This window comes from Lepeophtheirus salmonis, chromosome 1 (genome assembly GCF_016086655.4).
Source record: "Lepeophtheirus salmonis chromosome 1, UVic_Lsal_1.4, whole genome shotgun sequence".
NCBI classification, from domain to species: Eukaryota; Metazoa; Arthropoda; class Copepoda; order Siphonostomatoida; family Caligidae; genus Lepeophtheirus; species Lepeophtheirus salmonis.
The window spans coordinates 12,221,485-12,293,573 of NC_052131.2; the positions used below are offsets into that span (position 1 = coordinate 12,221,485).

The following is a 72,089-nucleotide window of genomic DNA, read 5'->3' on the forward strand; positions in this document are numbered from 1 at the left end:
CAAGAGTATGAATATTCATCTATAAAATCAAGTTAACGAGGAATACATAAAGTCAGACTTAAACTTTGATATCACAATGATGCGTAATGCATGTAATATAACCTTATCCATTGCTAATCATCCTACGTTCAAAAAATTTATGGATAAATGCACGGGTAAATTCTTCCCTTCCCGAGGAACCATCTTTAATTAATGGAAGGATGTTGGTAATGATGTAATTTATAGAAATACCCCCATTGTAAATTGTGAAGTTAAGATAATTTTCAGCATGTTTAGAGTCATTCACACCAAATTACGAAATGGAACTCTGAATTTTGTACCATCTAACAGTAAGTATTCGGTTTTTTTTAAATCTAATCGTAAATTTTGATTCTATTTTAACTAAAATTATCAAGAATTATGATACACAACTCATTAAATGGCAAATACAAGTGCTTAGATGATCACAACAACGGGAGTGGTAGCCTTGGATGGTTTGCAACTAGTTTTTCTGGTATTAGTTTCTTCACTTCAAAACTAGGGTATGATCATTTGGTTTTCCAATATTACATAGTCAATAAATATTTCTTTTTTTATCACTTAAGGATTAGCTATGGTTGATAAGCTCCAAGAAAAGGTATTCAGAAAATTCATAAAAGGCACAACTGCTTAAATGGTCACAACAACGGGGCAGCTATATTGGGTGTAGCATTATAATGAGTAATTGTGCGTATCCTTTATGATAATACCGGGCCGTGCAAAATTATTTACCGATGATGTAAATATACTTTTTAAGAGGTTTTGTGGAAACCAATCTGATTGTTTCGTATTTTTACTGTTAAAATAAATAAAAATCCTTCCTGTGAGAGCGTAACAACTTCCACACGTGAGACCATGTCCAATCAGGAAACAAAGAGGATCGAAATTGCAGCCCTCTTCCGAGCGGGGATGCCTCATAACAACATTAAGGAACAGGTTGGGGCCTCGTTGAAGACAATTTACAACGTTTCCAAGCAATAGGAGGCTGGGGGTGATCTCAAGCATTCCCCTGGGGCTAGCAGGAAGCCCACTGTCTCAACAAGCAAGTAAAGGCAGTGTTCAAGAGGACTCCCAACAGGTCCATTGCCGACATGGCCAGAAAGATGGGAACGTCGAGATCAACTGTTTCAAGGGCATTGAAAAGACCTGGAGGAAAGTCCCTGAGGCGTACTGAACACCCTCTGCTAACTGAACGTCAGCGAGAAGTCAGACTTGAGCGTGCCAAGAAAATCTTGAATGATATCAAGAGCTCATCCTTATTCATTGCTAATCATCTACGTTCAAAAAATTTATGGAGAAATACACGGGTAAACCTATCCCTTCCCAAGGAACCATAATTAAACTAATGGAGGATGTTGGCACTGATGTCATTTATAGAAATACATATAAAAATGTTTTGATTCATCCACACCAAATGACGATCAAGTTATCAGTAAAAAGTACAAAATATTTACTAATTTCGAAATGGAACTCTGAATTTTGTACTATCTAACAGTAAGTATTAAAAAAAAATTTAATTCCAACACTAAAATACGATTCTATTTTAGCTAAATATATCAAGAATTATGATATACAACGCATTAAAGGGCAAAAACAACTGCTTAAATGGTCACAACAACGGGGGTAGTAGCTTTGGATGGTTCGCAACTAGTTTGTCTGAGACTAGTTTCTTTACTTAAAGACTTGGGTATGATAATTAGGTTTTCCAAAATTACATAGTTAATGTAACGGGGGTAGTTACATTGGGTGTAGCATTATAATTAGCAATTGTGTATATCTTTCATGATAATAGTATGTTTTTATATAAGCATAAATAATGGGGAAAATATCTTTTTGGATGCTCTTAATAAGGAGTAATATCGCCGGACATTACTACATAATTAGCTTTTGCTCTAAATCTTTAAGATGGATTTATTTCTAACTTTTTTTTATTTGTATATTTATTGTCTAATTTTATGATTTTGACATTTACTTTATTATTAATAATTAGTGAGATCTCATCGGTAGAGATATATCTATCCTATGCACAATTATATATAGCAACTTCCACATGAAGAAGAGGTGTGATAATCTTTTTGATTTTGATCTTTGTCGTTTCATTAGCTATTATTCTGAGAATAAGGTTAATAATGAATTACAATTTCATGGAGTGTGACGTTATAAAATCTACTGTAACGGATAAAAAACGTCTAAGTCAATTATACGTAGTCTATCTTCATTAAACATTTTGCTAATAAATACTTTCGTTATACCCTCAAAAATCATAATAAAGTAGGCAGATGATAATCACATCAGTATTTTAAACAATGATACCATATGTATTTTTCCCCCTTCTCCTTGCACGCGTTTTTCTCTACAATATTATCAACTTTAGATATTAAATATTCATCATAGTACCTTGTCTACTTTTTTATTTTTTATAAAAGAATGATCATTTTTCCTCAGTTAAAATAAAGATATTTAAATCTTAACATATATTATTTTTATTGACAGTGAAAATATCTTCTCGGTAAATTTTCGGGTTTTGTTTTCTGTTATAATGTCATGCCATTAGGCTTACTTTGAGGTTCTTATAATACAAAGAACAGATCCTTTTTAACATTGACATTAAAAAAAAAAGTGAGAGCGGAGCGAGCTCGTCATTTTAGAAGAACGATAAAATTGCTCAAATTTTCGTTCATTTAAATAAATTTGTATTACTTTTTCCGGTTCTGCATCTCATGAGATAACATCAAAAAATTTAAGAGCTAAAGAATAATTTTAATGATTGCAAAGAAAGGTAGTTGAAGTCAAGATGACTATATATAAAGGTTATGCAACAATTATCTTCTAAGGCAGTCTGGTTGGCGTTAGCTGACGTCACTGTTGCGCAGTTCAGATAATTTCATTTAAATGAAGTGCTCTAATTTGGATCTGTTAAGCAAAAATGGCATCATTTCGAGGTTCAAAGCGTGTTTGTACCATGCCTTGCTGTCCCAATCCACGGGATGCCCAGTATTTTGCATTTCCTCAGAAAAATTGGATGCTCCAGTGTCTTTGGATCTCATTCTGAAGGAGAAAAGATCCAATTAATATTATAAATGCTAAGATTTGTGATAGGCATTTTACATCCAATGATTTTGAGCGGAATCTCTAGACTTTTTCAACATCCATTTCAAAAGGGAATTTTAATATCCATTTGTTCAACAAATTCATTCTTTCAAAGTATCAAGGATAATGGAATGAAATTCATTATAACCACTCATGTCTAAAGAAATCCAGCTGTTGAAGAGGAGTTAAATGATGAGGATGATAACAAAATAGTTACTAAATCAATAACGAGTCACTTCTTTTCGTCAAATATATAAAAAAATGAGCATGATGAAGATGCACCTGAATCTTAGGAAACTTTAGAATATTCTAGACTTCTTGAAGCCGAAAAAGTAAATACATCAAATACAGAAGAATCATCTCAAGTTTCCAATTATTGTTCAGATCAGAGTCTGGCATTTATTGCAGGATTCTTTTGGCAAAAAAAAATTTAAAGACCTTTATCCAAATCTAGGGAAAAATACCTGTGATTTCATATTTTATGAAAAAACATGTAGCCCTTGGATTGAATTGGTCTCTAAGGGAGGCCTTACGATTTACGATTAAAATTTTTTCTTCTCATGAAGATGCTGAAAGGGTACCTTCAGATCTCCTGATTTCATCTCAGTAAGTATACAATTGTAATCTTCAAAAATGACAAATTTGCACATAATTTGAGCAAAAGTTATGCCTTTAGCATATTGATATATAATTTCTAGAGAGCATTCTCCTTGCTCGAACCTCCTATCCGAAAAAAAGATGTCATCCTCGGACGTTGGTATTAATTTCTAAATATGGATTAAATTCCCAGACGATAGAAGAGAAAGAGTCTCTTTTTAATTTGACCATGATTTTAAGTAATGCAGACTCAAAGACTACTATCTGATAGATGGTTTATAAGGGACATTATTTTTGTCCCCTTCAAAATTAGTATTCGCATCATCAAAAAGATCATTTGCTCCCTTGAAGGACAGGTTGCAAAGCTTACTGACTAAAGCTTTATCCGAAGACTTTGATACCTTATTTTTATAATCTGACATAATTAATATATAATTAAAAACGAAAATAATTAACCCAATATAACTTTATAAAGACTAGAATGTCAATATGAATATAGATAAACATAAAACACTTGTTATCGTCTTTAGTATTAATTAATGAATCACTTCATAGGAAAAGCGACATCTTACAAAAAGATAATTAAATAAAACATTTACAGAAATAGAGTATAGTTAATAACAAGATTTTTTTTAAATATTTTTTTTTACTATTTTCTGTCATTGATAATTAAAGTATAACATGAAATTACACAAAAAAACAATACATAATTAAATATATATATAGTATGAGTATATGTATATAATAAAAATTGGGTGTAACAAGTCTCCTTTATAGTGTTGGAATCCAAATAAATTATGTGAACTGAGTATTGAAACTAATAATATATATTACAAGAGCATGTTAATTAATTGAACAACATACTAGACTATGACATTTAATAAAATAAAATTAAAATCTTATGTTTTATAATAGAAATATATATCTCAATAAATACTTACCTAAAATGTTTACTTTTTGCGTCAAAATTTCAATGTGAGAATTCTCTATAACTGTAAGCATTAGGGAATCCAAATTTTATGTTGATTTGATAAGAACAGGGTGGTTAGATAACTTTACATTTTAAAGTTATTGGCAGTGTAACATGTCTCCTCCGTAACAAGTATCCTCACTCTCCCCTATGTTAAGAGCTGTATAGAATATAAAACGCTGGTATGTAAAAATAAATGTAATCTCGCCGACATTTAGTTTAACTCATATTTTTTTTTAAAAACGAAGAATTTTAAATAAAATTTTAAGTAAATGAATGAACTTTAGATGTGGTTTATCATCGACCTAAAGAACTCCCGGGCTCATCAAATCATTATTATTATTTTTATTATTGAAGACAGGACGTATAAGTATTGAGTAACTACGTGTGAGTGTGCTCAGAAAAAACGGAAAGTAGCACCAATGATTTGTTGGGGAATTATCTTCTATATTATTATACCATAATTTGATTGGCTGTCACACTTAATAACTCGGGTAATGTGGGGTACTACCGCTAGTGAACTAATATGTTTAAAATATATTTTTCGCATAGAGTATTTCTGTTTGTAACCTTCAACACTAAAAATTCCAAGTTTAACCCTTTCAAACCAAAAGTATTTTTTGTTAAATGATTATTTTTTTGGGATCTGTAGGATCATAATAATATTATTACAGTTAATTAAAAAAAAATCTAACTCATCTTGAATAGAGGTGAGTGAGCACGTCCACAATTGCTATCTGGTTCCTTTGTTTCATTCTATGACAATAAATAATAGGACTAATAGAACTGATCTAAGAATGAAATCCTTGAAATAGATGCTTCATTCTAGGCTCATCTCCTCTTTTTCGTTCTTTCCTTAAACATAAAAAGTAAATTGTCCATGAGCTAGATGAAAAAAATATATACTTAACCAAGAAAGTTTATGGATTAATATGTATATAAATTCCCTTAATTTAACCGATTTTGGCCGTTCTAAGATGCAAATAGAACTGATTTTTATTAAAACCGCCTGTCAATACTCACTATAATATACAGAGTTCTGATAAATGAATTGTCTATACAAGTATAAAATGTTTTTAGTGAATGAAATGTTTGAACTTTAATCTGGATGTAATTCAAGTATTTACTATATTGAAAATAAAAATGGATATCTTGTTTAAATTTACATTCAGTTTATTATTACTAGAGGTGACTCGTATACTATAAATGTAATGAATGATTGACAAACTAATATGATAAGAACTCCTATCATTGTTAATATTTAATAGCATCTAGAGCAAACAATACTTCGATATCAAAACAAGGGCCCCTAACGAATACGCAAACGAAGAAATTTATATGAGAAGATAAAAATATTTTTATTTGATAAGAAAGTTCAAATTTGGATTGATCCTAATAATTAATGGTCAATCCTTTATGTATCAAAACGGTTGCAGCACGTATAGATTCATGGGTCAAAAAATCAAAATGGATGTTTTTATAAGATTTATAATGACTTTCGAACTTTTAGCTTCATTCTCAACGTAAGTTTTTAGTTAATTGGATTCTAATTTTATTTCATTTCTATACATAAAACATACATTATTTTTTTGCTTCTCTTTCCCACCCTTAGTTGGCCTTTGCAGCTAGGAAGGCAGTAAAGGTTTGATAGCTTGATTGGCCTTGTGTCCTTACGGATAGTTTCCCATGCTTGCTCAGAGGTTTGTTTATTTAAAATGTTGATAAAATAAACGAATGGATAAATTTTTTTTTCACCCGTAAACAGTATTTTCAGAGCCAGTCGCTATCTTCCTTTCTCTGCCTTCCATTTATATTTCAATATAAGTTCAATATTGTATAGTAAATTGTTTATGTAGAAACATGTTTGGAGACAAATAAGTAAACAGGAAATACTTCATCATAAGAGAAATATGGAGAGCTAAGATATGTGAACAATACTTCCCTGAACAGTGAACAATGTTTTATTTATTTTTTTCGTTTCTTTTCTCCCTTCGTAGTCGGTCAAAGTAAGGGCGATTATTTAGAATAGAATAGTTGTTTAGAAGTAGAGCAGCTTAACGGTCATGCCGTTTTATTAAAACAGCTAAGAACAGTCGTAGAAGGAAGGTACTAAGCACATATCCCACTCCATATATATCAATGACATGTGCTGGAATTACCCAGATGTCGATCCTCAATTTTACTCTGAGTCCAACGAGGACTTACACTTACAACTCCACGACAAATCCTCTGTGTTATTTTTCTTATTTCAAGAGCACACGTACTAATGACTACTTTATACTTAGATGTTATTTCTTCCAGAATTTTGATAACGCATTCAAAAAAAAAAAAAAAAAAAAAAACATTGTTCGGGTTGCAACTAAAAAAAGTCTTGAACTCGTTCTAGCTCATTATTTATGACACTCTAAGAATCGTTATGAAATAAAAAAGGAAACTTAGTTAAAACAATCGTCGAGTTGAAATATATTCTTTTGTGGTTGATCTATTTTTTTTTCTGTCATCAGAATAATAATTGATAGATAAAGTTATTTTAACCCCTCATTACATTCATTCCACGATTGGTTTAGTTCCATTATATTTTTCATTTCATAACCATTTTACCAATAGAAAAGTGAAAAAAAATCGACTGAAGTCGGTAAAAAAAGAGTAATGTAAAAATAAGAACATGTAAGAGTTCTATCATTCATTTTATGCTTGTTTTATCATACAAAAAATCAATTTTTGGAATTAACAAATAGGAGTGGTCCTTGGACTCAAGCCCTACCCAATGATAAAATATTAATTAATCCAGAGACTGGACATTTTGTAGATTCTCTTGGAAGAGTGCGGATTTTTAGAGGAATCAATGCTGTCCAAAAGGGAGAACCTTGGTATCCCTCATGGTTATTGGATGAAAATTATATCAAACTTTTGTCTGAAATGGGATTTAATGTTGTACGACTTGGAACAATGTGGTCAGGACTACAATCAGATGGCCCTACTAGTCAGAACCGAACATATATCGACATATTAAAGGTAATTTGATTGACCGGCATTATAATCCGGGCTTGGAATCGTTTAAACTTTTTCCGTTTATCTGTCATTCCTAAAAAAAATTATGATCAAGCGCTCATTGTTACTATCTTTCCGTTCATTTTTCTTAAACGAAACGACGTTCACGTGAACAATTCTCGTTAAAAATTTATATAGCTACTAAAAAAATCCACATTTTAGGATACTACAGATGACCTCTCTTAATAATGTGTTTCATAGGGAAATAAATTCACTTAGAGACGACAAAAGGATTTCGATTCTTAGTTCGGTATAGTAAAGGTGTTACTGTAACTTTGTTTCTAACCTTTGCAATGAACGTCAGCTGTTGAAAGAGTTTAAAAAAAAAAGATTTTGAAATACCTTTAGATACGAGTGCCACAACATGCGAATTTTTATTATGATACGGGCTAGTTGCAAGATCCACTTACAATTTTTTTTTTTTTTTTTTTTTTTTTTTTTTTTTTTTTTTAGCTCTTTTATTTGGGATTAATTGTTTTAACTTACAAACTCCGGTCTGTTAACTTTTTATTACACCATCAGAGAGTTTAACATCATTTATCTAATTGGATTGGCCAATTATTAAAAGTAAGAAAATCAAATACATGGGATGTCATAGTTTACCATTTTTGTCAGCTAATACTTTTGCTCATCTTATCGTCTCTATGTATTTATTTCTCTAAGATTTGTCCTCGTGATAAATTCAATTTTTTACCTTAGAACTCACCTTGTGAATTCATGGAGGTTGAGTAGTTAGTCATAGAATAATTCATTATACTCTCAGCGCCCCTAGTACAGAAAAAAGTATACTTTTGTTCAATTAAATTTGGACAAAAATTGATCAAGTGGTTGTCGTTTCGACACTTGATGAAAGATGTCTTAGGAGAATAATAAACACGGAGTGAAGAAAGAAAAAGCTAAATTAATGTCTTTCAAAGATTTTTTTTTCTTCTTCAATTGCACAAAAATTAACGGAGCTTATTTTCTAATAAATATCCAACCCGTTTACAATCTTATTCGATATGTTTCAAACATTAATTTCAAAAATTTTAGACAATCACTACAAACTTGGGAGAGAAGGGTATATACTCCATATTGGACATGCATCAAGATGTTTTATGGAATTTATATTACGGGTTTCCTAAATGGGTTAAAGACAGCGTCCCCCCTCCAGATCAATCTTATCCAGCTCCAATGAATCATATAACTCCGGCTAAATGGGCATGTGGCTACTTCACTAAGGATACGAATGAAGGATTTCAACATTTGTACAATAATACAAATGGAATCGGTGATTATTTTGCTAATTTTTGGAGTATTATCGCAGAAGAATTTAAGGATTACAATGAGATACTTGGTTACGATTTACTTAATGAGCCTTGGGTTGGAAATGCATTTGAAGATTCATCATATATGCTACCTGGTATAGGTGGAGAGAAAAATATTGCCCCTTTATTTGAAAAAGCTGCAAAAAAAATATGGAGTATCCAAAATGATGCTGTGATATTCTTTGAAGGGGCAACTTGGGGAACAGCCTTTCCAATTGAAAAGAATTCAATAATTGATAAACTCCTTTTCATGATCTTTCGAAACATAGACTTCAAATACATAATGAAAATAGTGAAACCAGCTTGTGGTAAGTTAGTTTTTTGTTAGCTTACAGAAAAACTAGCATATAATTATGAGCTTTTCTAAAGTATACTAATTATAAATTAATTTACCTAAATATATTCACTTTCTTAACAGATTCCAAAAAGGGTATGCCAAGCGAGGAAGAATTAAGAGAAATCATGACTCATGTTAAAGAAGCTTTGAGTAATGTTAACCTCTCTCAAGAGATCGATCAAAAGATAGATACGTCTGTTCTGGGTCCTGGATACAAAACAGTACCTGGTGGCGCTAACTATAGAAACAGAACAGTTTTATCTTGGCATCATTACTGTCCTATAGCTGGAAGAGGTACACAAACAAGCTTTCTTGAAAAAATAATATGTTTTCATATCGTGGGACCTGCTGCCTTTAAGAGTGTTGGTATCCGTTTAAAAGAGTTGGGTGGGACAGGCTCTATGTTGACAGAATTTGGTTTATGTACGCCAGATATTAAAAACCCCGATCTAATTGACACAGCCGCTTGCAACTTTGTAATGACAAATGCTGAGGATAACTTTGAATCCTGGAATTACTGGGATGCCGTTAGCAGTTTAGGGGTATTTATTGATAGTGAAGGGCATTGAAACTAGATACCATAAAAGTTTTTGCTCGTCCGTATCCTCAAGCAACCAATGGAGTTCCTAAGTTTCTCAAATACGATCCATTTACTGGGGATTTCAACTATCGCTTCCTTGCTAAAGATTCAATGAATCAAGTTCCGACTGAAATTGTGATTCCTAAATTTGCATATGAAAATTATAAATATAAGGTAACTTTGTCTGAGGATCTCACTTATGAAACAAAAGTAGAAGATACACATATATTGCACGTCTACCTTAAGTCGAATAAAACAGTACATTCTACATCACAAATCAAAATCACAAATGTTTAAATGCAAAAAGCTTGTTATATATATTTTTATTACAAATAATATATCAAATTAGAATAATAATCATGAATTGTATGACAAATTTAGTTTAAAGGCTTAAGTTTGGAAAATATTGGCGAAAGAGAGAGAAATAATTAAAAAAACTGAATCTGCCTCAAATCAATATTGTTGTTAAAACCTAAGTTAATAGAAATACAAGGTTTTGCCTTAACGTTTTTCTGATATATAATATTATTAATAATTATATTGAGTGATTGCATGTGAATATACTCATGAAAAACGTATTCCATGAATAGCTAGGGAGAATTCATTGGTTATGTCATCAAAAGTATTTTTTATGGATCAACAGAAACTTTTAAATAATGTTAGACAAAATATCTTAAAGCTGCTATTACTAATTTTTTTAGTAAACATATAATTTTAAAGGAGGTTCGCCAATGAAAAATCTTAGGAATATCACTTGAGAAGGAGTTTAAAGTTGTTATAACTCAAATAACAATAGAAAAATTTAGGGCTAACTATAGGAGCTTTTCTTTTCTGATATTATGTAAATGCTTAATATGCTAATGCATCATGTGACATGTCTAATGATATTATGATAACTGATAACTTCTTCCATTTAGATTGCTGTCGTGTTTGTTTATTTTTCTTTTATCTCATTAAATACTAGTGGTAGTACCCGACATTGCATTGAGTAATTAGGCGTGGACAAAATGACAAATTTTGCTTAAATAATATAAAACAAGGGAGTACGCAGGATGATATATATATCTAGCCTTCCTTGTACATATATATATATTTTTTTTTTTTGGAATATTTAGAAAAAAAAAATTAAAATAAGTTTTTTTTCCTCTACTGTATAATTTGTTAGAAAATAAATCCTATTTTTTGAACCTATTTCCCTTTAGGGGGGGGGCTTCACCGCTGTTGAAGGAATCCTCAGTTTCCCCCGTTTTTCATGAACACGCGTAACTACACAATCAATAACAATTCATATGTATCCTTGCCTCAAGAATAATAGAGAAAAAAAATATCCTGGAAGACAGATGACTTGAGTACTTTAGTATTTAGAAGCGCTCACTTACAAAAATAAACAAAATTTATTTTAACATATTAATGAACAGAATTAAGGATTCCAGAAACCTTTACCTGATATAAATAACAATCAGAGGAATTATCCTCTAGTTCGTCAAACCATGGGTACACCAGACGACATCTTAGTCTGTGTTCCCATGGTCCATTGACTTAAAACTAGTACACAAGAATTACACACTTGCTGAGGTTATATTTTGATTAAATCCTCATAACTTGGACTTTATTGGTTCGATAGAAACAACTTTGAACTACATTGAAATATGATCTATAAGACTATACATTTACTACGTTTTTCACTCCAGTACTTCCATAATAAGTTACCCTGGTTGACAATTCAAGGGCAGTATGCAGCGATAATGCACGACATACGTTTTTTTCTTTGTCAAATAGCCAAACATAAAAACAATCTTCAATGCAAATCAAGATAAGATGAAAATCCCAATTTTTTTTTTTTTACTTCATATATATTATATACAATCCAAAGTTTCATGGAAATATTTGAGTCACTTATAAGCTTTGTATTCAAGTTCGTGGGATGAGTTGAGATACACAAACCTTTATTTGATTTCAAAGACTTACATTGACCAGATACGCCCCCTTTCAAATAAAATCTATCAATTTCTTATTATTGTATCGTTACGATACATTTTGGATACCGTAAGTGCAATTTGCAGCGCAATTTGTAAATGAATACAAATAAAATTTATTCGATTTTGAGAAAAATAATTATTGCTTGTTTTTGTATTGCCGGGCATATAATATTCTTAAAAAATCGGAGCATCATGAATGTGAATCATAAAAACTTAATATATTGAGTACTTTGGAGGCATTTTTAGAAATAGTACTAGAATCCTACACTATGGTACTGCCAACCATTAATATCTTAATATTGAATAACCAAATATGGAATAAAAGAGTGCACAATTCCTACTGATTGATATGGGTATGAGGAAATGTTCAACCCCCCAACATGAGAACCACATTGGACAGTGACATTGCAAATGTGTTATGAAAAACGATTACATTTTGCACATAGCTGAATGATGAGTTATTTGAAACTGAAGGAAACAAACATGAAATCCTGGACTCCTAACGGATCCCCATCTTATATATATATATATATAAGACAATAATTTGTAGAACATGCATAATTGTATAATTATAAATTTTTAAGAAATAATTAAATAAAAATAATTGTTAAATTTAGCGTCACATGTTCACAGTAAATACTAAAAAGTTATATAAGTGTGCTTTTACAACATTGTTTAAAGAATGCCACATTTAAACATTTTTTTTTAAAAACTTATCACAAATGATTTTAACCTCTTAAAAGCTATTTTGAAAATGATATAAAAAATAATAAATTAATATGTGAACGTATTTGAATGTAATTTTAGAAACAAAAAAATGAAACAGAGAAAAATCACAAAAATGATTGTTTTATTTTATTTTTGCTTTGAACACAATTTGAGACTTCATAAGAGATATTATTTTTTAATATGAAATATTTTAAGCAAGTCTTTGAGCTTTAGTTTTACGTGAGTGTAAAATGAGTAAAAATATAAATGCAAATTGATATTTCATAAGTAAAAAATAAATAGAAAAAATTGTGGACAACATTATTTGAGTTTTCAGATCAAAAAATAAAAAAGGCAAGCAGTGGTGCAAAGGCACACATACATCTTTTATTATACGAGGGGAAAAAAGGAGTAAGCAAGAAGAAAAATGTCCGAAGAAAATTTCATTTCCAATCCTTTTTAACTTCTATCGTCCACTCCCACTTTAGGAATTCATGCTTATCATCGTCAGTAAAAAGAGAAAAGACATGATAAGTACCTCTTCCGGTGAGACCACTTGGTGCAGTCTCCTTTTGTGTAAAATTGCATTGGACATCATTTTTGGGAGGATATGAACCGCACATATGACTTAATTTATCAACTGAAATGAAATGACTTGTTAATAAAAAGTTTTTGCAATCCCTCTAAAAATAATAACCTGGAAATCCCTTTCGAGTAGTTTTCTGCACATATTTCAACCCAGTCACAATATCTCTTTGCACCATAAAATCGATCCGGATTCGATATTCAATCCCTTCCTTTATTACAAAGGTCTGTAAAAAAAATGAATTAAAAATTCGGCAACGAAATAAATGAATGCAAAAATAAATGATTACAGTATTTTTAATGGCATCCAGGCCCTGTGTAAGATCAAGGATTTCATCAGGACGTCCTTCTACAACAAGAGCGAGTTGCTTGACGATGACATTGTTGGGATTGTCAGCTTCGATAATGATGGGACTAGAAGAGGGAATTAATTTGGCTTTATAGCGTCGAAGAGATTCGTCATCCTCATCAGCTTTGAGGATCTCCTCCACGGTTTTCTCTTTGGGGGGACGATAACTCCCTTCCACCTTATCGATCTCGTCATCGTCTTCCATATTCAAATTCTCAGTTTCTCTCACTATTTCCTCTTCACTCATATTTAAGCCTTCGACTCTATTAAATAGAATAACTAATCACTAATTATTATAATCAAACGAAGTCCTCCGCAGTTCAGATAAGCGTAACTCTGAAAAATAATCCAAAAATGTTAGGAGGAAAAAACAAGAGATAAGCTTGGCTAAGGCGGTTCGTATAAAACTAGCTATACATATATATAATATAATAGTTGCTGATGTTGAGTTTACTTTAGAGAAAGGGCGAAACAAAAGAGTGAACCCCTCATCACACGGCGTTACCTCGCTCACAAAAATATACTGTATATTTGGTCGGCTGTCGATGTTTCTGCTTCTTTTCTCCTAATCAGTGATATAAACCTTGATGAGTTAAATTACAATTAGCTTTTGTAAAAACTTAGAACATTTTTCTACAGTTATTGAATAATAACTCCATATTTGCCTCAGAATTGGCGAACTACTTACAGATTTTGGACCCTTTTTCTGTTTCTTTTTGTATTGAAGGTTGCGTTATACAATAAGTGAAACGTATATTGCCCCCTCCCCTTGGTAAAATATACGCATTCTCGCCCCTTTTTTGTTCCCCCAACGATGGTCTCTCAGCTACATCTATTATATTAATTAATTAGATAATATTCGATGTAATAAAGAAAATATACATATAAAAAGATTGAACAATGAATTTCAAGAATTGATTGGGTATTGGTTTTATAACTATTTTTGTTACGCCCCGTATTCGTCGAGGAGGTTGAAAAACTATAATTGAAAATTATATCATCAAGTTCATCAATCCCTTTCCTCAATTTTTTTTATATTCCATCCATATGTATTAAATATTTTTTACACAATTATGATTTATAATAGTTTTGTAAAAATTTATGTTGTTCGTATCTTAACAATTTTGAATACTGCATGAAATTACGTAATATTGGGTAAATCTTGGGATACTGAAAATACTGCTAAGCTCGACCAGTGTCGATTTAGGAGCTGCTTTTCTTAAATTTTTTAGTTAAACCAAATTTTGATTCTTGTAATTTATGAAGTTCAAGATAAGTATCCAGACGCTCCAACAATATTTAATATTTAACATATTACTTTGATTGTCGTAACAGACACTGATCGGATCAAAATGAGTTGAACTAATAAATATCAACTTTTTTAGAGATATTAATATAATAAATTTTTTTCTTCATTCAATGATAAACTAATGTTCTACTAACTAACATATAATGATGTAACCAAACATTTACTTAATTGCAAGGTTGAGCCCGGTTCAGGTTCAGTGATTCTATCAGTGTTGGTATCGGTTCTTTCATTTCAACGGTCTCGGGTCTTTCATTTCAACGGTCTCGGGTCTTCCATTTTAACGGTCTCGGTTCAGCTTTATCGGTCTTGTTTCCATAATATAAAGGCTCAGTTTGGTAACATGCATTTAAAACGAGGAGCGTAGCTAGAAAATTCTGGCCCAGGGAAATAATATTAGACAAAAACAGGGCGACAGTTACCTCATACGTAATGTCCCAATTTCCAGAAGGGGCCCAAAAATTAAGGTTGCTTAAGACACTAGTTTTCAAAGTGGGCCATGAGAGGAGCACGCAGTAAGATGGAGAATTGAGTATTGCTTTCACTCTACACATAGACCGTGCACATGGTTCGTATAAAGAAGGCCTCAGCAAAAAATGTATCCTTGTAAGGGGGCCTTGGCATTGTAAAGTTTGGGAAACCCTGGCTTAGGAAGTATTATAGTTATCGTATTATAGGGCTGACAAGCATAGAAGCCGACCTGAATCCATAATCTATCCCACCCTTTCTTCCTTTTATTTACACCGTGTGGTGTCTAAAACCACTTTTCAGAGTCCATAAGAAGCCCTTAGCTATTTGAAACTCAGACACAACCGTATTACACTGGTGATGTAAAAAAATCATTGGAAAACGCTGCAATTCTACACGGAATTTTTCATCTTAACAAAAAACAAGTGTTAAAAATATATATTTTTTTTTTTGAGGGGTTACATCGGATGCTTCTGAAGAAACAGTATTTTGAAATATTATACGAACTAGATAGAGATTGTTTTGATGATGGAAGTTACATTCAGTACTGAATCACAAGCATCTACCAAAAGTTGAAAATTAGTGAAATTAATAGTACCTTGATCTATAAGATATGAAAATGTTACACCACATGCATCAGTGCATCCCCCAAACTATACGGTGCATCGACGAATATAATTGGATTTATGTATAAAGTAATACGCCTAGCAATTGTTGAATTAATAATACAATAGATTACCATTTCATTTGTCTTAAACTTACTTACGGGTACAGATTGATGGGTCTTATCGAGGGATACAAAATATGAGAAGAGATACAGATAACCTCTATATTTAACACTTTGCAACCTATGCTTAGATCCATGATGCATTATTTCCATTATAACAATAAAAACCATGTTGTTTAGATTTTAAATGTTGCTGAAAGAGACACGTTGAAGTATAAATTAAAATATATTTCCATGACCATAGACACAGAGATAGAAAACTAATAAAGCCATGGTACTAGAGCAAATGTTGTCACAAACAGGCAACTTTTGTAGCCCCATGTTGGCCTCCTAAGTTCTAATATGCGGTACGTCAACATAGAAAAATCAAAAAAGAGAAAATCCAAACATAAATACAGCCCAATATTTCACAGATATATTTAAGTCAACTATAAGCTTTGTGTTCAAATTTGTAGGATGAGTTGAGATACCCAAGAATATTAACAAATTTTTAGAACCTTTATTTGATTGAAGACATTAATCATAACCCGATATGGCATTTAATTTTTTAGTCATTTTCTCATTATTTAGTCTAGTTAAAGTACAAATGGTGACACAGTTTAAAATAATTCGTTGATATAAATTGACGATAATTCATCGAGGAATACAAATGGAATTTTGAGAAAAAATCATTCTAGCTTGCTTTTGCGTTGACACACCACGTACTTATTATTCAGACGATCAACATTTGGTACAATGACGTCATTACTCTATAAAATAGTTATTGAAATAGTCTATGTACATGACGTATCTTATTTTTTATACATAGACAGGGGCTGCAGACCGTTTTAATTACTTGTGCTATAAAATATTAAGAAGGAAAGAAAGTTGGTAGTGCTGTAATACAACGTGACTACTACTGTTTATTTTGGATTTTATCTTTCTCATTATACGTCGCTGATCAAGTAAACATTCCTAAACGTGAGTTTGTGATTGAATCCGTTCGCAGCGAGTGAATCATGGTAGAAATGGACAAAGTAAAGGCCAAGATCGTACGACAAGTAGATTACTACTTCGGTGACTTTAATCTCTCTCGGGATAAGTTCCTCAAGGAGAAAATAAAGGAATGTGAAGGAGGTTGGATTGACATGGATATCATGCTCAAGTTTCAGAGACTTTCAGCTCTTGCATCGGGAGATGCTGCTCTGGTGCTTAAAGCACTGAAAGAAGCTGGAGGGGATTTAGTGGAAGTGGATGAAGAGAAATCTCGTATTCGTCGTAATCCGAGTTTGGAAATTCCCGAAATAACGGATGAACTCAAGGAAAAGAGGCAAGCGGCAACGATTTATGTTAAAGGCTTTGATAAAGAAAATACGGAAACTGCTGGTAGGTTCATGAAAGATGAGTCTTTCGGGTGGTGCTTTACTCTCTTGCCCGCAAGTCATGGGAAAGACTCTGTCTCGTAAGTTGGAGATACCGAAAGGGGAAAGTTGAAAAATCTCTCAGGGGAGTGACACGAATTTTATATTATCGAGTGGATTAGAAGGAGACGGATGGGATATCGACTCTTCCGAGTTATATTAGTTATAGATTTTAATTCCTCCGGGATCAATCCTCAGCCCCCCTACTCCATAAAATTCGAGCTCACAATCGCCTCCATATAATGGCATAACTGTTATAACTCGATAGTCTATATCCCCTTCCACCTACTCCAATAATATTATATATTATTGTCACGACTTATTATTTAAATTAACGCTTACGCTGTCTCCACTTTCAAGATAAAATATGACGTGGGGGCAAAATTGTAAACCATATCTACCCTTTTTTTTTTTTGTCTTCATCGGTTAAATGAACTTTTCCTAATTAATGAGCTATTCTTTTTTATAGAACTCCTTGAGTTTTTCGAGAGTATTGTTAAAAACATCGTTTCCGTGGAACAACGACGCTGGATCGACAAAAAAGACAACACAAAAGGATTTAAAGGATCCGTCTTAGTTTTTTTTAAGAGCAAAGAAGACGCTCAAGTATTAATGGACATGGAAGATCTCAAATACAAAGATTTACCCCTTATTAAAAAATGGCAAAGTGACTACTGGGAAGAAAAGAAGAAAGAAATTGAGGAGAGACGTAAAAAGAAAACCCAGAAGAAAGAGCCTAAAGAAACCAAAGCGGCGGAAACACAAACATTTTCTCTTCCAAAGGGAAGTGTACTCATCATGGATTGTCTCAACGAGAAAACTTCAAGAGAGGACTTAAAAGAAGCTCTTAAAGAGAACTTTGGAGTAAATACGGAGGATATTGCTTTTATTTACTATGAACGTGGACAAAAAACGGCCAAATTACGCTTTAAGAATGAAAATGGTGCTAAAGATGTTCATGAAAAAATTGTTGCATCAGATGAGAAGGAGTTTAAGGTTCAAGATGATAAAGTCGAGTTTAAACTCCTGGAAGGTGAAGAAGAAGAGTCGTTTTTGAAGAAATGTGTAGAAGATATGCAACAAATGCGTAGTAAGCCAAAACGTAGAAAAGGTTTCGGCGGTCGGGGTGGTGGTAAGAGACAGAGAATGGGATAATTGTACTGTCTCTAAATATGTTTTTTATTCGTCCATTATTTGTATTATTAAATAAAAATTAATATACTTCAATATGCATGTTGCATATCCATAGAATATTATGTTTCTAAAAAATCAATTTGTTAATGCATTTTTATTCTTATTTCTTCTATATGAAATAAAGATTATTTTATGTTCATTGGAGTGTTTATTCTACTTTTTTTAAAGAGCGGGTTTCATAAAAAAAATATTTTCTAAAAACTTATGTCGTTCGTTGAAGAGTTATTCAATAATAGAAAAATGTATAGTCGTATTTGAGAGTATTGTCATCCCACTATATATTTTTATAAAACATAACATGAGCTCTACACTGATGAACTGATAATAATAATTTTCGAAACAAATTTTATGGTTATAACTTCTTAAAATTCGAAATTTTAGAAATATAGGTGGATAAACAGTGGTCAGGTTATGAATATTTTACTGGATATTGGATAAATACTCAATTGTTGTTACCTACCAAGAACTATCATTGTACCATCAACTAGAAATAAAGTGCGTCTAGAATATTCTTATACTAAGTTTACACAGATCTGTTGTAATAACTTGATCATTGCTAAAAACTTTATCGTATTCCACAAAAATTATGTGTTTATCCATAAACATTATGTATTCCATTTATAGTTGACGGTATTTTGATAACTAACAGTAGTTGAGTATTGTTTACTTTAACTACTTTTTCATAGAAAAAGAATACACATTTTTATGTATGAAAGAAAAGGAATTCAATTTTTGTATAGAAAATTTCACTTTAGAGCTTTTATCTACACAAGCATCTGGAAAATAACTGAAGCCCACTCTTCTAACAAAATCGAATAGTTAAAATTTATTAATATTTACTTATAAGTTGTTAAGTGACTTGATTTAAAGTAATATAATCCGAGATGGATACCAAAAGAAATATGTAGACATAACAAGTGATTGTAATAATTGTGATGAAGATCTGACAATATAAAATAATATTCCTTGCTAGTGTTGAAGAATCTATAAATGAAGTTATATAATGGGATATTTCCACATAATTGTCTTAAATTGAAAATCATATTGATTTACTTTCAGGTATTAGTTTATAAATATTATCCTTCTTACGGCTTTGTATAAGTGCATTTGAAGAGGTAATCTGTATCACTATAACCATTCTATTGGACACATTGATAATCAATAACATAATAAAGAGATAAAAAAGGCCTACAATCAACTGGGACTAATTTTAATCCCAACATTGAAATTATTATTCAATAATAATTCTTTGAAACTGCTAACATCTTAACAAGTACTAATTTGAATTCAACCTTTCTTTGTAAATTTGCCAACTCTAACAATGAGTTATAAATTATAATACTATTTGTAATTTTACATTAACATCGTTGGTATTTGAAGTAGCTCTTCTATTTTGGGCAATATTTAAAATCAAAAAATAGTTTTTGAGGAAAGAATGATGGATTGACTGAATGTATACAACTTAAAATCAATGTAGATAAATCTTAAAGGGTTTTCTAAAGTAATTATTTTTAAACTATAGAACTAATTACTAACATTGATGAATTTTCCCTTCAAAAAGGATGTGCAAAGTTAAGGCGGTGTTTGTACAAGATTTTAAACTACATAATCAACATAAATATTTAAATATAATTTATATTAACAAGGGTATTAATTCAGTATTAACATATGTCTCGCACCCATCCTAAATTTGGAGCTCTTTCTTTTTTCCCTTCAAAAATGTAAACTTTATAGATTTGTAGATACATATTAATGATAGGACGATTCCACTAAAAAATCCCGATGCCGATTCTTTAATATTTGAAATAATAGTTGAAAATATCACTTTGCTATAAATTTCTAAGAATTACAATTGATAAAATAAATCGCCTTCTATTTATAGTAATGTGGCGCGAGCTGAATTTTGCTGCATGTATACTTTAGAGTTTCTAAAAAGAACCCTCAATGAATTAAGAACTTTCCTTGTTATTCCCCTGAATTCTTGCTACTCACCCTAACACTATAACTCGCCATAATACTCGTCCGACAAAAAAAATCATATTTTAAAAAATTATTAAAACTTGTAATTTAAAAAAATTTTTTTGTAATTTTTTTTTTGTATGATTAACTTAAAAATTAGTTTAATGTATTTTAATCATAGTCATAAGCGTAATTCAATAGTTTATATAGTCTACACATCAATATTTTACTATAATCTGGTTATAACTTGTAACCAGAATGTTTTTAGGGTTACTAATGCTTATTAATATGAATGTATATTCTAATATGTAGAAAAATAAAAGTTTTTAGACGTCTAATATTTATTTTTTACATATTCATCCTTAAAAAGACAAAATTGATTATAAAAAAAAATATTGAATATGAATACATATTAAAATTTTAACCAATAAATTCATTTCAAGTTGTAACAACTATTTTAACAAGGAAGATAATGATAGTTACTAAGATAATACTCTAGTACTCAAATGCTGTAAGTGCTAGAGGAATGGGAATTATGTTTAAGTTTAAATCTCGAGGGATATGCCAAATGAATTAGCAGCTAGTAGATGAAAATCAAATTTGAACATTCAAATTTATTTACAATAGCCGTCCCTCCATCATACATTTAGAAATATTCATGTATCAATCATACTTCATCTATATTAATACAGACAAGTTTGTCGTATGCCTAATGGTCTGAAGAGGACTTTTAAGTGTGTGCTTAGTCAACTGCGTAATTCCAAGCAATATCGATTAACCCGCTAGTCTAAAAAAATTAAACAAAGATTACTTTTCAAACAAACTGGGATTAAGAGTACACATTGCACATTTGTTCACGTTTAGTTTGTGTTCCATTTGTTTCTTTTCAATTTTGAGAGCATTTATTATAACATTTATAAAATTATAGGACTCAAGTAACAAATTCAATTGGTAGTTTTTTATATCTTGACGGATATATTTAATAATTTTTTTTGTTACTTAGAAAAGTAATAAATAGTTAAATAACGGTAATAAATAATAATACATAAGAATCGGAATCGTAAATTAAACATTATTTTCCCGATGCCGATTCCAGAAAAACTCCTTTTTCTATTCAAAAATTAATTTAATTAATTAAAAAGTCAAATACTTAGCTTTGTTATGAAATGATTTTTCAATTAAATATAACAATAAAAAGTTAAAATGATTCGAAACAAATATTTTTTTCCTGTACTCACTATCAAAAATTACATTTGAAAGTTGTTGATAAACTTTGTTGATCAATATGTATGAAATCTGTCTCTATTTTTCGAATTTCAACTCCAGTCAATATTTATACAAGTCTCAAGACAGACTAAAAAAACACTGTAAGATATGTGAATGAAAGCCCTATTTTTTGAAATTTTCTTTTAGTAAAAAATAAAATAACTGAGCTCTTTATGAAAAATAACATATATATTTCTTGGTACAAATAGAAGTGATGAAAATATTTTGGTAAGGATATGAGTTTCTTTGTAATTAAAGAAGATGTACATGTGAAAGATACTTGAATAAAAAACCCTGGTGGACAAATCCTCTGTAGGACAAAAAAAAACAAAAAAATAACAAATTCCCCACCGCTATACAATATATAAATATATTGTATTTAATTATTTTTAGTTTTTGTGTAATTTCATGTTATACTTTAATTATTAATCACAGTAAATAGTACAAAAAAATTATCTTTTAAATTTTATTATTATAAACTTTCTTGGTTAAATATACATTTTTTTCATCTAGCTCATGGACAATTTACTTTTTATGTTTAAGGAAAGAACGAAAAAGAGGAGATGAGCCTAGAATGAAGCATCTATTTCAAGGATTTCATTCTTAGATCAGTTCTATTAGTCCTATTATTTATTGTCATAGAATGAAACAAAGGAACCAGATAGCAATTGTGGACGTGCTCACTCACCTCTATTCAGGATGAGTTAGATTTTTTTTTAATTAACTGTAATAATATTATTATGATCCTACAGACCTCAAAAAAATAATCATTTAACAAAAAATATTTTAGGTTTGAAAGGGTTAAACTTGGAATTTTTAGTGTTGAAGGTTACAAACAGAAATACTCTATGCGAAAAATATATTTTAAACATATTACTTATTAGTTCACTAGTGGTAGTACCCCACATTGCCCGAGTTATTAAGTGTGACAGCCTATCAAGTTATGGTATAATAATATAGAAGATAATTTGATTGGCTGTCGGAACAATATTCAGTTCACATCATGTGCTGATACACAGCAATACAAAAATTTGTGCTATTAACAAAACATACTTAGATGTAGTAAAACAAATAAAAATAGAATATGACCATTAAAACAAGTATAATGATAAAACATTTAAAAAAACAAACAAACTAAAAACCAAGCAAAGACTCTAAAATTCACATTCACATCTGTTCCATATTGCCATCCATAACCTTACACATTTTGAATACTCAAAGAGAAGGTTGAGTATTGTGCTGCAGCAGATATAAAAATTGTTTGTAATTCTTCAGCTTCCAGTGGTTGATTGGTGTATATCTTGTTCGCAATAAGAGCTTTAGCGTTAGACAAAGCAAAATCCGATGCCTTAATATTCTCAGAGTAAGTCCTACTATTTTATACTCCAAACAATATCATCGCCTTTGTTAAATTAGATTCTATGTTTTCCTGCCGGTTGACATGTAATGATATGGCTCCCTTTAAAATATGAACATGAAGACAATTAATAAAGGCATGAACGGTAGAATTAAAATTTTCCCCTACAAACTTTGCATAGACCATCGTTAAAAATAAGATTTGTCGATATTTGAAGTTGTGATATGAACCCATTGTCATCGTTTATTTGGAGTAGCAAGCCTTGAATTTTCTTGTGCGAGGGCTTTGGTAAGTCTAAAATATTCATATTATAGTCGCATAGCTTATTAACACTACTTCCTAACTTTTGCTCATAACACATTTTCAAATGCCAGGGAGACGAAGTAATGTGGTATTTTGCAAATCTTTTCTCGGGAAAACTAAATCCACCGCATATAAAGACTCAAGAAGTTTGTTTATCAAGATCATGAACTGTTATGATATCATCACGTAAGGCTAGATCCTCCAGGGAACGGATACCCTCTGTATTTTGTAAGAAATATTTTTTTGATGTGTTCTGGTGAATGATGTTAATCGTTATATTGGACTCATATATAGGGTTTTCAGAACAAAGGATACAATGAGCAGGGCCCCATGATGTAGATATTTTTCCAATAGCTTTATTAGATAGAATAGTTGCCATCATAAAAAAATGTGTAGAGAACTGTACATATTTGAGACAATTGCTCTCCATTCAATACAAGTTTATGAGTTTTATGAATAAATACTTTTCAATACATTTTAGGAATTATGGCGGACAACAAAATTATTTGTGTTTGTATGTACTATGTACATTCATACTGAGTGTATATTGGGAGTCCATAGATACTTGATCGAAGACATAAGTATGGTTGATAATATTGTAGAGAAAAACGCGTGCGAGGAGAAGGGGGGGGGGAGAAACACATATGGTATCATTGTTTAAAATACTGATGTGATTATCAGTGAGAATCACATCAGTATTTATCAGTTGCCTGCTTTATTATGATTTTTGAGTGTATAACGAAAGTATTTATTAGCAAAATGTTTAATAAAGATATACTACGTATAATTGACTTAGACGGTTTTTATCCGTTACAGTAGATTTGAAAAATTGTAATTCATTATGAACCTTATTCTCAGAATAATAACTAATAAAACGACAATGTAAGAGTATTTCGAAACATAAGTGTCACATAAGTCATAACAATGGAATCAAGTCCGGGTGCACGTCTTATTAAAAAATAAAAGGGAGTATAAATGTACTTGCTTTTCTCAACTATTTTAAATATAAATGGAAAATTCATGAATATATTATATCGAGTAGACTAAAAATAGTATGTAGAAATGAATGAAATCTTGTAGGCTTTTGGGTCAATTTATATTTTATACAACTCTATACTATAAAAAATATCCCTTTAGGTCTCCTTTTTATAAACGAGCTTGTGTAGTTAAAGGTTGTATTAAAAAAAAGGAACAAGGGTACATGTAAAAAATAATTAGTGTAACTTTATATGAGTTTTAGCAACAAACGTGTGAACGCTCATCACTTCATATTAAAAAAGAAAAGAAGACAATATAATTATATATATTAGGGTGTAACATAATGACAAAAGTTGGGAATTTGGTATTGCCAGATATTGTTTATTTTGCATTTTATTCCTTTAAATAAGGAAATAACCATCAAACGTCCAAATAAAGGGTTCTTCATGGATGCGTTTTGACTTGAAATCTGTAAGATGTCGAAAAAATGAAATTTTGATATTATTTCTTTAAAATTATTGATTTGAATCAAGTTACATAATTAAAATTTTTCTAAGTATTATAGATGAAACATATATTTTACGACACCATTTTAACAATTTATCTCTAACTTGCCTCATGGTATGAGTATTTTAGTTCGAAACATGTTCCCAATAAATGAAATTCTCTTTTAGTACCACGTATTACGCGCATTTATTTTGATGTTTTTCCAAATTTTTATCTCTAAAATCTCCATTTTTTTTGTAACAAGTATGTAATATATATTATTATCAAATATATTCTTATTGTTCATTTATGCCACTAAAACACTTTATTTTACCTATTTATAATTTTAAACTACAAAAACTGTCTATTATACTCTTAAAAATACGGCTTTTTATTTATTGTCTCTTAATTTCTGGGGTTGATTTGTATTTATTTAAGAAATTTTAATTTTTATATTCTAAAAGCTTGATATTCAGTATTTATTATTAATATTTAATTTCTTTTTTTCAAAAAAAATAATTAGTTGACTTTGATGAATGCCTACTGTGATAAAATAATAAATATTAATAAAACAAATCTATGTTATTCTCTTTGTAGACGCTTAATAATCACGTGCATTGCCAGGTACTACCACTGGTTAAGAAATAAGTACAACTGTAAACATATATAATTATTTTATCGAACAAGGCCAACACAAAAATAAATCCACTATATTGCAATTCAATATGAATAGTTATTACAGTCATAACAAACTTTGCTTCAATAGTATAGATAGCTCATTCATATCGGTTAGAAGAAAAGCCTGCTGATTCAAATAATTACACAGATTTGAAATATGTCTCAGGAAGGCCCCTTGCAGGATTTTTTTTTTTTTTTTTTGAGGGGGGTGTTAATTTATTTGATTTCAACTAGTGGTACCAATTTGATTAGATGTTGAAAGGACAGTTTAGCTACAATATCAATTTTAGTATTGACAATTTTTTAATCAACTTGCTCTACAAGGCACAACATTGAATTATCTATAAATAATCGTGTTTATCGTAATAACTAAACGAAATTCTTGATCCTTTTATAATAAATATTATGTGTTTTCTACTCACAAGAAATTAGAAAAATAAAATATTTTTTCCTTCTCAGTATGCTCCAAATAGCGTATATCATCTGGCTCCCTTACATTTACTCCTACACTTCTAACTATAATAATAATAACTATGAATAATCAAGCTATTAATTCTATTTGGTTCTTAAATTAACTACAAATAGTTATATTATTAGAAAAACTTAAAAAATATTAAGCTAATACATGCTTATATTATAGAAAAATATTCGCTGTATAATTTAAAAAAATAAATATTTAAAAAATATACATCTCCAAACATTTTTCTTCCAATTTGTATTTTTTAAGTGATCCCATTTTCTAGAGGGTTGTACTAGCAAATAGTCTACATTATCATCATATTTTTCCAATTTCAATCTTAATTTCATGACGTCATGCTCCCTAAAGGGAAGATCGATGCAATCGAAGTAAGATACTTGTAACTAGATCATTCATCTCAAGAGATGTTCGAATTCGGATTCCAAATTCCACGAGGGACGACGGGAGAAGAATTCATCCGAGGAAAACTTTACCTTATACCAGGATAAAAAAAAAAAAAGCAATCCATTCACAATATTTCGAAATGGATCCCTTAAAAAATGTCCCATGCAGCCACTATGGAGGAATTCAGTGAATCCATATTTGGGTGTGAGGTCCAGTTGGTTTCCCTATCCAAAGTACCCCATATAGAAAAGTCTAGTGGGTGCAAATCTGGGGAGGAAGGAGCCATATCTCTTCGGACCAGAATCGAGTCATGGATTATGTACAGAACTTTTGGCACTTGGTGGACGTGTGAGAGAGGGCACGGTCCCGAGTCCACACGTAGTTACCCTCTGGGTAGTTGGTCTTCAGCCATGGCAAGATGGTGTACCTACGCACTTTATAGTAAGGCTCTGTCCGATTTTCTGTCCAACCTTGCAAAAGAATGGAGACATCTTCTATACATCAGAGGGCACAACTCCAAGAACCATTTTTTGGACTGTATATTTGGTATGGTAAACCCCTTGGACTTCATCCTTTTGTTTCTGCAAGCCAGCGGTCGTTCTGTGTAATGCTCTACGAACACTACCAACAGCCGGAAGCAACGCACCGGAGTAAAGTCAATAAGAATATGAAATACATTACATTCTGGCGGTTGTAGAATTGCTCAACATTGAAAATAATCTTGTCCAAGAAAATTTTCAAATTGACACATTTGCCTTGATGCATGTGAGTATTTTCTTGCACCTCTCGAGCCTCCTACTTTCAACCCTCTGTCGGAAAGTGGTGTGGAGTCCTTGTCAAAGAAAATAAGTCGTTGGGGAGGCGATTCATCGATTTATACTCTTCTCCAAACATAACAAGAACTTCGTATACCGGGTGTAGAAAAAGCGATTAAACCTTCTTAAAATACAGTTTTGAATAGGTGTTGTTGATTGAACCTTAAAGTTCCTATTATTCTTGAATAGCTTAGATTCTAAGCCTTTGATTATTGTACATGTTGTAAATAAAAATTATTTATATGTCGCGATAGAGGCAAGAAGATAGAGGAAATCAATTTGGTCCTCACCGGTAGGACCACCCCAGACATCACCTTAAACGTCAGCAAGGTTACAGTATGTCGGGGCAGAAATCGTTTGGCTGATGGGGATAACCTTAAGTGGAAGACCCACTAAAGAGAAGATTGAAGACGTTATGGAGGCATTTAATGTCAACCCAAAGAGTCAGATGCCAGAGTACGCCAAGAAAAAGAAGTTGCATTGTCTTCTATGAGCAATGCCATCGTAAAGGTTGTGTGAAGGTAGCTTAGAAGATTTTAGAGGCCACTCCTGTCCTAACGTAAAAAGGAACTCCATCTTCAGCGATGTTTCTGATGAACAGATCTTTACCGTTGACCCCGTCTACAACAAGCAAAATGATCGGGTAGTGTGCATTGGCAAGGCTGACAACAGCTTCAGAACGCTCACCAAGACCAAACATCCAGCCTCTGTGATTATGTTAGGGTTGTGACATCAACTGGAGAAAAAAGGCCTCCAATTTGGTTTCCAGTTGGATACCGGTTACCCACGACCTACTGCTTGATGGTGTTGAAGGAAAATATGATCCCATAGATCACCAAGACTACAAATAAGTCCAACAAGGCCACATACGTAATTCAGTAGGAAATTGTACCAGAGTGGATGGGTAGCAACATGAACTTGTAGTCCAAGTACGTTTGGCCCCCTCAGAGCCCAGATATTTATCCACTGGATTACTCCATTTGGTGGCAAATTGAGAAGAAGGCCTGCAAAGTCCACCCCCCGAATATTAATGTCCTAAAGACCTCTGTTAACCAGCAGTGGAGGATCATAAAAAAGGACTATATTACCAATGAGTTTAAGGGTTTCTGGAGGCGATTTGTGGCTCTTATTGAGTCTGATCGTGGTGAGATTCATAATTAATTTGCATTTTTATAGTAAAAAAATATTACAAAATAAAAATTTCTATTTGCAACATCATTTTGATCAGTTATAAGTATTTTTATGACTACTTAGAGGCAAGTCTTAGTACCTTTTCTACACCTGGTTCCACTTTAAATTATACCCTCAACTTCCAGTAGTCATCTCCATACTTAGCTATGACCTCATTGCTTTGAGGGAAAGTGTGCCTTACTCGGGTAATAAGTTTGATTTCAAATATTCTGATATAGCCAGCCACTGTTTGAAACTAGCCTTTCTCACCTTGTGGGTCACAACCCCAACTAGGGTAGCCTAACAATCTGCTTGGGTCGCCTAAGGCTTTCTAAAAAAGTTGTTTGTTTGATACCAAATGCCCATGGGTTGTATTCTAGTGTAAATGTCAATATTCTCTAAAAATATTTTTCTTATAAAAATGTATTTTATAAAATTTCCGATTGCCCATGATTAATCGAGAGGGAAGTATTAGGAGAAGAAAATATGGAAAGACATTTTTAAAGCATGGATTTACTTTCATAGTTGAAGCAGGAATGGAAAAGCAAAAATGGATTATTTGCAACAAAATTATGTCAGCCAAATCGATGAAGCCCAACAAAATGAAAATCCATTTAGGCACTAAATATCCTAACCCTGCTACTTAGGATGTCCAGTATTTAAAAACAATGCTGATGGTGCAAAAACAAAACACCCTAACTACAGCCTTGATTTTGGTGGTAAGTACCAACAGCCAAATGTGCTAGTCATTAGCTCCAAACATTTTGTGAAGGAGGATGAACCCAAGTAATTTTATCCTTGTGGTCACCGCAACTTGGTAAATGTTATCAAAAGGTCACACTACTAGAATGGACTGAGAACTGCTGTTCTAAACGGTAGATGAACGCTAAAATGATTAAAAAAACAACAACTTCAACCTCTTAATATAATTCAAAGAATGTCTGTTAATTGATTAGAATGTAAAATAAACTATAGCATAACAAAAAATCATTCCAACTTTGAATAATTATATTAGAAGACAGTGTTTTATAAACGAAGATTATATTATTATGTAATAAGGAAGCCATTAAAGGAATTCTTACAATTCAAAAAATGATTTCCTAATTGAAAACGACTTAGAATTCATCATTACCAAAATGTTTGTTTCTTGGGAAGGACTTGACATAAAATTATGTGAAAATGCAAGAGATGGAAACTTGGAAAGTGTGATAGAGCTCATTGAGAATAAAAATAGAGATATTAACATTGTTACAAACATTGGAACGCCTTTGATTCTTGCTTGTCAACAGGATCACAAGGAAATTCTAGAATATCTTTTAAGCAGGTAATATTGTAATATACCTACTTTTTTAAACGGATTTTTGAGTTGAATACAATTTTTTTTTGGTTTTAGGAATAATTTAAATTTACGTTTACAAGATACTGATTATAATGGTGGGGATACTTCGTTTCATGTAGTATGCCGAAATGGAAATCTCGTCTTTCTAAAGTTACTTTTGTGCAAGTAGAGTTGATTAATTTGATGTATGTAGAATATTATTTGAACAATTATATTTCTATTTTCCTATTGAAAGATTGAAAAACTTAAACTCCAAAAAGCAAAGCCTTATTTTAAATATGAAAAACGAAACAGATGGTCGAACAGCATTCATGCTAGCATGCCAATGGGGACATTATGATATCATAGAGCTATTATTTACCTATGAATATGAAGATGGTAAGAGACTTCTAGTGGTACCGGATTTGGAAATAAAAGACAAGTATGGGAAAACTGCACTGGATATTGTGAAAGAGCGTCATTATGATGACATTATAGAACTTATTGAGTTTGAAAAATCGTGGCAATCTTCGGCACAACATTCCCGAAAATCATCTTCTGCATCCTTTCTTCATAAAGAGTCAATAGGTAATCTCTATACATAAATTTGCGAACTTTCATAATTTAAATTGACTTCAGATCAAATTATAGAATCTTCAAAGATCGAATCCGAAATGCGAGAAGAACTCGAATGCCCAATTTGCTGGGATTACATGGAGGATACTAGAATTTTCATTTGTACAAACTCCCATCTATTCTGTGAATCATGTTTTTTAGATTCAAATTTAAGAAGTTGTCCCAAATGTAGAGAGGACTTTATGTTTTACCCACCTAAGATATCTCCTTTGGCTGAGAGGTGGGCTAAAATTGTATTCAAGAGTAACTAATTATCCGCAGTTGGTATTAGAACGAAACAATTTAAAAAAAATCTTAAACATGTGATTAAAATGTTATTTATACTTATATTTTAATTAAACTGATAATAAAATACTACGTTTTTGATATTAAATAAAGTAACACGGGTGACCTACTACAAATCGGACAAAATATTTAAATCCTTTGTGGAGGAATTTTATATATTAACGGATTCAGTCGATTCACAACTGGCTATTCCATTGGCAAATCTGGAATTAAGGGCCTGGATGTAGTATCCCAATTATCCACTCCAACTATCTTACACAAGAAGTACAGATCGTCTTCTTGATCTATTATGTGGCCTATGAGGAGATAAGTGACATTTCTAGAAAGGTCTCTGCAATCCCTCCCTCCGCCGATCTTTTGGACGAAGCAAAGAAGAAAACCAAGATCCTTTGGAAACCATGGCCATCTGATTAAAGAAATGGATAATTTCTGTATTTCCTTCATGGAATACTTCCCTTCTCTTGAAGGGTATGTTTTTACTCTGTGCAATATCGAGAAGTATGGAAACGCTCATTAAGGACGCTAGAAAGATACTTTTTGCCTTTGCCCTAAAAAATCCCCTTAAAACATTAGTCCTGGAGTAGGAATCAAAAGGCTTATGATTAATGAGGGACTGTAATACAAATCCACATACACGTGGTTACTCTATACTTAATACGACGATACCTCACTAACATAAGAATTTCCTATGTATTTTGTTGTCAGCGGTTGATGTTTGTGCTTCATTTTTTTCCCCAGTGTTCAAAATGTTGATTGGGAGATTTCAAATTTACTTTTTTTAATGCCTAAACAATTCCCATCAGTTATTGGCTAATAATTCTACAGTTGGGAAGAATTGATAATTTTTCCGGAGCAAACCCTCATTGTTACTCTCTCTCTTTCATTAGCTCACACACTAGTAATTATTTTATACTTACATGTTCCCTTCTTAATAATTTAATACATAATAATGATGACAGCTAAAGAAAATAAAAAGTTATATTCAGGTTGCAACTATACAGATTATATCAAGCCTTCTATGTCTTATTTTATGCAACAATAGTCATAAGTTAGTTTCCAAAAAGACAAAAAGTACATTTTTTCTTATTTATGTACAACTAATTTTTACATAGAGAGTTTTCACTGACGTCATAAATTGTATCATAATTGAAAAAGTTTCCATCTTAGGTTTGATATATTTACTAAGTGAAATGGACAAATGCCCCAAAAATCTTGAAATAACTTCACCAAATGGTTTAAAAACGATTTAATGCTTAGTTATAATTATATATCAGAACCTAGTATACACTAAACATATGTTATTACATCGTTATACAATCTAGTTTTCATATTGCAGATAAAAATTAACAAATACAATGGAAAGAATAAGATACTTTTTTCTAAGTATTATACTTTTTTCGTCCCTAATCGATAAAAAGAATAATAATTCTACAAATTTAGACATTTCATAAGGATTTTAAATTTATGTTACTTTGATTTAATTCAAATATCACTTTTTATTATGGGTATCAAGTAGTATTTAATGCACTCGTTAAGGGTTATTTATTTTTTAAGCCATTAGATGGAATTTAATCAAGATTTATTGGGCCTTACTCCATTTTATGTTGTAAAAATATCAAGAAGTTGTTGTCTCCTAGCCTGTAATTTATGACGTCAATGATAACACTATATTTTAATCATCCATGCGTGATCTGACGCCACATGAACACGTTCTATATTATAAGATGAAAATGAATGAGACGTTTGACCTTGGTTATTTTATAAGTATATTTGATAGTCGGAAGTTCTTAAAAACCAATACCATTTAAATAAGAAAATATAAATGCAATGATTAAAAATATGAATAACTATGCATGCCTGTCCTTGTAGAGCCCAATATTATCTTGGTTTATTGTACAAATATGAGGTATATCCCGGAAAAAATCATTGAAATCAAAAGCGTATCCAATGATAAAGCTGTCTGGAACTTCAAAACACACAAAGTCGGGCCTGAAACAATTGCTTCGAACTGTCCGTTTTCTAACTAAGGAAGCAACTTTTATAGAGTTAGGATTATACTTCTTCAGAGACTCAAGAAGCTTGACCATTGTAGCTCCTGTGTCTATGATATCCTCAACAATAAGTACATCATGACCCTTGAGTTCATTTTCCAAATATTCTTCACCGGAAATTTTGATGATCCCCGTAGAACAATCATTCTGATAGCTCTTTGCACGAACAAACTGCACAGAATATCCAATATGCCCCTCACCTTCCCTTCTTAGAGAACTTAAATCCGATAAACACTCATTTAACTCCCCAAAAAACTTATATGCACCTTTTAGAACGCATAGGAGCTTAACGTGTTTGACATCCGCTTTCAGATAATGAGATTCGATGTTTGCTGCAATTTTATATACACGATCCCGAATCAGACCATGAGGAACGAGGATTTTATCCACAATATCACGATATCGCTCTGGATAATGAAACAAGTCTTTATCATAACCTTTGAAATCGTCTGGGATGTTTAGACAAGTTGGAATGTTTAGACTCATATTTAGGTTGCTCATCTGAAATATTTAAATTAAAGAGAATAAGTTTGAAAAAATTTGAGTCGTAATGATTATGTATGTGCTTAAAATGATACATTGTTTTATGGAACATCAAATAGTTGTAATCTATTGATAAATATTTGGAGGGTTAAACTGAATATAAAACTATACAACATTTCTTTTAAAAATCACCTTCAAATGCTTAGTTTAAGAAAAACACTTTATACTTTTAAAAACGCAAGAAAAACTACAAAATTGAAGTTGAACACTGGAAAATTTATGAAAACTGAATATGAATCATGGAAATTATTCACAATTTATATAATCAACTCAAACTTAAGAAGGGAGTAAAGCTTCCCAGTCCCACGAATCAGCACAAAAAAACTACTAATAACTTTATTTGTATAGAAGCATGAGTCACTCATTGAGTATACTATGTTAGATGTAAGTTACAAGTGAGGAAGAATTTCGGCCAGCGACTCCCTGTAGCTATATAAATCCTATATATAAAATTTGTCGTAATTAGATGAAGTGCTGACGATATTACATACTTGTATAATACAAGTTATGTTAAATTAATAATATAATATAATGTTGTACAATGGAAATTAATATTATTTAATAGTATTTGAATCTAATAAGAGTATTGAGAAGCACAGTTTTTATTCTTATTCTGGGATCTAACTTATTCTTAAAATGATAATTACAGGGATGGGAATGTTGTCTCAATTGCAATGAGCGTAAATTTAAAAAAAAGGGTATATTTTGGTAAGAGCTAAAGCTTTAAAAGCAATAAAGAGCGACGTAGCTCAATAGGCAACGAGTTCACTAGAAATGATACACTTGGATTCCATATGCATTGACTCTATTCCCAGTCGCTCTTTGAGAAGAAAATACGCAGAAGTTAAAAAAGTATGAAATTTAAAGATAGTACACTCTTTTTGTAATTGCTACCTCAACATAATTTTCTTATACCAAAGCTGTCTTCATTATTCTTTTATTATTGAAGATAGAACCTTTAGTATAAAATAATCACTATTGGACGATAGACAAATAATAATTCTGAGGATTTGTTATGTAGTTATGTGTTATGTAAGTCCTTGTTGGTAATTCTGACAATTTGAAGAATGTTTTAGAAGAGATTAGCTAAGCTGTCAATACGTTTTATGAAATCAGCAGGTAAGATAGGATGGAAATACCCACAAATCCCACTCTGTATTTTGCAAGAACATACGCTAGAATTACTCCGATATCGATCTTCAACTCTACTCCAAGTTCAACAAAGATGACTCCTTATAACTCCCGAGCAAGCTTCCATTGTTACTGTCTTTCTTTCATGAGCACACGCACTAGTTACCACTTTATACTTAGATATATTTTTATGAGAGTCTTTTTTCGTACATTGCATTTTCAGTAATATTCCCATCTCTATTTATGACCTATCTACACTGCTTTACTTCACTAAGATAAAAATTGACATACCAGGCCATCAAAAAGTCTTGGAACATAATGAACCTTGAACTCTTAATGTTACTGAGCGGCTTTAAATAAAATTATATAGATTTTTTTTCACTGGAACTTGTTTATTACTCATTAGAGACCATTATTTATGAATTTGAGCGCCTTCAGCCTCAATCGTATACTCCATACGACCTCGTAACCCTTTGTACACGTTGACAATGTAGTGATTCGAAATTGATCACCCCTTTTTCTCAACCGATTGCTTTGGAGACAGAATACAGTTGTGACGTAGTCTGCAGGCCTTGCTTTCAATTTACCACCAGAAGCTATGATCAAGGGGATTCAGGTCGAGAATCTGCGGAAGTCCTTCTATTAGAATTTCATTTTTTTTGGCAAAACAATCCTGCACGATTTTTGCCGTATGTGTGGGAGCCCCGTCCTGTATAAAGCAATAATCAGCTTTTGTTGATTGCTTTATAACCTTGCGAACCTAGGGGAACCCTTTTGTTTTCAAAATCATCTAGTAATCCTTACTGTCCAATTTGTATCCAACGGGGAACCAAATTGGCTTCTTTTTGTGACTTTCAGATGAAACAATGTTCCACTGTAAATATCTTCCCGCCCGAGAAGAAAAAAATTCGGTTTCCGTTATAGCTCAGGTCATTTTAAAGCTTATTGCACCGATCAAATCCTAATTGTTGTTGTCGTTGAGTGAGAAAGGGTCGTTCAATATATTGGAGAGATTTTTAAACGACATTGGACACCGTGGAATAGCTCACCTACCACTTCTTTGCCATGTCTGTCATCGTCATCTTTGGATTTTTCAAAAAAGGTTTCTTGCCGTTTCAGGCCTTCCACTTCCATGACGATCACGTATGTCTGTACCATTTTTAACCTAAACCCTGATCCTTCAGACAGTGGTTCTGCAGACTTTAAGGGTCTTGACATTATCGTAATTGCTAAATCTTGCACGAACTAAACGAGCCACTTCATGCCTTTTTGCTCCATTTTCGTTAATATTTATCCTATAGACTTGGTAGATAAGGCGTTCAAAAGGTAAACAATGAGTTGTTCTTTCTTGTTAACGCAAGTTTTGAATAAAATGAACCAAAACCTCTCAAAACGCATTTAAAGTGATATTCTGAAACTTTTTGACGGTCAGGTAGTATTTTGTTGTTAATTTTCAATTTTTCTACTTCTTATCATTGTTCTGAACATTGATCGGTTAAATTCGAATAACTTTTTGTTGTTTGGCAGTGAACAATTCCAAACAACTATTAAGGAGTAATAATTATATAAAGGAAAAGAATCAGCTAACTATCAAATGATATTGTGCCTTTTTTATATATTTCTTTTTGAAGGAAATGTTGTGAGATACAATAAAGGTAACTACGAGCATTGAGGTTTTTCTGAAAATCCTAGAATTGTCTAGAACTGTTATATTTTTTTGTCATTTGGTCTAAGTTTGGTGCATACCAGTATTAATTTTGTTCTTTTTGTTTAATTTCGTCATATTTTCGTCACATTTAGACTCGTCTTTATTTCGTCAAGAAGAGAAAAGACGAAACAATAAAAATTGTTTTTTTAGTCTTTGTCTCAAAATTTTTCTTTTTGCACTTAAGTCATAACTGATTAAATTAATAAGGACCTTAACCCGTTTCCAAGTAAAACTTGATCTACCCTTGATTGGCTTAATATTTTTTATTAAAAAGAATACAAATTTGTCAAGTATGACTTTTTTGAGGAAAGGAATTTCATATTTAATTCTGCACTTTTAATCAACAAATGAATTTTTATATCCAGTTCAGACCGCGGTCTGGACTGAAATATCTGGTCCTGACTACTCTAGAAATAAACTCAGACGGAACCAAAAAAAAAAAAAAAAAAGTTGGTCCCACACCGAGTACAATAATAATAGCAACATGTATTTATCAATTAGATAAAAAAAAAAGACTTGATTTTTTCTGAAAACTATCACATACATCTACGATGCAAAATATTTATATAACACAGACACCCTAATAGAAATTTTTAAGTGCTTTTCAATGTCAAGCTATTGTTCATGCTTTATAGTCTATGTTATTTATTAATTAAAACTATTATTAGTAAAAATATTTTTTTAGATCTATTGAAATAATATGTTGAATATTTGAAACATTGTTGATAAACAGTACTCTTGTTTATCATTTTTAAATCATAAACTGCATGAAACTATAAAGTATTTTTTCGGACGTTTTAAATTATACCATAACTGAAGGATACACCTTCTTGGAGGCTCAAATTTGAGCTAAATCAAAGTTGAGTTGAGTTAAATCAAAGTAATAGGTACTGAGAAAAGCAAAAAGTGTCAAAAGTTGTAACATTTTTTTTTTGATTGATTAGTGGCAATAAAAAATTGGAGAAAAATATATTATTCTTACCATTATAATAGTTAAATTATTGTCTATCATATTCAAACACGAATACATAATAAAGTAATTACATAATTTTAATAGATATTAGAGGCTGAAATATAATAAAACTAGACATTAAAGTAATAGATTTTTTATAGAAAGTAAGGTTTAAGTCATTTTATCTGTTACTCCCATTTTGACATACAATTTTTATTAATATTCATTAATTAAGGGGGTTCAGTATTATTAAACTTGGTTGTGTAGGTTCCCAAAATAGTATACATTCATAACGCTTATGTTACGTCAAAACGCTATATACAATTTGGTAAAAATTGAACGGGTAAATGAACGCGGTTCAAATATTTTTTTTCGATATTCATTTGGCTTAATAGCCAAGTTAGTTATTCCATTAACATAACATTTATACTGCATTTTTTGATGTGCTGATTTTTTTTTTACTATCTTTGCCCTTTAGTAGTGTTCTGAGCGTTGATTATTTCAACTCAAATTATTTTTTTTGTTAAGCTGTGAAAAATTTACTACTTTTAAATGAAGAATAGTAAAAAAAGAGGAAGAATTAGATGACTACCCTTTTTGGCATTTTCTATCGATTCTAAGTATTTTTCAGTTAAAAAAAAAAAGATTTATAGTTTTGTTCCCTCATCCAAGGCAGTAATATTTAATGAACACATATTGAAAACCGGTCTATTTCACGCTATGAAGTTCAGCGGCCTCAAGTAGCAAAGAATAACCTCTTTTACGTATTACTGAGAGGGTTAAGATAAACAAGATCAAGATTTTCCTGAAGACTAAGATACTTCCATGAATTCCCTAGGTGTTCTAAGGTACCCCAATCTACTTTCGATATCTCATTCGACTTTTCTTCATAGGGTATCCGCCATCCGTCTAGTTTTAATGAAGTTTGAATTGTTTGTTCAGCCACAATTACATGAATATGATTGGAAAGATGAGTAAGCTTTTATTTTATTCTATCACATAAAAAATAAAATCAAGAAATCATACATAATTTATGAGTCTTGAGCAAGGATGCTGAACCTAATTGACAAGTGTAGGGATGACAGTTTAAAAAAAAAATGACGTTATACATATTTTATTGATGAAACTTTATATATTAACGCAACTTTTCGCAATTATTATCTTTCAAAATATGATAGAGGAGACTATGGTCTCCCGGCCTCCCCTGTTCCGACACTAATAGCTTGATCTGTGAACACGGCGTTATAGTACTATTATAAAAAAATTATAATGCACTTTGGCGTCAGTTATCAATTTTCTACTACTCATTTCTGTATTCTAAACGTTGATTGGTTGTATTGAAATTAGCTTTTCTGACCCTGTTAACAATTCTTAGCAGTTATTGAAAAATAGTTACATAATTAGGAAGAATTGGCTAACTACAAATTGATTTTAAGCAATTTTCCATATCTTTTTTTTTTTGTGAAAAAGTTGCAAAATACAATAAAAGTTTTTGATGTCAAAGAAATTGCTCATATCTGTAAAGCAAACTGGATCTGAGTATAATAAAAATATGAAATTTATATACTCACTGGTGACAGATCTTTTGTCTTAATGTCATACATCGCAAATTGGGTATCAAAATTTAGTATTTTGTTAAAAATAGCTATTTCAGAAAAATATACAATCTTTCAAAAGTTTTCTGAGAATCTTACATTATTTTGTTTTTTTTCTTTGATTATTTTTCAATAGTAGAAAATCTCCGAGCACACCAAAAGACGTGTAACCTTTTTATTTAAAAAAAAATACTGAAAAAACAAAATGGCTGATATTGTCAACATACATTGTGGACATGTGCACCAACATAATACAAAATAACTTACAGAATGAAATGAGAGTTGAATTCGAAATTCGAAAATAAAAAAATATTTTAATGAGAGTTATATATTTGTATATTTTAAACATAAATTAATAAAAAAATTTCTATTCAAATATTCGATATCAAATCTATCTACATAAATGCATTTTGGCAAATTGAAAATATTTATAATTCATTGACTTATAATTTTAATTGACATGATATCTTATACATGAGCAATTATCATATAAAAGAAATTCAAGTTTTCAATTCCTCACTTACATATATGTTTCACGAAGACATCTCTTGATGTTGCACGCTCTTGAACTTTGAACACTTTCAAATTATGAATAATAATCGTTGTATTTTTTGACTTATACGAATAGGGTTGCTTTTATAAGCAGTCCCCTATTTTTATTACAAATATTGCTACTCATTTGTATATAAATTAAAGCTTCAGTTGACATCATAATAACAAAGATTTGTGTTTCAATGTAAACAACATTTTTTTAGCATCTTTTACATCAAATGCAAAAGAAAAGCGATATTGAAGCTGAAATGTTAAGTATGAAGACATGATGCTTCTCAAACATCGGACTCCAGACGGTTCAAAATAAACAAAAATGTCTATATTGGGGGAAAATATAATGCTATGCGTCTGTAAAGCCTTCCCAAAACTATAAGAATGGGCTATTCTACGTATCGAAGATATCAAATTATATCAAAGACATATTATCATGTAAGGAATATTTGAGAAGAAGGCCAATGAAGCTTTAGAACGAGCAAAGATAACCTTATTGTCCATATTTATGTTTCATACAAAAATAAATTTTCCTCCAGTGTTATTCCTGAGTTTGTTATTGGCGAAGTTGTAACACTATCACTAAGTGTATACTTTATTACGCCACATAGAGTAGATCATAAATTTTTAAGAAGTTAATAGACAGTTTTTGTAGTCCAAAATGATAAAAAAGGTATAAAATTTAGAAAAACATCAAAAGTTTGCATGTAATCACAAAGTATATTCATTTACTTACGACATCCTTAAGACTAAAATAATCAAGCCCCATTCCAAATTAGAGCAATATTATTATTTTGTTTTTGAAAAATATACTTCTAGTCTACAATAATTAATTTTACAAACAATCCTGAATCTCAATTCAACTCGAGATAATTTTAAAGGAACAACATAAAAAAATATTTATTTTATCGATATTTTATAAATTTTCAAATCAAAACGCGTACATGAAAGACATTTGTTTTGGATATTTGAATGAATTTTCTTGTTTAAATGAATAAAACGTAATGAATTGTAAGATATCAAGTTCTGAACATTTGTCATTGCGGTACACTCTAACATGCATATTTGTGTATTTTTCATGTTATTATTTTTTTAGGATAACTAACCCAATTCACTTTATCGTTACAAAAAAGTTACTCTACTTATTTATTAGGTATTAATGATGATTAATTATTATGTAATACTAAATTGAAATATAATTGTTTCGCTCTTCATGCATAAATATTTAACAGAAAATACAAAAAAACGTTTTGAAGATACTATAAGAATATGAGTAGAACTTGAACTTTTAAATTATTATTTGTTGAAAGTACCAGTCAAGTCTATCCAAGAATGGAATATCTGAGCATAATTGCTAATAATTAAAAAAATAAATATGTATAAATAATGTTTCAAATGAACTGAAAAACCTCCAAAATACAGTCAATTGCTCTAAAGTTTGGCCTAAAATAGTTCTTCATAGTATTAAAAAACTTTTCAATATCCCCAATCATCGATTTCTAATAATTATCATTTTCAACCCATTCTTACATTTTGCTTTTAACATACGAGTTATGAATAATTTATTATATGACTAAAGATTTAATCTTTATTTGCCTCTAAAAAAGTTATACGCACTATAAAAATATATACAAAATGAGTTTGATCTTAAGCGCTGGGGAAGCTCAACAATTTTATACAAAGAATATATACCTGGATTATATATAGCACTAAAGCAGCTTAGAAGTAATATCAAATTATAGACTAAAGCCCTATGTTTTACTGTATTTTTTGTATCAAATAAATATTAAGTCCTATTACCTTCTTTCAAATATAATTGGATACTATAAATGTGTACCTATGATTATCATAATTAATTCAATATATCTTCTGTATATTTTTCGTATTAAAAGTAGAATTGTAATATCAAAAATCTTCAGAATTAGATAACATGTGGCAATTTATTGAAATAAAAGTATGCCCCATAATTCGACTGTTTCACAATTCAATTTTAATTGTAAGACAGTATTTTATCTGAAATTGGGTCAATTTAAGCAATTTTTTTTGAGATAAATAGTATTTCTGAGATGCTAGTATTAGGGTTAAGATTTGGGCATTGCAAGATATGAAGACCGCATTTAAGCCTTTTTGAACAGTTTCATATTTCCATTAACTGATAACAGATTATTTAAATTGAACATCAATTGAATAGTCGATAACTTCTTCAACTAAAATGGGTATATAATCAGTTGTCAGTACCACCCCTGTTATGTATGGATATCAATTAAAGGATGAGTAATTAGATATCCAGGGTTGTCGCCAGGATCAACTACTAGATTCGACAGGAGGTTTGTACCAAGTGAGTGCAAAAGTGTATTCAGATCCTTTATCAATATACGACTAACAAAACTACCAAGAATATGATTTAATACAAAGAGTATGTACATACATATAAACCGGTAAGGATATACCGGTCACAACAAAACCTAAGTTATTACGAACGTTGTTAAAAGGAAAATGAGAATGTTTATATATCCGTTATTTGTCAACCGATTATTAAAATTTAATTTAAAATAAAGGAAATATGAATATACAGTGTTCTCAAGGTATTCATGGTGCGCTCTCTTAAGCAAAAGCAGGAATATAGGCAGCTGGTTTTTTTGTTAGTTAGCTTGTTCAAATTTTCACAAGTTGGAAAACAAATTGAATCAATTGACAAATTCATTGTCCCAAATATTTGGAAAAGGCACTGAGCCACAACATAACAAATTGCTCAAACTCTGGGACTCAGTGGGGTATTCCTTCTCACGGGTAGAAAGAAATTCGATGTAGTACCAGGACACAACTCCCTACCACACCTGGAAAAAAAAAAGTCGCAAATAGCTCCAAGACAATTTTGATGACTTCATCTCGCCAGAATTTTAGCTTCCAAGCTGGCCACCTCTGAATCTGTTTTTATTTTTGTGTGGAACTCAATCGAACGGTAAGCTAACCGAACCCCCTTCTACACCAACTTAATAGTTGGATCAAGAAGGAATTCCAGGATTCGCCAAAGGAACAAGTGGTAATTCCCTGCTCACACTTTCGGTCTCGTATAGAGACTATGAGACTGGAGGTGATTTTATTAAATAAAATAAATCAGAATCTATTAAACTTTCAGAGTGTGGTTTTATTTATTTTTTAAATCTGATAACTGGTTGGAGAGAAAATTGTGTCAAAAAACCCCCAGCTTTTTGCGTCACAGACAGTTTGCACACCCTTTATGCAGTCTTCTTTTTTTCAAAATACATTGTGAAACAGTCTAGCATATATGTACCAGGCATCATGTGCATAATTTTCTTCTGAAGTATTTATTTCATTTAACGAAAACTTTATAAATATCCTTATTCATATTTAGATTTTTTATTTAAGACTTGTGTTATAGTCTAAAATTTATCTAGAATTTCCCCATATTCAGAACTTATTTCTTAAATGTTAATTTTTTTATTTTTTCGAATGATACACGGATTTTTGCTACAAAAGTAACATTTTTTATTAAGGGAAATAAACTTTCGTGTTAAATACATATGGAGTTATTCTTAATGTGTATCAATAATTTGTTAAGTCCAAATTTCATCAGTCTGAGCTTTTTTTTAGATATTACTTTAATTAGTCAGATGGAGTTGCACTTATTAAGTATATGTAAACATTATTGTATTACAATGACTCCATCTGACCTAGGACTTGTTATTTAAGTCAAAATAGAGAAAATATATTTTTCTTTTCTAGAAGAGACAATGAATCGAGTCTACGCACATTGATTTCTAGAGAATAATTTCTCCCAAGCTCTTTGTCTACTGAACTATGCCGCAATTTTCACTTCCCTATAGTGCAATAATTAAAAGTTCAGAAATTTTTTATTTATAAAATCCATCATATACTGGCGAATTTAATAAATTTTATTTTTTAGCTATGACAGTCTAGAACAAGCTGTATTCAAACAGTCTGTATTCAATATCTGTGGAATCAATTGCTCGTACTATTTGGAGTATTACTGTACTAGATTCCTCGAAACTAAATATTTTCTCTTTTGGATCTTTAAGCAATCTGTTGCGATCTCGATCCGACTTTTGTGTTCCCGATTTCAAAGGAACTACTTGTTCTTTTTTACCTACAGAAAATTTTCCAAGAAAGCGAATATTTATTGGGTAAACTGATATTTAATAATTTATTTCATAATAAAAGGTTCATTTAGATAATTAAGTAAAGCACAAATAATGGATATGTATTATGTCTGCTTAAAATATCCTTATGTTACAACAGAAAATTATAAATTACTTTACTGTAAACTTGTAGTAATACTTTGTAAAGTTTATTTATTCAATAAAAAATAGATAGATATATATACATACATAAATATATACGAGCATATCTCCAAATACTTTAGAGTTATCACTATTTTTAAATGAAATAGTATGAATATGTTCTTTTAAAGCATGAATGTGGCATGTCTAAGAATGACAGAAATAATGATGTCTTCACTCTAAAGGAGGTTTACGACATCCATCGTGCGTGTACACTAAGTTGAATCAAACGCCCCATGTTTTCAAATTTTTCATTGCATTTCATTGTCTATTCTCTCAAATGTGATACTTGATCATGGAAAAATGTATACAAAAATCAACGAAATCGAAGGTCATCCTGGGAGCCCGCCGACCCCTTAAAGTTTTTCGGTTTCTGTAAAAAATGTTTGTCTCTCTTACCAAAGATATTTACAAAAAAATAATGCTATAACAACAAAAATGCGTACGTTTTATAATCTTAGTTTATTCATTATACAAAAATTTTACTTGTCTCCCTATAAAAATAATATATTCTAGAAACAAGAATTAACTAACTTATATATATATATATTTATACTTTCCAAACACTAAATTAGAAAAAGAAAATCTATATCTTTATATTTACATTCTTTCAACAATTTTCTTAGATATTTTGAAATCTTTGTTATTCTCCCATGTTTCTATATTTTCTTCAATGAAACTCATATTTAAATCTAAAAGATTTGTGGTAAACTAAGAGTCCTCGTTCACTAAATTAGCTAAAGTTGTTTTTGAGATTATGCTCAGAAATAAAGGTTTTCCATAGCCATACCCATATCAGTGAATTGGAGCACACGGTAACTTTTTTGGCTTAATAGCTATTAAAGCATCTGCAAGAGCTCAACGTTCTAAAACAGGTACTTTATCATAAAACAATGCTACAACAACTATTTCTGGTGTTAAGTACCATAAATGCATATCAAAGGCTTTCAAAGCATTGACTTTTATGTATTCCAGCAGAGTCTTGAAGAGGCACAAATCCGACAAATTGTGAGAGCAACTCTTCTCCTAAAAGAGAATGTGTGTGTGTGTCTGTCCTTTATAGGTGCCCACATCGTTGAACGCCGGAGGGTGAAATTTTGCATGGGCCCCTCTTTTGAACCTGATCAGGCTAAGACGGGGTTTCAATTTTTGGGGGGCTCATATAAGGGGGACTTATGCTATACCCAAAACATAAAAACCGTTTCTTTGCAGCTCAAGAAGACCAGATAGGGTGTCGGATTATAAATCAAAAAGTAATTGGCGTTTAAAAAACAACTATACAAAGAACTACGTTTTCTAAATTTATTCAAAATCAAAAAGTTTGGCAAAAAAAATAAAAAAAATCGGTTTGCAATTTTGTTTTTTTCAGGTGCCAAAAAATGAACTTCAAATTAAATATTGGATTAGTCAATTAAATAAAGTAGATATAAATTTCACTGGAAATTGGTTTGCAAATAGATTTGACTAAAAAAATGGATGTTTTACTGAAATATATGTCATTTTCTAAATAATTTTTCAATTTTTTTCATTTTCTCTTTTTTTCTATTTATTGATTAAAACGTCAATTTCAAGTTTTTAATGTGATTATTATACTCCAACTACGAAACATTCATATTATAATTATTAGTGTTGTATTTAAGTATTTTCTGAATATTTTTAAAATTTTTCCAATTAATTTGTTTATTTTCAATGTGATATCCATTTCCCTCCTTGGCCTGAACAACCCCGGGTAAACTTTTACTAGTAAATATATACAGTATGTCCAAAAATTGAAGGTGGTTTAAAAAAAAATCATGAAACAACCTGAACCTAAACTTTTGGTAAGAACCCAAATTGTTTGAACACCAATTTTGGGCCTTTTTGGAATTGTGAGCAGTAGCACCAACCTGCTGGAAAATGGCTAAGATGTGTCAGACCACATTTTCCTCTTCAAAGGAGGTCTAATTTCTTCAGTACAAGACAAAACTGACACCAGAGACTTGCTGAGGAGCTCTGTTACGTAGTACTCGGCCGTCACAGTTTGGTTTCGTGGAATCAAGTGAAGATATGACACTGCTTGGTGGCTGATAACGGCCCAACCTGAATTTTCAGAGGAATTTTCATAGTTGAAGTGGGTTCCACATCTCCCTCATCTCTTTTGGGGAATGATTTAGCTCAAATGAACTTTCATCACTGAAAAGGAAACATTTCCAGTCATCTGCAGCCCAGTGTTTCCGCTCACGACAGAATTGAAGCCGGGCCTTCCTTTGGTTTTCTGAAAGTTTGGAGTGCAGACGAGGTTTGTATGGCAATGCATTCAAAAAGTGTCCCTAGTAGTAGTGGACAGATGACTTGGATATTGGATAGCCCTTTGAAGGCAATCTTGCTGAAAAGCTTCCTTGTGGATTGGCTCTTTTTGTTCAAAGATTTTGGAAATCTCCAGTTTGGGAACTTTGCCAATTTTTTTCTTCTTTCCTCGACCCTTCTGATTTGCAAGGGTTTTTTCATCCTTTCTTTTCTCACACAAATTCTCAATGGTTCTTAGAGGAATATGTAACCTTTGAGCAACGTCTCTCTGGCTTGATCCACCCTCTACGGCATTAGCCCTGGTCTCCAAAGACCATTCTCCCCATTTCGGGTATTGAATTTCAACTAATATCCTGTGTTATTTTATGAGCCCTTTTATACAAATGTAGGATGCAATCATCGAAAATTATTTCATCAGAAAAATTCAATATTGCATAATGATTGTATCAGCCAAATTTAATTTTATTCAGATCAAAAATAATTTTTTTAAAACTATAAAACATACATTTTTAAACCACCATCAATTTTTGGACATACTGTATATATATGATTCAGGAGAAGAGTTGCTCTCACAGAGACTTCCTTTAATAAACTATCAACAGTTAATATATATATTTATATATATATACGTATATGTGTAACATGTTTTAATTTGATTTGAATCACGAGAAATGCTTCTTTTTCCAAACATTTCAAAACTGAATTTTCAATAATGCATGAATTATAGATTTGTTTTGTTAATTGTTTGTTAGAGTTCTGTCATAAGAATTTATTTGTACACATATAAAACAATTTATTCTTGCAACCTCATACTGAAAATATTCAAAATCTTTAAAATAGTGGCGGTGAGTTTTGAAAAAAACTTACTGAGTAGCAAGACTATCTTCGTAATCATTAAACATGCCAAATTTATACTTTAAATAATCTCCTTTACACTGTTTTATTTCAAAATTAGAGATAACTCTATTTTACTTTGATGATAATGAAAGTAAAGTAAGAAATTTTCAAAAAAACTTTAATTTTCTAAACTTAAAATTTGTAGAACAATCGATCTCTAACTGTTATTTTTTGTACTTTTTCGATCGTTGTACTGACATTCAAAACAAAATAAAGACATTTGGGTGTTAACCATTTAAAAAAAATATGTAATGTTCTCTATGTATGGATTGGAACACTTCTATACATAATACTCTGATAAAAAAGGAACCGTTATTTTCTAATTTCAAATTTAATTCTCAATTGTATTTTTTATTAAGTTGGTACACACGTCCTCAACATATGTAGACAATATCAATCATTTTATATTTACTATATAATTGGGTTAGATTTATTTTAGTGTATTTTACTTTTGAAAAAATGGAAAGACAAAATCAATTTAGGGAAAATTCCTGAAAAAAAACATTTTTGAAAATGTTAAATTGTATAAAATATTTTTAGTTTTTACAAAATGTTCAATTTAAATAACAAGCTCACGTAATATTCAAGAGATTAGTTTATCACAATTAAGAAGCAAATCATTTTTTAAATAGTCCTAAATATACATAATACGATGATGACCTCATTGTATCTTTATATTAATTTGTGCCCGTTTATTACATTTTTGCATAGGGTAATTTCCCCTCTTGGTTATTTTTATGCATACTCGCCGTCTTTTTATAGTATAGTTTCGAATTTTAACTTTTAACGATTAAGTAGAAAACCGTAAAATCATTTGATAATATAGAAGGAAAGTATTTATAAGGACGATGGAGTAAGAAATCACGGATAAGGATCATGAGTATTTCGAAAGTACTCATGAACTAGTGGAATCTTAACAAATCGCAATCAACATTTTAATCGAGGCTTGAAAAAATATTTTAGCAATAAATACTAAAGATAAAGTTGGAACCTATTGTATAAAACATAAAAAAAAGATGAATATGTCCAGCAGTAAAATCTCTGCATGGCGAAATTACTGGAGGGAAAATTTTCGCGACAAAATTGCTTAGAACCATATTAAATAACCTCATAATCAATTTTAGGTAGTCAAATATAGGGTTTTTAACTCTACAGTACTTTTCTGGGGTGATTTAAAAGTATATAATAAAGTTTTCATTTCTTATTCCTCCGCTTTGTTTTTTACATTCCAGTTTCTATCTTCCTTATTCAATATCAAGTGTTTCTTGGATTTTTCTACAACATTATAGGTAGGAGCTTATTAATGGCAGTGTTGTCTTATTTATTCGGCCCCTTCCAATCTTAGGTCTAGGGCTATTAGTCCTTGGGATAGGTCCTTAAAATTTTGACTAAAACTGATTTAAAAATAAGAAATAAAGTTGAATGACGTAATCAACGAATAACTTTATGAGTTTTAAGACTGATATGCAGGACTGAACTGAACTGGACCGAGGCTGAACTGAGAACTGAAACAAGATTTACCATCGATGATGGTATTTTAAAGGACAAGTGAAAGAGGAAAGAATGACGATATAAACATAGAAGTTCTCCTTTTTACTGCTAGAATAGTGGTACCGGGATACTATTCTATAGGTATTATTCTAATTGCTATTGGAATCAGTTTTTGCAGTTCCACTAAGTCATAAAAATAAGTTGTTCAGCGATGACCCCTTTGCCACCCAAAACAACATTTTCATGCTCTAATTCTTCTTGCATCATTCATATAACGTGCATATGAGTATTTTCATCGAGTTTCATGAAGATCCGTCCAGCCAATGGCTATCGTTCCCAAAGGGTTAAATGCCATTCTTGTTTTTTTAAGTTAAACGAAAAAATATTGAAAAGTTCTAAAATACCGACACCTATATTGTTGTCGGAACCCGTACGAAAATATTACTATCGTGACATTACTTATAGGAGGTACTGAGCACAAAATTTCTTAACAAATTTGGATTTTTTTAAGCTCTTCAAACTTTGCTTGTTTCTTCAGAAAACAAAACAAACGAATGTTTAAGGCCCTGTAACAAAATATTTAAGAGGACAACCCAATGGGATGTTCATATTTGCATATTTTCCTTAGTAGTAGAAAACATAACCCAAAACGCACACAATATTTACTCTACTTGGAAATATTAATATTTTCTCAAGCAGTAATCGTTTTTCTTTAATATTTGACCAGATAATATCTATGTATACATAATGAAACCTCCTGTGTGTGTGTTCATGAATGTACAAGAGTAAGAATGAGGATTGGTTTTTGAGTTAAATGTGTAATCCTTTGTTAGACTCAGAGTAGAATTAATTGATCGCACCGGATTAATGAATAACTATAGCTCTGGTAGATATGGAGTTATATTTATGTTTATTTGTCTCTCCTCTTGTAACTCCTCTCGGGTAATAATATAAAACTTTATGACAGCCAAGCTGCTCTCCTTCTAAAAATTATTAAAATTTTTATGCTTATCATTTCATTTTTCGATTTTTAGTATGTTAACAGATCATATTTTTATAATGCGAACTACGTATAATCTCCCATAAAAACATTTAGATCAATTTCTCACTGAAAGTGAACCCAACTTTTGATTGACTTATATTGGCCACGTTATTTTATTAAGCCCTATTGTGACTCAGGATATAGGTAGATTAAGAATAGGTAAACAATCTTTATATACAATTTAACAAAAGATATCATTATTTACATAAAATTCATATAGATAATTTATTGATGAAAGTAATACGGGTTTTCTCATATCCTTTTGACTTTGAAGAATAAAGAATGAAGGTTTTATTGTAGAAAGGAGTTGGTATGTTTTATACATAATCATTTTTGAAAAATGCACTACATATATCATCAGAGAATTAATACAAAGGCTAAGGGAACAAAGCAAGGTGTACATTTATATTATAATATTTTATTTAGTTTAATAAAATATATTATGGATCTAGTTTAATATTATACCGGGTCGTGAAAAATGAATATACCACTACTATAGATTAATTATTTGAGGTATAGTGATTGTAATTCGTAAATTTCCGATGTTTCACGCGACATCTGACTTTTTAAGCTTTCGAAGGAGCTACTTCAATCGCCTCTATCATTTCTGTAGACAAAAATAGAAGCAAAAAGAAATCAGATTGCTGCTTTGATTTGTGCCTACCACAGCACACCTGAAATTGTCAAGATTGTTGTGATCAAGAGGTACACCGCCTACAGGGTCAGAAATTTAAGTGGAGAAAAGCCTTAAACTCGACTCCGCTAGTAGAAGACAGACCAAACTGACCTCAGAAGTGGCCAAGAAGGTGTTTGAGGCCAATGCAACAATGCCCATAGCCAAATTTCCAACAGGAAGTCAGTGGCTCCCTCCACCGCGTCCAAAGCGATCAAAAGATACTCAGACAGACCATTAATGACAAGACGGCAACAAAATGTCCGTTTAAAGAGGGTCAAACGCCTCCTAAACGACCTGAAGCATCATGGCAACCGTATGATCTTCTTCTCGGATGAAAAATTATTAACTGTTGACTCTGTCTTCAAAAAGCAGAACAATCGGGTTGTTTGCTTTGAAGACCCTTCTGAAGACCTCTGCCACTTGGTCAGGACGGATGGGCAGTTGCCCCATCCTGATGAAAGACGTAGGACGCCTTGCCTGACTACTTGGAGATCTTTAAGATCAAGGTACTGCCGTAGGTTCTCAAGATCACGAAGAAGTAGGGCAAGGCATCCTACGTCTTCCAGCAAGATGGGACACTCGCCCACACAGCCAATGTTGTACATGCTTGGATAGAAGAGAAGATGGAGTTTTGGCCCAAGAACTTCTGGCCTCCCCACAGCCACGATCTGAATCCTCTGGATTACTATATCTGGTGGCAAGTGGAGTCCAAGGCCTGCAGATCACGTCACAGCAATGTCACCGACCTGAAGTCCTCGGTGGAGAAGGAGGGGAAACTCATGAGAAAAGGGATACATTACTGGAGTGTGCTCCAACTTCCGCGGCCGCTTGAAGACCGGTATTGAGGGCAAAGGATGTCAAATTCATTGAGATTGTGTACTTAATAAATGTCTTTATATAATATATCACGTCTGACTTAATTAAGACTCAGGAAGAGCAAAAGTTTACTCATGTTGATTAGTGAAACATTTGTTTTGACGACCCGGTACGTGTTATAGTTCCCTGGTAAAACCTGGTATTCGGGATTTAATATTGAACGGAAAAAAAACAATAACTATTAATAGAAAATGATATTTAATATGCGGTAATTTAGTCGTTCATTTGTCACTCCAATGTATTATTGTTCTCCAAAGACATATTTCCCACCATGACTAAGGCTAAATTCAAGTTACAAAATGATGAACATGATTTCATTTTTTGTACATATTTAGTTGGTTATAAGAATATTTTTTGTCTAATAGAGGCGCTGAGAGTATACTGAATTACTCGATAATTAACTTTGCAGCTTACATGAATTCACCAAAGTCGAAAACTACAAAGATAAAGAAAGACTGCATACTTCAAATAAATAAGTCACGTCATTTGGGGTACTTTATACCTCAAAACGGACATTTCTTAATATTTTTTTCTTAGCCTACTTTATTTGAACAAAAATTATCGTAGTTTCGTTTAAAAAATAAACCTAAATATATTAACGAATAATCACCTAACAGAAAATTGTGAACGGATAAAAATCTTGATATTATAAATATGAAGTAATATGGTAAAGTCCAAATGTTCCAGTGAGTGTAAAACCAAGCCTGAGAAAAATACAGTAAGTTGAGAGACGACATATGTGCTGTCAGAGAATACTATAAATATAGTTGTAAATCATTTTATCCTGTATAATTTCTTTTTTTGTAGTTGACAATCTCAACAGCACGAATGATTGAGCAAACATATAAACAGACAAAAAAGGTATAATATGACGTTATATATTTTTTACATTAGTATTTACCTCTAGAAAAATAACATTCAACTCTGATTGACTCTAATACTTATAGTTTCAGAAAAAGTTAACCAATAACCTTGTATTCTTTAGCGGACGTAAGAATTATAAAAAATATTTATACTCAGAGATAAAATAATACTGAGTAATAATTTGACATAACAACTTAATTAGTTCCTTGATGAAGTTCGTAAGTCAAATTAGTTTTACCTAAAATAAATAAAATTAAAAAAATAAGCTTGAAGTGGTTCTCGTCTTCTAGTTGGCTACTCTCGACCACCCTGTATCTTAATATTTTTGTTTTTTGTTTTAGCACTCATATCTAGAAGTACTACTGTATCTTTGTTTTTAAACTTTACCATAGCTGCCAATATAAATCCCTTTGTTGTCTCTATGCTGTAAGATCTTGTTGATGTAGTCCAAATAGAATTGAGTATACACAATGGAGTATTTTCTGTATAGTTCCTTACTATATATGAAATAAGATTTTTGTATATTTCCTTCCTGTCTATTCTGCTTGTATATTATCTAATGAAAAGAGAAGACAGCTCAGCTGCTCTTTTAGTGTCATATATAATAATTGCACTGGGACACGAATTCAAGCAAAAAAAAAAAAAAAAAAAAATTATCCTTGAGCCCAAAATCTAAAACTGATTTCCGTTTCTACTTCAGTGGTCTGAGTTCTGAAATATCTATATTTATATTAATTTGGGAACATTATCGTTCTGAGTCATTTTTTACTCTTAAGAAAATCACTATTTATTAAGAGTACGAACAATAAAACTAATGTGAAAGTGTCTTTATTGATTGTGTATCTAGTTCTGAACTTGATAAATTTCCTTTTTTATCGTGAAAATTGATGAAAAACGACACTCTTGTTTAGTTTGCTTTAACTTACTAACAAATGGTTACCCGGCGTTACTTAGACCATCAAAGGCTCTGTTAAAAAGCGTTCTCTTCTTTGAAGGCATAGGTGAAAAACAGAAAGGGCTAAGTTGAATTTATTCGTGATTTTATCGGGTTTTGCTGGAAATACTCACGTGGTCTTTAAAGGCTTTATTATAATATGGTTTAATATTGAATCTTGGCTCACTGCATGGGTGTTTTGTTGTTGTTGAGAAAGATCAAGAAAATCTATTTACTACTACTGGGAAGTTAATTGCCTCAACGCCTCTTACAAGGTTAATAAGGAGGGAGCGGGAGATTGCATTGACAAAGGTCAATGATTTTTCTTCTGTATTATTATGAAAAGAGAAAAAATTATTTTATTAATTTTAAACAACATAACAACATATAAACATTAAAAAAAGTCTAAATTAGAATCCATCTTTTATTTTTGTCAAAATTTGTCAAATCGAAATTCGCAAAGAAAATTGCAAAAACAAAAAGTAGTTAATGGGATATATTGAGATGGTAAAGATGAACACAAACCCACCAGATTGTGTTTGTACTTGCAGAAACAAAAAGTTATACAGAATAATATCGTCGAAAAAATAACGCTTGACAACTTGTTCATTTGTACAAATATTGCAAAATGTTCAAAAAGTTGAAAAATACTATATAATACTGTTAAGGTGTAAAATTTTATGTCTAAAATGCATTTTTAGGGTATTTCTTCTTAAAAGTTTTAAATAGACGTTTAATGAAAAAAAGAGAGAAAAAAATTGAAAATTATTCAGAAAATTACAGTTACTTCGGTTAAACATCAATTTTTCTGAGTCATATTTATATGAAAACGAATTTTCAGACAATTTTCTTCAAAATATATTTTATCTACTAATCCAATATTCAATTAAAACTGCTACTTTCGTCGATTTCTTTTTTTACCCATTACTTTTTTGATTTTGAGCAAATTTAGAAAACTTCCGTATTAGTATAGTTGTTTTTGTGACGCCTGGGCACTTTTTTGATCTACAACTCAACCCCCTATCTTTTCTCCTTGATCTCTAAAAACAGTTGTTGTGTTTTTGGGTATTGAATAATCCCCATATATGACTCCCTACTACTATTCTTATTGTATAAAATAATTGACTGGACGTGGCATATGTAAATATAATAATGTAAGAAATTAAAAATAACATACTATAACATTTGAGTAAATGGTTTTAGTTTTCATTCGTTTGGATCGATCTTAATTGATTAAGGACTGAAATACTTCCATGTTATTTAAGAATTAGGACCAAAGAAGAGATCTGAGATACTTTATCTTCAACATGAGATGCTCAATTTCGTAAATATACGGGGATGATGATCTGATGAAAATTTATCGTAAGAAGAAAACCAAACCAAACAACAATAAGTTTCATACGAGAGTAGAGTAGATTTCTTCCTTGGGTAGGAATCTATTCATATAGGTATATATAACAATGAATATATTCAAGTTTTGAAACTATGCCAGGATCCATTCACGTTTAGATATAAGACTCTGGATATGAAATATAAAATACGGTATGTTATTTACAAATTGTTACTTCAACGATTATAAATTATTACATTAAAACTAAAATGTATATATAGAAAAACTCATTAAAACAATTGAATCTTTCTAAGAGAAACAATTTGATATTTAGATGTGCTTTTAATTTGACAATTGCTAAATTTTAAGATAATTTTTCAATCAATAAGCCCGAAAGAAGTGGAGGTCTATGTTTTAGAGCCAAAGGGAGACTCACATTCCGAATTTCAGGAGGGACGACGGGATGAACTATCTGACCCAATAAAGGAGTAAAGTGGGCTCCTTCCTTGGAAATGCAATACCTTGAGTGAAAAAATGAAGAGATCCATTCACGATGAGTAGATAATTTTAATATTTCAAATATGGTTGACAATTAGTTAATATTTTATTTGAGTTTGTAGACAGTACTTATTATTATTTATTACGGGCATGACCTATTGAAATTGAATGATGATAATTTTCCCTATTTGCTAGAACACATCCATTAAAAATGGGATCACTTAAAAAATACAAAATCGAACAAAAATCCTTGGAGATGCATATTTTTCAATAGATCTTTTTTTAAATTAAACATTGAATATTTTTCTATAATATAAGCTATGATATTTCTTATCACCATTAATGATGAATAAATTATAAAAGTCTAAAGAAAAGTCATAAAAAGGGATATATATCAACTTTAGAACAAGATACACAATCAACAAAAAAAACACTCTCACCTAAGTTTATTAGTCATACTTTTAATTTTGTTATTGTCTTAAAGGTAAAATGACTGTATAATAATAGCTCCGATTGCTATAATCCCAGATATTTTAGAATTCAGACCACTGGAGTAAAAACTGAGATCCATTTTGGATTCTGTACTCACACATAAATTCTTGTTTCGATTTGAATTCATTTGTAAAAAATTTCCCCGTCCAATTGTTCCCTGGTGAATTAATAATGGTGAATAAAGTTTTATATTGTTAAAGTATTCTTTTTATGTACATAGTGTTGGAGTGGTTAAACACGCCCAAGGAATAATATTTGAAGGAGAGTAACAGATAAACATGATCTAGAATTCTATGGTAGTACATAAATTATTCAAGGGATAAAGTGGACATACAAAAAATTCGACATCAACGACATAAATATAAGAGGGTCATTAATTTTCTCATCTACGCATTCAGGGAAAACTTAAAATTAAAATATATACATTGAGAGTGGACAATGTTTAGGAATATACCATATGAATGAAGAATAAGGTTTTTATCTTTTAAATTTGTTCAGAGCATTACCAATATACATGAATTACTAGATATATGGATGAGTGAAAATTTTATAAGTCAACCAAATCTCAGAAGCTCACCTTTTTCTATTAATAATAACGAAGGAAAAATATTTGAACTCTTTGGTAGTCCTTCATAAATACATTGAATGATGACATAAATAAATAGTTAAAAAAACAAACAAAATGTAAATTTTTTAAACAGGGAGTGAGCTGCAAGTCTTACATTGGAATATTTTGGATTTAAAAAATTGATGTAAATATTTATAAACAATATAAATATAACTGACTATAATCCGTATAAATATTCTAAATTCATTTTATTTTAAATTTTATAACAGTATTTTTTATTATAAAAATAGATGCCATTTACATGAATAGTTCTTTTTTGTAAAATTGGAAAAGTTGCTTGAAAAGATGTTTAGAGCATAAGAAGCTTCTTTTCATCAATTTCCTTGAAAAAATGGAGAGCTTTGAAAGTAGTAATTTATTTATTGTTTTATATAATAATACTAAAAATTAAATAATTAAAAAAACTTTATTATACAATAACTATCAAACACAACCAACAAGAAGTTTTAAAAATATATTACAGTTCTAAAAAATTGTATTATAAAGGTATAAAAAATGATCATCACTATATTATACACAAATTTCTTTATTTGGTTAGGTTTTGAGGTTTAAAATAAAATAATTAGAGACTATTTAGAAAAAATTATGTAAATAGTAGGGCTATAGTTGAATTAATATAATATTAACGTTTTTAAAATGACAATTTTAACGTTTAATTGGATTGTATCCCGTTGTTCCGATCGTTTATAATAGGTATCCATATTTATCATATTTCTAACTTTCTTGAAATATTGATGAAGCAAAGTTATTGTAAGTTTCTTGGGTTCTTGGGTAAGTTAGGATCAACAGTAAAGGAAACGACAAAGGAGGACCTTGCTTTTTAAAAGTTTCTGGAGTCATGACCAAAGGATGATAGTAAGGTTTGTAATTAATGGGATAAGGAAAATCACTGAGGAAGTGTCATTGAGAGACTTATTTCATGGTTGGTGAGGGAAACCATCCCACCGGACAACCGGGAAATCCCTATAACATTATAAGGCTATTGCTGAATAGAATATAATATATCTTCCTACGCTTATGCTGATAACTCTTCCTCGAAAACCTCAACGTGTGTGATCATTTATAAAGATACCGTAGATATAGTCATATATGTTGACGTTGTAGTACGTAAATTAGGGAAACTCGTGCACTAATGATCCTGATATGTATCCAGCTACATAGATAATTTAATCCTTCCTTCATGAATTTTAAGGTTAGAAAATACCATCCAAATTAATGAGGGGTCAGGTGGTGTTTTTCATCTTCCTCTCATTAAAGTCCTTCCCTAAGGAAGGTGATATCCTTCACCATTATAACTAAGGAAATACACTTGCTGTCTCCTAGTAAAATTGGACATCTTGAATCCCATATGACGACAATGAAGTAGATACTTATCTGCCTCGTGATTTCCAGAAGAAATAAGGACTCCCGAAGACTTGCTGCTGTTCAGGAACTGATTCCTTTACTTTTTACGAGTCACACACATGTAATTAATGGCATTATTAAAAGTCCTAAGTATCACAACAGTAATAAACAATATCCTTTGAATAAATAACTGAAAAGGTGAGCTTTAGAGGTTGCGTCATACGGAGAATGACTTGTATTTTCTTTCTTTCTTTCTTTCCATCTCTCTTAGGGCTGCTCACAGCTAATTTAATAAAACGTCATTACGGCTAAGCTGCTCTACTCTCTAACATTCTTCAAATTGAGAGGGTTACCACGTTAATTTTTGGTTTCTTTTTTTTAGTAAGCCAGCAGGACATAAAATATTCATCATTGTCTATGTAGTAAGAAAACATAATATTGACCATTGTCAACGTGTCATCCCGCTCCCTCCTAGGCTCAAGCAACGCAGAGTAACTCATTGCTGGTAATATAAATTTTAGCAATACAGACAAAACCTGAAGTAGTTGTTATATATGTTACTGTAAGCATCATTAATAGATTGAAGACTTTTTTATCATTATATGTTATGGCTGTGAATTCATATTCTGAGGAAGTATTTGGAAAATATAATATTATATTTTGTGGAATGTGAGGATATATAATTTCTAGATTAATAAATAATTAACAAACAAGACATGTGCTATAGAGAATAGGACATCTCCCATTTCTCTTAGATCTCCCTTTTTTCACATTCATCGTTAGCGTAGATAAATAATAAGAACACATTCCTTAAAGCAACAATAATTAATTATAGAATTGTTTAACAACTCAGAAACTATGAACTATGAAAAATGGACATAGGAAGAAAGGAAAAATTAAAAAACAAAACAAAAAAAACCCGGGGAAGTAACGTAGGGTTATGTATTAATATGTACTTATGTGGGCGTTGGAGTCATATTTTGGTAATGTTTGTTGTTAAAAAAAAGCAAAGAATATCTATCCAATAGGATATTAAAATCTTAGGACAAAGATTAATAATATTTATAGCTTTTTGGAAGTTTTATATTCGAATGAAAATAATTTGGTGAAGGGAGTAAAAATTCATTCCAAAATTTACAATCCTAAATATATGAATATTTTATAATTTTATTTACTTCTAACGAAGTTACTCTTAAAAAACTACTTTTTTAAAGTAGAATTTGTTAGTACCACTAAACATAATTTGCTTTCTTACTAAAAACGAGGAAAAAAAACACAAATAAATACATTTTTTTATGACCTTGTTATAAATCATGAACATTCATTTCCTATAATTTTTTTATGAGAAGCTAAAATTCACTTGTATAAAGGTAATAATAGTTTGAAATTTATGTTTTCTTCATATATTAAGTACTTTACTTTCACTTATCATTAAATGTTTGTGTCCAGAATTTTAGTCCCATCGAAAAAATTAATTTCTTGTTTGTATTAGAATATTCAGTAATTACTTTGAACTATCTCATATATTTCTTCCTTATTATTCCCAAAAATGATATCGCCAACAAAAAATAATTAGAAAAAACAAACTCGTATCAAAAAATACTTTTACGAGACTAAAATAAACCTATTATATTTCGAATACTTTCATATAAAAAAGAAACCAACGTCAATTGACTATTTTAAAAGTTAAAAAATAAGAAAAAGTCCCAGAATATGTCATTGCATTATCCATATTTTTTTGTGGGAATTTCCCAAAATACAAGAAACTTTTGAGTCTGCTACAAAAATCCTAAGGAGACTTAATTATGATGCCGAAAAAGAAGATTTTTGGCATGTTCTCTTTAAAAAAAATATGATGAAAATTGACGCTATAATTACCAAAATTGGGTAAAGGATTTATGCAAAAGAGATGTAATAAAGAAAATATGGATAATGCAATTACTTTTTTACAGGTATAATACATAACTACAATTGACTAACATAACAACTTTTCGGATACGCTATGTCACTGACTTGCAACTAGTCAGCTCAACGTTTTCCAGAATATTTTGACAGGCGGCTTAAATCAGGAAGTATTTGCTAAATGTGGGAACTATATGGGACTTACCATCGACCTTACTCTACATTATCAATTCAAAGGGGTTAAGATTAGGTAAATATGGAGACCAATGTTTCTAAAAATGTTCAAAACTATCTTTGCACTACTCTTTCAAACATTTGCAGTCTGGGCTGAGATTCTATCTGTCTGGAATATTTCTTCTGACAAATTGCTGTTGCAACATTTCTGACTTAAATACAAAATTTTCAAAGCACAATGAAATTAAAATTAATGGTACTCTAATTCGGGAAATTGCCCGAATATCAAAATGTGGATCTTTATTTTCTTCACGTAATATTACATTTTTGCTGGATATGAGAAACTCTAGAATGGGGTGGGGGGAGGGGGTATCTAAGGCTATAGACCAAGTAGAGAAACGAAAATCAATATTTGTACAAAGTATAAGTATTTATCGTAAATATGCCTGAAGAGTGGAGTATAAATAAATGAATATTACTCTTAAACTAACTACGCAGCCTCCTTTAATTTACCCTTTTAAATAAATTAACCAGGTGCATTCTGGGGAAGAAACAAATTGCATAACATGATTAAGGGAAATAACACAGCATGATAAAGTGACATCATCGGTAGTGTTGTGTAGGTTGTTATTTAGGACCAAGTACCGCAGTCCAGTCCAGTCCCACTTGTAGGTCCTTGAAGAAGGTAAAATTGATCCCCTGTGACCTCAATGAGGGTTTTTTTCTTTTTATTACTAATCCCTTATATAATAGACTATATTATATAACTAAGTAACAATATAATATGTTCGTGTTATTGTGAAAAATCATATTTTTTGCAAGATATGTGCAATAATCTTAATACATATTTCATATATCTTATTTGCCTTAATAATCCATCCATATTTTTATTAAAAATTCCAAGGACCGATAGTTAAAGACAGGTCCTAGACCGGACCGAATAAATAAGGACCGACACAACACTAATCATCTGTGTTATAATATAAAAGAACATCTTACTTGGGGAAAAAGAAATGAGTACTACCTCAACCTAACAGTCATGTTTCGCCACTTTGTTTTAAAGGCGAAAGTGTAGTTAGATTAACAGAGTTTCAAACTTTTACTCATATCTTAAACAACGCTTTTTTTCCGTTAAACAATCCATCAATGTATGACATTAATGAAAGAAAATACATGAGTAGGTACCTAGATTATGCATTTAAAATTATATTTGGAAAAATACCTAATACTAAATAACTATATTGTAATTTTAATTAGATTTTGAGTTCATTCCGGAAGTACATCACTTAGAATAGTACTTTCATATTTTCCTTGAAACCATTGCATAACATGAAAATGGATTTCTTTGTACGGTTGTTTTTTCAGTAAAAATATTTTTGGAAATCAATCTTCTTTTAATTTTCCTTGTGAGTGTCTCAAATTATGGATGAATATATAAATATTATTATATAATATACCTTCATAATGTATTTATGTAATTAGAAATCAAGTCATAACAGTATTAATACAGATATAATTATTCTTAATTGGCTTATATATGCCTATACATATGAACTAATTGAGTTGATTAAATAATTGATTACCTCATTTCATTGAAGTAAATCTAAATAATTAAATTTAACTATGACATTAGTTTGTATTTTAATATAATATATAGTGAACCTTTACTCAATCATGGTTCGTTACTCGCAGGTTCAATTATTCTTGATTTTATTTTTGAAGTACATTTACTGTTTATTCGTGGAATTTTAATTTTTAGTTGGTATACGTGCATATTATATTGTCAAATTGTATTAGTTAATTTTTGTAAGAAAATAAAGAATTTCCTACTGATATATCTCCCTAAAATTAGGAATAACTTATCAGTCATAAGAGACTGATAAAGGTATGATAAAGGAATCGAATGGTGAAAAAAATTAGGGAGAGCACATCAACCTCAAGAGCAGAGGTGAGTCCTGAACAGAGGTAGCCAAGGCAACCTGAATTAGCAAAGTGGAAAGCAAAGATGAGAGAAAAAACTTTTTGGTACTGGTCTGCCTTCAAGTACGACCCTCATATCAAGTACAAAACGCATCCTGAAGTGATTATTGGTGATTTGAACCACCAATGCCAAAAGTGTGGTGCTTAACTTAAGGTGGTGAGGACATGAGTCAGGAGGTCAAGCACCAGGCCTCTCTTGTGAGGGTGGGGAATTGAATCAAAATCCACCAAAACCGCCCTTAGATCGCTTGAAGATACTCCTGCAAGGCAAAAGTTCGGTGTCAAAGCACTTCCTGAAGAACATCAGGTCATACAATGTTCTTTCAAAATGACAAGCATTCAGGCCACTGAGAAGAGGGAAGTGGGGTGGATGCCGAATATACTTAAAGGATACAAACAATCCAATGGCCCAAATTATGAACTTATTATCGTATAAAATTTAGCCTAGGCAATAGTAGTTAACTTCTACTAGTGTTATCATGGAATTCTAGACGCATAGAATACTTGATAAAAAAGAAACTTATGAGTCTCCCTCATTTAAAAAAAAAGAAAAATAAGCTAAGCTGCATGCGTAATTATTTCATTTGTTTATAATTCCATAGTTTGTTATTTGTTTTTGTAAACAATAAAAACTAACAGATCTTCAACAATATTTGTTCTTTTAGTTATATTCTTTACATAGGGATAAATACTTTCGAGGGTTAGAGACCAAGATAAGATCAAACTTTCAGAGGTGGAGTTTAATTTCCAGAACCACATCACTATTGCAGAATATTATGATAAGTTATCTCTGAGGGATTGTAGTTTGAAAATATATGAGAATCTATGTATTAGATCAATAATAAAATTATTCATAGATCTAACTCCTGTAATCACGACTTGCATTTTGAAATAATCAAAGTTCTTATGTTTTTTATTTTCAACTGTTTTCATGAGTTGACTCTTGCATAACTTAAAGCAGCTAGTATTATGAACCTAGATATAGATATGATTTTGGTTTTTAATTTTGTCAATTTATATACCAATAGTTTGGTAAGTTTAAGTTCTACTCGGAATTGAAATATTGGATCCGTAACTCAATGCAACTTTGACTTATGAGGTCTTAAAATGAAGAAATTAGCACATTTAATGATTTTTTTACTTTATGGATCTTTCACATTAAAATGTAGTTTTAGACATACATTGTTCAAGTTAAAAAGACATATAACATCTTAATAATAGCGACTCAATAACGAAGTTATAAAAGGTATTATTGCTCTGTTAAACTGCTGTGTTTGGGTTCACAACTCGATACGTCCCCTTTTGTAGAAGGTAAAATATTATCTGTCTTCTCATTCGAGGGCGAAAATGTTGCTATCATGAATGTTTTTTTTTGTATGAAACAATAATACATAAGACAAGAAGGAATTATCTTGATTTCAAATATAACTTTTCAATTAAAATAGTAAATTAAACCATATAAAACTCAAAAATAGACTGAACTGTGTTAATAATAGTAATGCACGTACATTCTATATTTATAATTGTGTTTTAGTTTTGAAAGAATCCTAATTCATTTTTCTTCCTAAAAAATCTTTAGTAATATATTTATTATAAAATAAAGTTGCACTCCCGGGTATTTATAATAACATCAACTCTTCCTTTATTTAATCTAAAAGGATGTTCCAACAAGGGAATGTGTGCATTTCATTATTTGACAAGTGAGTAGATACATTTTGACTGAATTGAGTGAAACATCTTTTATTTTGGAAAAAATCTTGCTATTTGTTTCGAAAAAGTGTTTAAAAAGTAACATTGATTCAACTTAAGAGGCATCTAGTGAGTAAAGTATAATTTATGGATGTTTGAAAAGAAGTCACGAGGTGAAATGAACATGGTGTTCCCCTATGTATGTATATCATACACGAATACAGTATTTAAAAAAACATAATATACAGAGATCACTATTTAAAATGAATTAAATCTTGCAAGCGTTTATTTCAACTCACATTAAAGAAGAAAAAAGGAAAGTACTTTATATAGAATTGAAAGAAATTCATCTAACATTTGATGAGGTTTAGCAACTAACTGAAGTACAGCCAGTATCATCAAATCATGTTAATTTTTTTTCCTGAAACTGTTAGCATTATTATTTTATTTTTATGGAGATGACGTCCACATAAGTATTGAATAAGTAGCTATGTGTGAGTTTGTTCATCAAAAGGGAGAATAACAGCAAGGAACTGTCGGGGAGTTATCTTCTATAATATTAATGCAAAATTTATGAGTTCGTCGACGTCTAATAACTCCAGGCAATGCAAGATACAAGATCCAACTTTTAAATGATCTTACATAATATGTTTTTTAATTAATACTCATAAATTGTGAAACTTTCAAAATATATCATTAATGGAGTAAGATTCTTATGTCACATATCCATTCTGCTGGTCTAAAAATACAAATGTATGTCTTTGAATTTTTTTACAAGGTTTAATAATTTCGACGGATTTGTTGGAATAAAAATTAGATAGATATTAATTAATTAATTAGGACTATTTAAAAGCAAAAAATGTCTTAATTGCTTTTACATATCGAGAATGGAAGAAAAATGTACTCATACATCATTTTTCCTCTTTTGATATATTTGACCTTAAGGCCAAATAATGAGGCTTGTCCTTGAAAAATTATTAATCGAAAATGAAATAAAATTTGAATTAAAACTTTTTCTAAAACATTTATTTTTGAATTCTTAACCTAAAATATTTTATTCTATTTTAAACTACAGAAAAAATCGACGCTAGGGTTATATTTTTGAAATTGTTGTATTTTGTAGGTACGTATTGTTGGATCGATTGTGTAACATTTTTTATTCTGTGTACCCATAGATTTATTCCGTATATGTATTCATCATATAAATTATTTATACTTTGTGCATATTAAATTCTATTTTGACTCAATTTTTTTATTCCTACTATTTTCAACAAAATATACCAAAAGCAAAGAGTGAGAAATTTTCTTTGTATTTCATGAGTCACCTTAAGAAAATTCATTAGATTTGGATATATATTTTAAACAAAAAAATATGTAGAGATTTGAATGCCCATGTTCTCCGCTACAAACTCCAGCCTGGACTGGAACTTGCTGCATGACTTGGCAATGAAGCTCTAGTCGAGGTTGGCTCAGGCATTCTTGAGGGCAGACTTCAGCTGGTCCTTGGACTTGTATTGGACTCCCAATAGCATCCCCTTTAAACGCCCAAACACTACGAAGTCACGCGGCGAACAATCAGGCGAGTGAGGCCATTTTCTTAAGCTTGTTGAGAAGAATGTTCGACCTTGCGAAGAGTTTTTCCTTGTCTACAGGCTTGAGGGCTTGACGAAAGGTTCTCTTGTAGACCTTAAGACCAAGATCTTTCTTAACTAGCCGGTCCATGGTCCTTCTGCTGACGTTAAACTCCCTGGAGAGGCCGCTGACGGTGACCTTGCCTCTCTTGTACTCGACAGACTTTTTTACGGCAGCATCCATTTCGTCCGACCTTTGAGGCCTTGACTTAGATCTTGTGGTCACCTTAGGAGTCCCTTGGTCTACCACGCTGTAAACGGTGGTGTGACTGCAGTTCAGAACCTTGGTGATTTCAGTGGGAGTTTTTCCCTGCGCGGAAAGATCCAAAATTGCGACTCAACGTCTCTCCATATTATCGGCTGTTGTTTCACTGCTGCTATTTAGATTTTGCTGGATTTTTGCTTATAACTATTCAAGACCCTTGCCTCGAAGTGTAAACCGGTTTCAAATCAATAAAATCACAAATATGTGCATGGTGTAAAATTTAAAGGAGTGTTCAGTTTTAGACGCGCACACCTATATAAGTGGTATTTTTATGTGTTATAGTGCATATACTTTTGATACATCGGATAACAAATCTTCCCTGGACTGTGAGTTATTTTATCACTTGATGTGTTAAGTACCTATTCATATACATTTTGGCTTCTATCGTCGTTTAGTTCATACACATCGTGGGAACTTATCACTTTTTACTATTCTCCCTCTTTACTCCTTCTGCTTTGCCGTGTACCTTCTTCCAACCTAGCATGTTGGTTAATTCATTTTTATTACATTGATTCCCCGGCAACGGAGAACCAAGATCTGTCAAAAGTAAAAACTTTTCATTGCACTCACCGGGCGTGCAATCCTTCAAATCTCACTTACAACTAACTCTAAGAACTGTCAAAAGTCTTTCTTCTATATTATTTTTACTATATATCGCTTATAACTACATAAAATCATCTTGTTATCATCATGGTAAATGTCGAAGAAAAAAAGATTCTGATTCTTTTCAGTCTACGTATACTATTGTTGACCTAATGGAAAAATTAACGTCTATTGTCAAGAAGTTTGAGGCTCTCAAGAACAAATTAAAAGCACTCCCTCATGAAATACAATCAACCAGCAAGAGAGTATATAATGTGGAAAAGGAGCTAGATAGTCTCAAACAATAGACTGATTATGAACTACAGGGGAGAGAGGATAATAGACGAAAACTGATCATTTATTGTCTTTCGTCAGAAACGGAGTCGAAAGAGACAATTGCAGAAAAGTTCGGAATGGAACAATGTAAAATCAAAAACGCTTTTCGTTTAAGGAGTAAACAGAATGGCTAAGCCCAATTAAAGTGGGGTTATTTGATGACCTGACCAAAGAACTTATTATAACCAGAAAAAAAAAAAAAATGTGACTGATAATATATGCCTTATAAAATACCAAAAAAACGCCAACCAGGAGGTGTCTATGAAGATTTTAAATAAAAAATACGACAAACCCAAACCTCTTTTAGCTTGTAAGAAGATTTGGGCAGCTAAAAACCATGAAAAGGAAAAACTAAAGATATTTTAATTAAAAATTAGGAACTTATTCTACAAAAACCATATACCTCAAATAGTTATTGACGATCACCAGTCATTATTGGTCTGTATCAACGAAACTTGGCTAAATGATCCTCTAAACTTCCAAATCATTCTAAGCAACTATTTTCTAATTTTCTTGTGCAGATCGGAACTCACCCACGAAGCCCGGAGGGGTGTGGTCGCTATCTACTACCCTAATGATATAAGAGATTTTAATCTCCAGGACCACTCTGGTGAATTTTTTGAACTGTGTCCGATCAAGTTCAAAAGTTGAAATGCATGTGTGTATACAGACTCCAATAAAAAAGTGATCTTGTACTCACTTCTTTCATCAAGGAGATGAATAACTCAAACATAATGTGCGAGGACTTCAATATTTGCAAATGAATTCTGTGACACCGTATTCCAGCCCAGCAAATCTACTTATCTAGGCTTTCCTTGACTCCTTCATCCTGAATCCACACATATCAAAGGAAACATATTAGATATTGTCCTCTCTAATTCATCATGTAATATTAAGACCGAATTCATAAAGGAGGTGTCCCTTTCAGATCACTACCCCATTGTTTTTATTCTGATTACATCGTCAAGTGGAGAAAGGCACACGAGTCAACCACCTACACTCTAAATTTTAAAAACGTCAATTACATAGTTTCCGCTCCGAATACCTCCACGAATGGTACCAGGTGCCGAGGATATGTGGTCTACATTTTGTGATCTACTTCACTCACTTATTGGTGAATACGTTCCCAATAAAAAGCCTCATAATAGTAAAGACTCTCCATGGACTAATGTCAGTATCACCCTAATATCATGGAAGAAAAGAAATGCCTAAAAAAATTACCATCTCCACAAAACTTGGAAAAGTATAAAGCTCTCCAAAATGCTGTTTTTAACTTCTTCCAATTTACATCACAAGCCAGATCTCTCGACTAAGGAGAAGCTAATCAATTCTGTAGTGAGAAACTTGTCTGATAAACACAATTTGATATCTCCCAGACAACATGGATTCTAAAGTGTTTTGGTCGTATGATACAAAAATGTTATCATTCTGGGATGATGTCGCTTCTCGAAGTTGGGCTACATGGTGGGCTCGAATATAAACTGCATTGGGATGGGGGGGGGGACAATTGCAGTGGATTTTATCTTGGCTTAGAAGTATAGAAAAGCGAGCTTCGATAAACGGCATTGGATCAGCTTCAATAGGTGTCCCATCCTCTGTACCTCAGAGTAGTGTCCTTGGACCTACCCTCTTCTCAGTCTATATTAAAGACCTGTGCAATAACCTCTGATCCAAAATATATATGTAAGGTGACGACACAAAGCTTGTTTGCCAATTCGGCTTAGTTAACTTATTATTTTTGAAATATTTTTTGTTTCGTTTTGAAAGATCGGTAACTGCATAACTGCTAGAAGAATCTCAGTCAACTAAATGGTTTCAAATTTCTTCAATACGTTTTAAGCATCCTGTTCTGAGTATTTATCAAACTGAAAAATGAATTTTTATGAAACCATTGTGTAGTAGACATAAAGATGTGCAGTTTTTGGACTACAAACTCGCATAGCTATTACTTAATAAGATTTCTGTGTAATAAGGATTTCTCCTTTTAAGGTAATTATATTCAAAAAATTAAATTTGAGGATGTATTTCTTTTAATGAACCATGTAAAAACTGTGGAAAAATAAAACTCGGTCATCCACGTATTCGCTAAGTGCCCCCGTCTGGAAATACTTCGACATAATGTATCTATAAATATAAAGGGTAACTCATAAATACAAAGTCAAGTTATCTATTTACCATTATTCTTTTTAGATTATCTATGAGAAGTAATTTGCCCCTAATACCAAGGCACTGCACTATGGACTTTTAAATTCCAAGACATATATTGGCAAAAAACTCATTTTAAGAGAGTCAATCAGGGTAGAAGATTTTAGAGGCATTTTTTTTCGACAATGAAGGGAATAATTTTGGATTTTTTAACAATAATTTAATAGATATTTATTTTATTTTTTAAGATATTTCAATTTGACATAGTACGTTGTAAGAAAAAGTGTATTAACTATTATCTGATGATATTTCATGTACCTAAGGTTAACAATCTTGTCGCTGATCACTACTTTGTGTCATGATCTGAGTCATTGTTTAATCATTGTCTAATTATCAATAAATAATTTGTTATAATAAATTTGTAATTATGGATTAGCATATTTGCTACTACATTTCTAATGACCTCTTATTTGGTAAAATAATTTTTGTAAATACTTCATGGCAACAATAAACGAGGCTGTCTTCATTGCAATCTGCAATCATTATTAGTTTAATGATTTTATCTTCTTTCTGTTAGTTTTAACAAATGTAGACAAGATTCAATATGATAATAATAACTTTCAATTTTGCTAACTGCCCTGCTCTTTGCCTTATGAAGGAATTTACTTCCCTTAACATATCTGGACTACGGGATAAGTCTGTAACTCCTCTGCTATTATTCGGGCTCATATCAAATGTCGCTAATGCTCCAACAAAGACACTTGCCTTGGAGTTTGCTCTCTCGAACTGTAAAAGTAGAATAGGTGGGACGTTAACTGAAGGAGAACTTGTCAGAAAGGAAGAACTGAGAGCTATTTTTATTGTGAAAGCTGCAAGGTATTCATCATTCATCATCAAAATCCCTGATCTGGATGGTCTCTTGTGGAAATATGTGGGGGATCTTATTTGTTACTACCCTTCAAGTTCGAATAACAATAGGAAGGTTCTTCGTCGCCTGATACGCATCCATAAACAATTTAAGAAGTTCTGCGCCTCAAAAGTTCAATAGTTGTCTTTTTTTATTGCCATTGAAGCTTTAGGTTTTATTTCTCTTTTTTATTGTTATTATTTTAATATAAATTCTTAGGATTATTTTAATGTTTATTTTATACCTATGGACATTTTTTATCAATATTTTAGAGAAAATGCATACATTATCTGTTCACCATGTTTATAGCATTATGTCTTTTTAGTTTAGGAATTTAATTATAAACTTTAATGTTTATTTACATATTTTATATAAGACCAATAAAGAAAAAAAACTTTCAATTTTATAAGTAATACGACCTGCTAAATAGTACAATATATTAACTTTAACATAGTTGTAATGTTATTGATCATTTTGATATAAGTTGTGGAATAAAATTGTTGCCCAAATATTAGTTTTGATCGATATAAATTTAAAAAAAATCAAATATCCCAACCAGAAAAGATTAATCATCATAATGATAATTACGTGATTTATCATCCTTCATAATTGACTTAAATATATTAACCTTAAATATTTTTTAATTCTTTACCAATATGAGAAAGATTAATTACTTTTAGCATGTCGAATATATTTTTAATATAGTCCATTAAGAAATGAGGAATCATTAGAAAACTTAAACCTGCTTGAATAAATATTTACTTTAGATATAATTTTATACATTATTGTTGAAGTTGATCCATTTGGAGTTGGATCTAGATCTGACTTTTAGTTTTTTAATGGTATTCATTAATCTCATAAGAAATTTGTTAGCTTCTTCATATTTTCAAAAGTTAAGTATTTTTGAAAGTTTGCTGATAATGGTTTAAAGAAGAGAGAAATTTTCTGAAGCAACAGTCTCTTCCAAAAAAGTAATATAATTAGATAGAAGAATATTTATCAAATTTTTCATCAAATAGTAAAGGTAATAACAGTTGAAATAACAATAACATGAATTTCTACTTTTTTTATTAAACTGAAAATGCCACATTGGGGGTAAAATACTCTACTACAACTAATAGTAGAAATCCCAAAGACTATAAAAAAAGGCCTTGGTTGAAATTAAAAGAATTGATTCTATCATTATGGAGTCACTAATTAAATCATACTTGACATAGCCATAGCTCTAACGTTTACTATTCACATATTGAAAATTCTTTCATCGAACATAAAAACTCTGGGGGTCTCAAGGGTCCTTACACATGGATATAAATATTCTCGAGTAAATTAATTTTCTACATCAATAAGAAAGATAACTGATTGAAATCATATAAAAAACGAATTCTTACAAACAAATATTAAAACGCTGCATCATTGTATCTACTGAAGCTATGAGCGTGTTTTTCTCATAGAGAATATATAGAGCAACGAAGTTTTTATTGAGGAGGTTATTATCAACTAGAGATTGTTTCAGCTGTTGTCAGGGTATTTATACTAAAATAATCTATAATTTTGTTTTGTTTTGCTTTTTATTCATGATTTTGAAAGAATATATAAGTATAAGTAAATTATATAGCGAAGGCATTCAACAGTTGACGTGATCTTGCGCGATACTCGCGTTCTCAAGCTATCTATACTTATCAATGGTTTGGCTGCTTTGTTTCAAAGTTTTAAAGAGATTTTTATCGACTCAAGATGACGTCAGTTGTTTCTGGGGTATTAATGCTATAATGGTTTGAGTGCTCCTACCACATGTTCTTTCACCCAATAAACGTTCAATTATAGCTCACTCCCTTTACTCGCAATGTGGAGTAGAGGAAGGTCCAGGAAATTTAAAAAAAAAAATAGAATTTGAATTTACTAAGAGACCTCACTGAAAAACACAAACACAAAAACATCTTTCTTACGTGAAGAAAAAGTTTTTAGAAGCACACCCTCCATGTAGAGCAAAGAGATCCAAGAGCTTGAAAGTTTCTTAATTCCTGACAATAATTTAAAATGGAATATTTTTTTTTATTTTTTTCTTATGATTATATATTTTTTTTTTACTAGTTATAATTACGTTTTATAAATTGATATTTAAGAAGACCTATTTGTAAGTGAGATCAGATTGATATGTAAATTAGTATATACCAATGGCATGAATATGTAGGTATGTACAATGTTCATGAGCATCAAAGAATCAATTAACACTTCAAATTGAAAAAAATATTTATAATATCACTGTTTAAAAAATTGTAGGTAATGGAATAAAAAAAAGTTTTATACACACATTTCAAAACTTTACTGTTGCATTATTTTCTGTTACTCCCTCCTTAAATTCGACAGACGTATTCCCCTTCTCGTTATTTATATACACATAACCAGTACCCCCATCCTCATCAAAACTCTCCATAATTGATAATAATCTCTTGAACATCTTCTCCATACTTTGATGTATGACCTGGATGAAAATAGTAGGAATAAAAAAAATCCGTTTCCAACTGGAATTTAATATGCACCAACTAAAATAATTTATCTGGTCTACACGAATATGGAATGAATCTACAGGTACATAGAATACAACAACCTAATCCAATCGATTAAATCAAACAATACATAATTATGTATAATTTAGGAAGGTATACCGGTAGTAGCATAAATACGCGGACTATTTGTGGCGAATAATTAAATGTGTAATAAAATTAGTATGATGTATTTTTTTTGAAAATTATATAATAGAGAATTTATTCTGGTATAAAATTTAATATAATTACTGAATATAACCGCCATCAGCTACTATGACACCCTCCAAGCGCCCGCGGAAGTCCTCGCACACATTGATGATGTAATGGTCTTCCATGGTTGCCCATTGTTCATTGACACTGGCCTTCAATGAGTCCAAATTCGGGCGGCGGGTAGCACAGCCCTTCTTTTCAATTTGCCACTGACACTGTAGTCAAGGGGATTCAAATTATGTGATTGAGGTGGCCAATTTTTTTTGTTCCAAAATGGCATGTTGGCAGCGAGTCATTCCAGAGGTATGGGCAGGTCTTTCAGATCTTTTCCCTTCTTGACAAGCTTGTGGACCTTGACCAAAGTAGTTCTGGATAGTCCAGTGTCCTTGATTATCTCCTTGACAGACCTACCGGCGCGGAGGAGAGTGGCAACCATATGAAATTTGGCCTCGTCATTAATCGTAAACGACTTTGTTTGATGCGAGTAAGAAAAACAAAAACAAAGCCAAAAGATTTACCGAGTTACTTGTGCTAGAATTTTTTATTTCCGGTCACGGAGCCTCGAGATATAAGCGTTTAAAAATTAGTCCACATATTTATGCAACTACCGGTATACATATATATTATATAGAGTTTGCTCTTTCTAATTAGCTACCTATAAAGTGAAACCATTTTAGAATTCAAACCAAAACGATATTTTAGGTAAAAAAATTCTGAAACAAATTAATCTATTAAAAAAA

General features: G+C 31.1%; 5 protein-coding genes across 9 annotated transcripts; 3 read left to right on the forward strand and 2 right to left on the reverse strand.

Annotated features, from left to right (window-relative positions):
* Positions 1 to 5,841: 5,841 nt before the first annotated feature.
* On the forward strand, positions 5,842 to 10,307 carry LOC121116947 (endoglycoceramidase). Its single transcript, XM_040711273.2, has 4 exons — positions 5,842 to 6,198; positions 7,414 to 7,690; positions 8,759 to 9,341; positions 9,452 to 10,307. Exons 1-4 carry the CDS (start codon positions 6,092 to 6,094, stop codon positions 9,937 to 9,939), a joined length of 1,455 nt encoding a protein of 484 aa, XP_040567207.2. The 5' UTR covers positions 5,842 to 6,091; the 3' UTR covers positions 9,940 to 10,307.
* A 2,180-nt stretch (positions 10,308 to 12,487) lies between these two features.
* RhoGDI (rho GDP-dissociation inhibitor) lies at positions 12,488 to 14,036 on the reverse strand. 3 transcript variants are annotated; one of them, XR_011779855.1, is made up of 4 exons: positions 13,513 to 14,036; positions 13,335 to 13,449; positions 13,020 to 13,277; positions 12,488 to 12,568 (listed from the first exon to the last, which is right to left on the reverse strand). XR_011779855.1 is itself a non-coding variant. In XM_040711277.2 (3 exons), exons 1-3 carry the CDS (start codon positions 13,816 to 13,818, stop codon positions 13,081 to 13,083), a joined length of 618 nt encoding a protein of 205 aa, XP_040567211.1. In that variant the 5' UTR covers positions 13,819 to 14,036; the 3' UTR covers positions 12,488 to 13,080. The 3 variants fall into 3 exon arrangements, 1 of the variants encoding a protein (XP_040567211.1); XR_011779856.1 differs by having other exon boundaries at positions 12,488 to 12,672; XM_040711277.2 differs by having other exon boundaries at positions 12,488 to 13,277.
* Positions 14,037 to 16,483: 2,447 nt separating this feature from the next.
* Positions 16,484 to 18,805, forward strand: La (La autoantigen-like). Its single transcript, XM_040711289.2, has 2 exons — positions 16,484 to 17,437; positions 17,942 to 18,805. The coding sequence occupies exons 1-2, from the start codon at positions 17,071 to 17,073 to the stop codon at positions 18,625 to 18,627; spliced, it is 1,053 nt and encodes a 350-aa protein (XP_040567223.1). The 5' UTR covers positions 16,484 to 17,070; the 3' UTR covers positions 18,628 to 18,805.
* Positions 18,806 to 29,660: 10,855 nt separating this feature from the next.
* LOC121116976 (uncharacterized) lies at positions 29,661 to 31,784 on the forward strand. 2 transcript variants are annotated; one of them, XM_040711298.2, is made up of 4 exons: positions 29,661 to 29,864; positions 29,934 to 30,044; positions 30,115 to 30,446; positions 30,498 to 31,784. In XM_040711298.2, the coding sequence occupies exons 1-4, from the start codon at positions 29,677 to 29,679 to the stop codon at positions 30,743 to 30,745; spliced, it is 879 nt and encodes a 292-aa protein (XP_040567232.1). In that variant the 5' UTR covers positions 29,661 to 29,676; the 3' UTR covers positions 30,746 to 31,784. The 2 variants fall into 2 exon arrangements, with proteins under 2 accessions (XP_040567232.1, XP_040567238.1); XM_040711304.2 differs by having other exon boundaries at positions 30,510 to 30,895.
* Positions 31,785 to 32,528: 744 nt separating this feature from the next.
* LOC121116992 (hypoxanthine-guanine phosphoribosyltransferase) lies at positions 32,529 to 33,770 on the reverse strand. Of its 2 annotated transcripts, none has more exons than XM_040711324.2 (2): positions 33,628 to 33,770; positions 32,529 to 33,331 (listed from the first exon to the last, which is right to left on the reverse strand). In XM_040711324.2, the coding sequence occupies exon 2, from the start codon at positions 33,329 to 33,331 to the stop codon at positions 32,627 to 32,629; it is 705 nt and encodes a 234-aa protein (XP_040567258.1). In that variant the 5' UTR covers positions 33,628 to 33,770; the 3' UTR covers positions 32,529 to 32,626. The 2 variants fall into 2 exon arrangements, with proteins under 2 accessions (XP_040567258.1, XP_040567249.1); XM_040711315.2 differs by having other exon boundaries at positions 33,506 to 33,748.
* Between the last annotated feature and the right edge of the window lie 38,319 nt (positions 33,771 to 72,089).

Coding starts and splice junctions, on each gene's coding strand:
- LOC121116976 (XM_040711298.2), top strand. CDS start 29,677: ATGTTTGTTTCTTGGGAAGGACTTGACATAAAATTATGTGAAAATGCA. Junction 29,865..29,933: donor CTAGAATATCTTTTAAGCAG/GTAATATTGTAA, acceptor TTTTGGTTTTAG/GAATAATTTAAATTTACGTT. Junction 30,447..30,497: donor TCTTCATAAAGAGTCAATAG/GTAATCTCTATA, acceptor AATTGACTTCAG/ATCAAATTATAGAATCTTCA.
- La (XM_040711289.2), top strand. CDS start 17,071: ATGGTAGAAATGGACAAAGTAAAGGCCAAGATCGTACGACAAGTAGAT. Junction 17,438..17,941: donor AGAAAATACGGAAACTGCTG/GTAGGTTCATGA, acceptor TCTTTTTTATAG/AACTCCTTGAGTTTTTCGAG.
- RhoGDI (XM_040711277.2), bottom strand. CDS start 13,818: ATGAGTGAAGAGGAAATAGTGAGAGAAACTGAGAATTTGAATATGGAA. Junction 13,450..13,512: donor TGGATGCCATTAAAAATACT/GTAATCATTTAT, acceptor TTTTTTTTACAG/ACCTTTGTAATAAAGGAAGG. Junction 13,278..13,334: donor TACTCGAAAGGGATTTCCAG/GTTATTATTTTT, acceptor ATTTCATTTCAG/TTGATAAATTAAGTCATATG.
- LOC121116947 (XM_040711273.2), top strand. CDS start 6,092: ATGTATCAAAACGGTTGCAGCACGTATAGATTCATGGGTCAAAAAATC. Junction 6,199..7,413: donor CTTTTAGCTTCATTCTCAAC/GTAAGTTTTTAG, acceptor ATTAACAAATAG/GAGTGGTCCTTGGACTCAAG. Junction 9,342..9,451: donor AATAGTGAAACCAGCTTGTG/GTAAGTTAGTTT, acceptor CTTTCTTAACAG/ATTCCAAAAAGGGTATGCCA.
- LOC121116992 (XM_040711324.2), bottom strand. CDS start 33,331: ATGAGCAACCTAAATATGAGTCTAAACATTCCAACTTGTCTAAACATC.